Source organism: Cyprinus carpio, chromosome A14, assembly GCF_018340385.1.
Source record: "Cyprinus carpio isolate SPL01 chromosome A14, ASM1834038v1, whole genome shotgun sequence".
Taxonomy (NCBI): domain Eukaryota; kingdom Metazoa; phylum Chordata; class Actinopteri; order Cypriniformes; family Cyprinidae; genus Cyprinus; species Cyprinus carpio.
This window is the reverse complement of record NC_056585.1, coordinates 20,713,560-20,785,648: the sequence shown is the minus strand read 5'-3', so window position 1 is coordinate 20,785,648 and position 72,089 is coordinate 20,713,560. Positions and strand designations below refer to the sequence as shown.

The 72,089-nt window shown below is 35.3% G+C and overlaps 2 protein-coding genes across 2 annotated transcripts in view; both read left to right on the top strand.

The window, feature by feature from the left end:
- LOC109101391 (glycine receptor subunit beta-like) overlaps positions 1 to 12,574 on the top strand; it is an 18,037-nt gene extending 5,463 nt beyond the window's left edge. The window contains exons 5-10 of the mRNA XM_042770195.1: positions 3,098 to 3,324; positions 6,555 to 6,637; positions 7,384 to 7,524; positions 7,641 to 7,793; positions 8,662 to 8,948; positions 11,763 to 12,574. Of these exons, the coding sequence (XP_042626129.1) occupies positions 3,098 to 3,324; positions 6,555 to 6,637; positions 7,384 to 7,524; positions 7,641 to 7,793; positions 8,662 to 8,948; positions 11,763 to 12,059 (1,188 nt within the window). The 3' untranslated portion in view covers positions 12,060 to 12,574. The remainder of the gene's footprint in view (positions 1 to 3,097; positions 3,325 to 6,554; positions 6,638 to 7,383; positions 7,525 to 7,640; positions 7,794 to 8,661; positions 8,949 to 11,762) is intronic.
- A 7,100-nt stretch (positions 12,575 to 19,674) lies between these two features.
- LOC109046307 (glutamate receptor 2-like) lies at positions 19,675 to 51,186 on the top strand. The gene is given in 17 exon segments (XM_042770194.1): positions 19,675 to 19,958; positions 20,053 to 20,193; positions 34,204 to 34,443; positions 39,231 to 39,427; positions 40,609 to 40,662; positions 40,766 to 40,924; positions 41,618 to 41,785; positions 42,005 to 42,109; positions 42,211 to 42,318; positions 42,424 to 42,630; positions 42,744 to 43,111; positions 43,630 to 43,828; positions 44,121 to 44,368; positions 46,109 to 46,223; positions 47,969 to 48,098; positions 48,101 to 48,217; positions 49,383 to 51,186. Coding segments are annotated over 16 exon segments (2,637 nt in total). The 5' UTR covers positions 19,675 to 19,873; the 3' UTR covers positions 48,214 to 48,217; positions 49,383 to 51,186.
- The last annotated feature ends 20,903 nt before the right edge of the window (positions 51,187 to 72,089 follow it).

Here is a 72,089-nt window from a genome sequence, read left to right as displayed (position 1 = left end):
CTTCATGTTAAAAATGAATAGTACACAAACACATTTCCAAAACTGTAAAAGGTTATTTAAAAATAAAAAATTCATAAATCATAATTAATTTAATTAAGCTCTCTTAATAATAATATAATTAACTATTGTTATTTAGATAATTAATTTAATAATTTAATTAAGCTCTCTTAATAATAATAAAAATAATTATTATTATTATTATTATTATTATACATTTAGGTTACATATGCATTTAGAAGAAGCTTTTATCCAAAACGACTGACAAAAGAGGAACAAATGACTCCAAAGTCAGACAAAATGGCAGGTTTATTATATAATAATAATCAAGTGCTAAGTTTATCACAATTTAAACAAGATTTTGACGCACATCTTTCTTATTATATCGTTGTATTCCACCTCATACCCATTACAGTTGATAGAGAATCACTTAAGACACATTCCTGTAGCCCTATTCCACATAATAATATGCAATAAAACAATATATACAATATGATTCGTTAACACATAGCTACCTAGGAGCTTGCTGCATGAATCTGTGAGTACAGTTTACAAACCTGAGGGAACAGATTGAGAAAGCATGTGCACGGATAATGAATTTGTGGGTACGGATTCAAAAACCAAAGGTACAGTTTAACTGGTTAACTGTGATGCATTTTTCCCCCCAGGATTCTTTGATAAACAGACAATTCAAAGGAACAGCATTTTTGAAAAAGAAATGAAAATCTTTACTGTCACTTTTAGTAAATTTAATGCATCCTTGCTAAAAAAAAAACAACAAAACCTTTTGAATGGTAGTGGACATTAAAAAAAAATAATTGTTTACATATTTTGCATATTTCCTACCAATCAATCAATCAATCAATCAATCAATCAATCAATCAATCAAGCAAATTTATTTGTAATGTCGCCATACAAGCTGAACAATAATCAGTTAAAATGTGACATTTGCCAGAAATTTCTTGTTAAAATCTTAAAATGTCATTGATGTTGAAATCAATGATTAGATCAACAAAGAATACAGGTCAGTCTAAAAAAAAAAAAAATATATGTTTTTTTAAAATGTCAGATTATCACACAACTTCTACCAGACAGACGACTGGAATGACTGTGTGTGCTTTATTTCAGGCTTATCATGTTTACTTAACACTCCACCAGGGAGGAAAAAAAAATCAACTCCAGACCCCACAATCTTACGTCTGGCTCCTTATGAGCAGTGAAACCCATAAACAGCCCATCATGCCAGAGTGTCTTAAGATCCATTGAAAATATTTCCCCTGGAAGCACATCAGAGGGCCACGTTTTCTGCCCAGCACTGCATGGTGTCATAGGTTGAATATAGTTTTGCAGTCACTTCTACAGGAGTGTTGCGTGACACCAGACTTTTATAGCTTTGGAAATGAGGTCCCATTTTGTTGTTGCATCGTTCTGCTGTGGTTAACCTTAAAATGCACAGGTGGTATACGACAGAAATACAAAAAGGCTATTCACAACCTCTCCAGAGACCTGACTGGCAAGAAGTAGGCCACTTTGCCTACCACAGCTTATTTAGCACTTTATTACCATTTTGACAGGAAGGTCCAACAAAACAACACTTTACAGCTAACAAAAGACTATTTTGCTAACATTAATTTATGAAAACATTATGTCTAAATGCTCTCTGAACGTTCAAAACATCCAGTTTTTTTTTATGTTTTCTTGATGACTATAATGATAATGATAAATATATAGTTTCAAAATTGTTCTAAACTTAAAAGAATAGAAAAGTCCACACCACAACTATAATGATAACGGCACGGAGAAACAATATCATTGGATTCACTTTCAAATTTTTAATTTTCAGTATCAGCCGATGATTGATAAATATCGGAATCCATCCTGCTTTAATGAAGAGCTCAAGTATTTAAAGCTGCAGACAACAAAGTTGCAATGCTCAATGTATAATAAACCGAATGCTATTGTGCATTGGTGTGGAGATTATGCAGTTATTGTTATAGTTATCTTTATAGTTATTGTTCATGGTGTGAATGGGCCTTAGGGAAACATTCCATTTTATTATTTTTCAAACATTATAGGAATGTTAATTTAGATTTTTTTTTTTTTGAAACATTCTAAAACAAGTAGTATAATTAAAAAAAAAAAAAAAAAAACCCAACTAAAATATTTCAGATATAACGTTCCATTAATGAAATAATATTTCTGTGCTATCCGTTTTGAGAACATTATCAAAGACCAGAACAATTTGAACAATGTTACTTAAAAAACATACTGTAAATAACATTTCAACAAAACTAAGCAAAAATTAAATTACCTTGCAATACACAGTGCCATACATGATTAATGCAACCTGAATGTTACCCTAAAAACACCCAAAAACACATATTAACCCCTGAATGAAAAACAGGACATACCAAGATGTGAATCATACATGCAGGGACAACACACCCAAAAACATTTAGGAACAAATTCACTTGACTCTAGTGCAGCTGGAGTGTGGCCATTTTATTTGGCATGTCATCTGTCTTCACAGTATCAGCGCTAGCAAAACAAGCTCCACTAGAAAATGCCACTTCAAAGCATTTTGCTCACGCAAGTCGGCAGGGAAGCTGGGGCCAATCTGACTTAACGAACCCTGTGTTTTCCCCAGTGTAGGTGCTCACATGCAGCGTGACCCCTCATTGCAGCACCCGTCGCATGCCTCTGATGTTGGCAATAGTTGGAAATGTAAATAGGAGTAGCTCCAAGTGCCACAGCTGCACAACTTCAATACCAGCCGTTACTGGAGCCTGGATACTTCAGAGACAAGAGTTTTTTTAAAACATCACTCAGAGGTCGTGAGAAATGCTGGTTGCTATGGCGATACCTAAGCCACCTGGGCTCCTCTGTCTCCTTAGGACTAATGTGCTGTTTTTGTGTCCAGATCAAGGCTTCTCACAGTTCCTGTTATGTAACACAAAGACAGGTGTCAGCCCTGCTAACTACCACCCACCCACTACCATCCACCCACCCAATTAGTTTTCGGTGTCACCAATTAGTTGATTTTTCAGGCTTGATTGCATTTGTGAAAACTTGAATGGATATTTTGGCTCGTATTTTCTAGGACTATCGTGTCAACATCTTCTTGAGACAACGCTGGAATGATCCCAGACTCCGGCTTCCTCAGGACTTCAAGTCAGACTCGCTCACTGTTGACCCGAAGATGTTCAAATGCCTGTGGAAACCCGATCTTTTCTTTGCCAATGAAAAGAGCGCCAACTTTCACGATGTTACTCAGGAGAACATCCTGCTCTTTATCTTCAGAAATGGAGATGTCCTCATCAGCATGAGGTGAGCTTTTACTCTTTCTTCCTGCAACTGATCCATCCTCTGTATTTGCGGATGGTGACAATTGAGGTCTGAGTGCTGGTAACACCTACTCACATTATTTACCGCAGCAATCAAAACAAAGCAAACATTTTATCAGACAAACAAGAATTTATCAGATGACAAAGACCTTTTTAAAGTGGAATAAATTACTGTGCAGGAGTTTAATCTGAAGGTGTTGAAATTAATGGTTCAGCATGTTCACAAATTTATGGAAGCCTGTTACCTAGCAATAAAATATAAAACTGTGCGATGAATTTTAAAATAAGATACAATGTCAAATTGTAACATAAAAAGTCACATTATGAAAAATGAACTCGCATAAACATTCAAACTTTCAAAAACAAGAAATAATTAAGAATTTATAATTTAAATCAACCGTTCAAAACTAAAAATAACGTAAGAATTTTTAGTTTTCGTTTTTGAAAGAAGTTTCTTATGTTCACTAATTTACAGTAAATAAATAAATAAAAGTGTGAAATCATTAATATTTCATATTATTCTAAAAATAACTATTATTATAATTTAAAATAACTATTTTTTATTTTAATATATTTTAAAATTATTCATGATGTCAAAGCTGAATTTTTAGCAACCATTACTCCAGTCTTCAGAGTCACATGATCCTTCATCCTAATCATTCTAATATGCTGATTTGGTGATCAAGAAACATTTCAAATTATTATCAATGTTAAAAACTGTGTAATATTTTTAGTTGAAACTTCAATACTATTTTATGACTCTTTGATGAACGGAAAGTTCAAATTAACAAGTCTTTACTGTCTCTTTTGATCAATAAACCTTATTACCGTGTACATAAAATCATAAATCACAATACATAAATTCACAATTATAAGAAATGAAGTCCTATTAGAAACAGGCTTCCATACAAATTTGAGTATTGATAGAACTAGAAGTATAAAAGTAAACTAAAAGTAAAATAAGTGTATTTAAAAGTATATAAAATAAAAATAACAAAATACACATTTAAATGACAGGGAACAGTGACTTAGCCCTCCTCCAAGCTCTTCTTAATGTTTTTAATAAACCTCCGGGGACTTAAAGTGATCTGAGAACTGGAGATTCGATACATCTGTTGACCCAAGGATTTCACCTCACCACTGACACCTAAATTACAGCTCCTGCTATTTGATCCCATGTGAAAGTTCAGTCCTTTATTAGTGGTGGACACCTTTGTCATTATCTTTCCACTGCTTTATCTGCAGGCCCTGCTGAGTGAATGAATCTCTAGTAGTCAGTGACCACACCTGCTGTAGATCTGTCCATGCGGTGCTACAGACATATTATTCTAATCGGCATCTTCTTTTTATTTAGCAAAAGTTTTTTAACACAGATTGATTTAAACAAACAGTTATTTATAAAAGGTAAACAATTCCACAAGCTGTAATGCTCTACACAAATATGAGTTGTAACTGTGGTCACCATGCCAGCCGGGCATTGGACAGTTTAGGGTAAATATAAAATCTAAATCCTGGCATAGAGCCATTTCGGTCTGGATGGGAAGTGTGTTTAAGAGTATCACGTTTTGCTGTGTTATGTCTGAGGCAAATGCATTTCCATAGTGTTTTTGCATGCCACCCGGATCCCAGCATGAGCTGGGTGGTCTTCCGTGAGCCCTTTCTCACTTTTGGCATCGGCCCAGGATGCCTTGCCCTGTCTCTGGGTATGTGTGTGGCAGGGGATTACTGTCTTAATGAGAGTTTTTCAAAAAGAAACAAGAGTGTTTATTTCATATTATACCTCCCTGAAACAAATTCTGCCTTTATTCGTCCATCGACCTTCAACTTCCTCAAATACATGAATAGATTTAGCATTTTATATGTTTCTTATCTCTTATTCTTAAACTGATACATCTTACAGGCCTCAAACACCCTCAATTATTATCAAACTTTATTATCCCTTTGCTCCCATAACCTCTTCATTCTAAACGTCCAGTGTACTGGAAAAAAAATAGATTATTTCCTTATATAAAAATTCTAACATTTTTTCAATTAAATAAAAACCTTTTTTTTTTAGTCACCTTAAAAATTATTTCAGAAATGACAGCATGCCAGAATGACACCATTACATAATAACCATTATATATGAAATATATTATATATATATATATATATATATATATATATATATATATATATCTATATATATAATATATATATAGTTTAATTTGATGTACCAAAATAAAAAAAAAAAAATAACTATAAAATAACTATTTTTAGTGAAAATGTAAAAATATAAACAATTTATATGCTTAAGTCAAAATAATCCAACTAACAAAATGTCCAGTATATTGGACATTATAAAAAAATAAAAATGCTGCTTAATACATAATAGCAATTAACATTTTTCATAACTAAACATTGTTTTGAGCAAGATTATATGATGGACGCAATGTTTATTTTCATGAAGAATCTTTATTTTGTATCTTTGTGTGCCCCGTCTTTTCTCGTCTGACCCCATCTTACATCTTAACCCTTGTCTCTCTCTCTTCCTCTCAGATAATATGTATAATGCACCACAAAGATACATCTTAAACAAAAACAGATTTTAGAGGGAAACATTCATTCTCTCTAACCTCTCCCAGGCCTATACAAAAATATCTAGGTACAGTGCTTCAGTTTGTGCACTCAAGCGCTGTGTGGCCTCGCTGGTGTAAAAAGTAGCTCTTTGCTGCATCTTAGACTGTGCTTGTCAGATTATGGCAGAAAACCAAAAAGCTTTCATGTGTTAATGGTGTTTTAAATAAATATGGCTTGGTGTGCATGCTGTGCACAATAATGGGAACTGCATGAAGAATTTATCCCACTGTTGGGAAAGACCTTTTATGTGACATCTATGAAACCAGTTAAATTTGGATTGACTTCAAGTGATGCAACCTGGTGATAAAATAATCTTGGCAGAAATTTTTGCAATGTTGCTGAATATATTCTGCATGAATCTTTAAATCCAGTAAGTGGAATCCATTATTTTCCTATTTTGCCCCTTATTAAGGTCTATGGTTTTAAAATTAAATGTTTAACAAGTGCAAATGGATATGATGTTTAGGTGACCATATATAGCTGGTCATGTAGTGTATGTAAGGGAAAAGCAATGTAAAATGCCCCATTTAAAATTAAGACTGCTGCATGATCCATTGTCTGGTACTAAAATTAGCTTATTTTCTCCTTTCTCAGGTTGTCTGTTACCCTCTCTTGTCCACTGGATTTGACTCTCTTCCCCATGGACACCCAGCGATGCAAAATGCAGCTTGAGAGCTGTACGTGAATATGAATACAATAATTTAGAAGTATTTGATATGAAAATAATAAAAGGATAAATGTTTAAATGAAAGGGAGAGGAGTTTTGTTTTATGCTACCATGTTTCAGACTTGTTAGCTAAAACAAAATATCAGAGTTCACAGGGTCATGAAAAACCTTGGAAACTGTTATTACTAGACCTGAAATGAGTAATGAAAATTAGTAAATATTTTAATAAAAAAGTAGATATCTTAAGAAATTAAGATTTGATGTCGTACTGACAACAACAGTGAAAATAGTTTACTCGGATGTTGTTACACAAGTACAATTCAGCCATAAGGAACAAACTTTCATTTCGTAATATACATATTTCATTAATGTTTAAATAATTGCTAAAAAAGTGCTGTTGGTGAGCCCAGTCACCATGAAAATAATCCTTAAAAAACTTGTGAACTCAAAATTAAATAAAAAAAAAGTCAATCCCTGAAGAATGAAACTAGTAAACACTGTAAGAAAAAAAAAATCCGTAGAAAAACAGAAAAGGTACTGGGATGTTTAAGGACTCTTCCTTTTACTCTAAAACATGACACAATGGAATGTGTGATTCAAAATGCAGAAAAAACTTGATATGAATATGGAATATTCCTTTATGTTTACACAGTACATTCTGCCCTGTATTTAGACTTTTCTTGGAGTCTAACAGTTATTATTGTTATTTGTAGGATTTTATTTATTTTTTCTTATTTAATATGTGTGTGTGTTTAGTCGGCTACACCACAGATGACCTGCAGTTCATGTGGCAGTCTGGTGACCCTGTACAGATGGATGAGATTGCTCTGCCTCAGTTCGATATTAAACAAGAGGACATTGAATATGGCAACTGCACCAAGTACTATGCAGGGACAGGTAAAACTAATAAGCTCTCTCTCTGGTCTTGTTGATGAGGTAGCTATAAGACGAGATTCGAGGAAAAAAAATATTTATGTCCATTTAAAGCAACCATTTGAACTTTTGTATGATAGGCTACTACACATGTGTGGAGGTGATTTTTACTCTGAGGAGGCAGGTGGGCTTCTACATGATGGGTGTATATGCTCCCACCCTGCTCATCGTCGTCCTCTCCTGGCTTTCCTTTTGGATCAATCCTGACGCCAGCGCTGCTCGTGTGCCTCTGGGTACTCTTTCCAATCATCAGTCCTGCCACAAGCATCAGCACCTCATCTCATATCTCTGTGGAGGCCTGTACCCCCATAATCGACCTCATCTTTTACATTTTTCCTTTCCCATTTTCATCAGTGTAACAACCCACCAATGAATCTTTTCATAAGCGCTGATTTCACATCAGTGCGGGAGGTTTAGGGTGATCACTTCTATCCCCTACAGCACTATAGCTATACACTATACAAGAAATATAATGCATGTCCAGGATATTTCCATCAGCCTCAGCTGCAGCCCACAGGCATTATTTCTTTATGGGAGGTCAGTGAGAGAAGATTATCTGAGATGCAATGAAGATTATGCAAGATGCCATGAAATGTAACAATTTCTTGTATTTTCCAATTATAGCCTGATACTGCTGATAAATGCATGCACTGTTTTCTTGGAATATGCTTATTCCTTGTTCACTGGGTTGTGTTTCATGGGTGGACATTACAAAATATCTGCAAATCCTCTGCTGTGATTTGGTTACGATTTTTCTGCGAATCCATTGGTGATTCCAGTACCACCATCATTCTGTCCACATTATTGTCACTGTCACAGTATAATGTGATTACATCAAGTTCCATCTCAAATTGCCACCGTCCATGGTCATTTCAGGTCAGTCATTTATTGCATTCTGTGAGTGTTCGGTTTGTGTGTGTGTGTTTAAACATCTATTAAAAAAAATCTGCTCACTGCTCTAATACTGTTACAGATGTCTTAAAAAAATTAATGTTATGTTTTATAGTCTGCTCTAGTATTATCTTTGGAAATGATTCAGATCAATGTGTAAGCTCATCTCTCCTCGTCTCATTTGATCTAATGACCTCTCTCTGTCTGCAGGGATACTGTCAGTGCTCTCGCTCTCTTCTGAGTGCACATCCCTGGCCTCTGAACTGCCCAAAGTCTCCTATGTAAAGGCGATTGACATCTGGCTGATTGCCTGCCTGCTCTTTGGCTTTGCCTCTCTGGTCGAATACGCTGTGGTTCAGGTGATGCTTAATAGCCCTAAACGGCTGGAGGCGGAGAGAGCAAAGATTGCTAGCAAAGAGAAGGCGGAGGGAAAGACTCCTGCCAAGAACTCCATCAATGGCATGGGAAGCACCCCTATACACGTCAGTACACTACAGGTCAGAAAAAACCTGATGACAAACTGATTAAACTGTAGTGCTAAGTCAGTTCAAAATAATAATAAAAACCACCTTGGGTGGTGACTTATTGTGTGTTACTGTGATGATACTCAAATTTTTCAGCAATAGGTTTTTTTTTTGTTGTTGTTTTTTTCTACCATTTTTTCTTTTTAAGAAATTAAGACTTTTATTCAGCAAGGATGAATTAAATCAATCAAAAGTGACAGTAAAGATATTTATAATGTTATAAACGATCTCTGTTTTAAATAAATGCTGTTGTTTTGTATTTGTTCATCAAAAATCTTTAAAAAATATTAAGCAGCACAACTAATTTTAACTGCGATAATTATAAGAAAAATAATTTTTTGAGCATGATTTCTGAAGGATCATGTGACACTGAAAGCTGCGTAATGGCTGTTGAAAATTAAATTTTGCAATCATAGGAATAATCTGTATTACTGTATTTTTAATCAAATAAATGCAGCCTTGTTGAGCATGAGAGACTTCTTGCAAAAACATTAAACAAATCTTACCAACGCCAAACTTTTGGAAAGTAGTGTGTACACAGTATAATAATATTAATACATAGACATATTAAAACTAATTAATTTACATTTAGAATAATTAAATATAAATCTAATATATTGTTAATTTATTTTATATATCTTAATATAAAAACTATATTTTAAATTGGTAATGTATTTATTCTAAGTATGTGCTATTCCATAACAGTATGCCATATAGAGACACAAGTTAAGCAGCACATGGGGACACACATTACGTTTAAATAGGTGATTTTACCTTTTCAAAGAGCTCATTTTTTTCCATTATATTTTATTGTATTCGGTTGCATTGCTGTCCTAGTAGTTATATAATCTAAAATTATGCACTGCACTGCTAATGTCAGGTCTGCATGCAAAAGTGTAGGTGGGATAATCACAGTACTTCATGTTCTTCAGAAAACAGACAGCTTTATTGCAACAATTGGATGAGGAGTTCGAAGGCAAGGAGAGTCTGACAGACAGGAGAAATAGGCTGAATAATGTGGTCTACTCAAGTCTATTATAAGCTTTAAATGGGCCCCAGAGGGAGGTTTAAGGAAGCGGTGTGTTTTCAACCACTGTCACACATTTACTCCAAGAATGGACCTTCAACAGCTACCAGAAGAACATCTGACCCCAAATTAACCCACATGCTCTTTGCACAACCCCTGAAAGTTACTGACCTCCATGAAAGCCTCATTCATTGCCCTGAATTAGATCTGTTTGGACACGTCCCAAGGCTTGTTTGCTGCCACTGATTCTCCAGCCATCTCACGGCTGTTCAGACATGCTGAACGCTTTTAAGCAGGCAGTATTTATCAGAAGCATATGAAAGCTCCAATACTGTATTTGACAGACAGTTTCCTAAATCCGTGTATGTGTCCTCACAGAATAGAAAAGATATCAAACTGTTTGAGGATTTAAGAGTTGTGTGCCCAGTGGGAAGTAGTGCAGTCCGGCACTGCATGACTTCTGCCCCTGTCCACACATCCAGAACTAATACAACAGACAAGTTGGCATTAAACCATCAGACATCAGTTACCCAGACATCCCTCTGCTCTGTTAGTCAGAAAGAGCGAGAGAGAGAGAGAGAGAGAGAGAGAAACAGACAGTGTTATGTCACATCAGTTTGTAACACGTGTCCTGGTCTATTTTGATGCAAGGTAGGTGTTTCTTCACACTTCTTATTTTGCTTTCCTGTTGTTCCTGCGTGGGAGGGCCATGCAGCACTGCCTCTGCCCTTTTAGAGCTTCAGGAAGAGCCAAAAATAATTGCCTGTCCTCAAAATCTCCCTCTCCCAGGAGTTCAGAGTGTCAAGAGAAAGGAGAATGCTAAATCAAAGAGATAGAGAGTATATGTGCCTCTACATGAGGGACAAATGTTTGATAGAAACATTTAATCAGATTTGGTTTTTGAGTTGTCCATGTCTGATGCCTGAATGAGTATCATAATGCATAAATGATCCACCTGCCAGCTCTCATTTCTTCATTTATTTTAATTATACAAATGAAAATACCAAAGTGTGAAATTAAAAGGTATAGTTCAGTCAAAAATCAAATCCTGTTATCAGTAACATTCATATTGTTCCAAACCAGTATGATTTTCTTTCTTCAGTGAAGCACAGAACTACATATATTTACAAAACTAACATAACTAACCCTAATTCACATGTTCCAACAACACTAGTTGTAATAGTAAAATCATCAGTACGATTTGTATATTAAATATTTTGTTATCATTTTTAATTTACTGCAATACAATAATAATATTATTAATAAAAATACCACAAAGTACCGTTTGTAGTGATAGACATATTGTAATAGTGTTTTTTTTTTTTTTATTTGAACAAAACATTTATTCAGTTAGTTATTATATATTTTATAAATATTATTCTGGGCTTATGCCGAATCAAACCAGTATGATCTTTTTTTTTTGAAACACAAAACTAGATATATTAACAGAGTCCAAGCTGTTTCAGGTTTTAAGGTGAAAGTGGATGGGGACCAGAGACAGGCATGTTGGTCACCACTTTCATTGTAAAGTAGAGAGCAGCCTGGACATTCTTCAGAATAACTCTTTTCATTATTCATTGAAGAACGTAAGTCATAGAGGTTTGGTACGATGTGAGGTTGAGGAAGCGATGAAAGCATTTCATTTTTGGGTTACTATCCCTTTAATGTTTAAATAAAAATCACACCAGATGTTGCTGAGATCTGACACGTTTTCTCTTTATTCATCTTTTTCTCACTCTCTCCCTCTTTATATCTCTCAGGTGACAGAGACAAGGTGCAAAAAGGTATGCACCTCCAAGTCGGATTTGCGCTCCAATGACTTCAGTATCGTAGGATCTCTGCCACGGGACTTTGAACTCTCAAACTTTGACTGCTACGGCAAACCCATTGAATCTGGTAATGCTTGCGGTAAATCGCAGGCCAAGAACAACAAGAAACCACCACCTCCTAAACCTGTGATCCCCTCGGCAGCCAAGCGCGTAGATCTTTATGCTCGTGCGATCTTCCCATTCTCCTTCCCTTTCTTTAATGTTATTTACTGGTCTGTGTATTTGTGATTGCGTAAAGTTAAAACTGCTTCCATTCAGCTAACTTTCTCCTCCTTCGTATTGTTTCGGTCCATATAATTTGTTCCTCAGACATCAAACGGAGCAGTTTTGTCACTGATGTGCACTGATGTGCAGACAGAGCACTACTGTTAATAAAAAGCAACATTTTTTAATGGAAAGAATGGAGACATTGCTTAAAACATTTTATTTTTAGCTAATATATTTAATTTATGCACAAACCTGAAAGAAATTATTATGAACATGCATGTGGAAATGGAATATATGGATATTAATATATTGTATTTAAAATCTATAATATTATTTTTGACCTACAGATCAGCTGTTAAGATGATGCTGAGACATTTGTACTGATAACCACTGCCATAAGAACTGTCTTTTGATGATGTTCCTGTTACAAGCATTCCAGAAATTACAAGCAGGTGTATAAAGCAGAACAAAACCAAACATCTCCTGTGCTTGTGAATCAGCCATCAATAAAAGGCCCAATGGCTCAGCTGACCTCATGACCTACGTATGAGTCTTTTTCTTACTTATACCTCTCCCAATCTCATCATATTCTTAAAAGTCAACTAGAAATGGAAATAACTTTTTCTGTTAAAAAAACCCCTAAAAGGTTGAGTTGAATTAACAACAAATAAAGCTAAAATAAAAATAAAAAAGAGTTAAAGAGTTTAAATAAACCTAACCAAAAGGAACACCAATCATGTTAAAGGTGACAAAAATAAAACATGATTTATTGTTTTGTCATTTTCTTCTAAACCACAGTTAAATGGTTAGTTAGGCTACACATCCTCATAATTCTGAAATGTTTTGGCCAAACACACAAAATTAAATTATTAAAGTGCAACATGTAAATGTAGAAATTAAAATGTGTGCATTAGATAGTTCAAGGTTTAAAGCAACTGTATGTAGCTTTTTAAAATCTTCTGAAGGTTTACTAACCTCTAATAAGGTGAATGGCTTCTGTTTCTTTCCCATGCTTCCCTTCAAATACACAGTTCTGGCATGAAACTCTAGAGGGTGCAGTCCGATAAGTCTAACTCAATCTGACCTAATGACATCATTATCACATGGGCCAGCTGATTGGTTCTCTCCTGTATTGTAGCCAATGAGCTCTCTGCTCAACATTCAAATATGTGACCCTGGACCACAAAACCAGTCTTAAGTCGCTGGGATATATTTGTAGCAATAGCCAAAAATACATTGTACGGGTCAAAATTATAGATTTTTCCTTTATGGCAAAAATCATTAGGATATTAAGTAAAGATCATGTTCCATGAAGATTTTTGTAAATTTCCTAACGTAAATATATCAAAACTTAATTTTTAATTAGCAATATGCAATGCTAAGAACTTTATTTGGACAACTTTAAAGGCAATTTTCTCCTTATTAAAAATTTTTGTGCCCTCAAATTCCAGATTTGTAAATTGGCATATCTTGGACAAATATTGTCCTATCCAAACAAACCATACATCAGTGGAAAGAGTAATTATTTAGCATTCAGATGATCTATAAATCTCAGTTTTGAGAAATTGACTGGTTTTGTTGTCCAGGGTCACATATATGACTAGTGTTTGCTGTAGCAGTTGCAGCTTGCTTCAGAAACCCTCCACCTTCCCCAGCTCCACCTGTATAGATCTGCTACGAGGTGATTCATGTATGTTATATGGGGGTTATTTCATGTATGTTATATTTGCAGCAGCAATATTTCTTACATGCTTTGTGAATGTATTGGCAGTAGCAAGTCTCGGTACTTGTGTTTGCGTAGCAGCAGCAGTGTAGCAGATCTATTCTGCCAAGACCAAATACATTATCATTGTCATGTACATTACTCTGCCAATCCCTTCGAAAGTTGTCATAACAGAAATGTCTGTTCTGGGTATATTGTAGTTTGGTGAGTGGAACGAAATTCCGTGAAATGGTTTACGCCAATTAATTTTACTCACTTAGGGGGCCTCAAAGTCGCAGAAATACCCAAAACTATATATACTTGCTATAAAATGGAGTGTGCGTGAGAAAATAGAAGCTTAATCTTTTTTTTTTTTGATGCCATAATATCAAAGTTAATTTACTCAAAAAACTACCAGTATTTTTTCATAAGTGCTGTTTAAAAGTTCCTGCTGAATTATTGTAATGCGTGTTACTAGCCGAGCATGAGACCTTAGACACTCAATACACAGCTGTCTGGGAGCCAGGGTCTGAACTGTTCCTGCAGATTGACCTACGGGTGTCTTTGCTCTAGTCAGAATATAAAATGTGTCTGGAATGTAATGAAGCCTGCTAAATGGAGAATGCCCCACCCCTCCCTAGCTGCCACATTCACACAACAAAAAGGCCATGCAAATAAATCGAATAAAAAGAGAAACCTGAATGTGTTTATATAAAAAGGGAAGAGCAGGAAGAAAGTGTCTTGAACCTGACCAGATTTTCCCTCCGCATATTATCTTTGTGGTATACACAGAGTTGCAGAACATGTGGAATGGTTAGTTAGTTGCCATGGCAACAGACACCGAGACAGCTAGTGTGATTTTGCTGATATATTTTCAAGGGTTGACTGTCTGGAGCCAGGTCTACTTTTGAAATCTTTAAAGCAGTTCCATTAGATTCAGACAGCTGAGTGAAATCATCTCACCTAGTTTTTTTTTTTTTTTTTAGTATAAGGACCTTCATCTGGACATGGTTTTGATGAGCTATTATCTATTTTAAGTAGCCTACTTTAAATTAAAGTTGATTAAAGCCTCAGCCTTCAAAATGTTAAGATGCACTACAGAGCCCCCTAGGGGTACAACTTATGAACTTACTCACTAAAGAGAGGTATATTTGTACAGTATACATAGCAAAAACACACAAATGTGTAAAGGAGTGTTGAAAAACAGTTCTCAGTTATGTAGCCAATTACTTTATATGTATTTCTTCCCTTTTTACGGCATTTTACAGCGATATCCTCCTCCACAGTCATTTGACTAATTACTGTGGTAGAGCCGCTGCTTTTGTGTCTCTAGTAAGGCTAACATAGAGGTGTAAGAATATGTGGATATCAGTTTAAAATGCACAAAAAGTCAGCGCTAGTGAAATGTTTCACTCTCAAATGCATATCAGTCATTTTGATATTACAATGTGCAATATAAGAAATTATTTTTGGTATATTGATATGCTCTATTGAAGCAGGGAAATTTAAGTTAGAAGACTAAGTTGAATAATATCTAAAGCAGGTAAAGCACTCTTCAAAAATGTGTCTCAACAGTTTCAAAGTTATTTTCAGCAGCTTGCAGTTGTGCTTGAGCATGACACTACTCAGCGTGTGTTTCCAAGCCCACCCACACACGTTCGCCTCTGAGTTTTCCCCATGATTGCTGTCTCACACATTGTTTCAAGCAGCTTGTTGGATTCCTGTTGGTTATCTGTCCTCCCACCCCACCAGTCAGTTCACTCTGTAACCTATATCACATAGACTACTGCCTAATACAACCTGAACACACGCTGGGCGAGGTGGGGGTGGAATGACAGCTTCTTCTTCCTTGCAGTTTCCACACCCAACACTGCCCTTTATTATAATTATAATATATAGTGACATATCTTTAGCTGATGTTATTAGGTATTTAAGAAAAGTAAGCAATATTCTAGTTAAAGATGTTTTTCTAAGTCAGAAGGGGTGGAATAAAAAAAAAAAAAAAAAAAATTTGCAAGCATCATTCCCAATACTGAATTTTTCAGTGTCACTGCCTTTCATCCACGCATGGGTGAAGTCATAGTGTGAAGGGGAAATTTTATCATGAGCGGAGACTGATGATAAGGTTACTTGCAAACACCCAGACAGATGGACTTACTTTTTTGATATGGAGTGTGTGTGCATGACAGTGTGTGCATATATTTGGGTGTTTGAAAGGGGTGGCATCTTTCAAATGGAGGCATGACAGAACTGAATAGGGCAAGAATGGGATGAAATGATGTGTGGAGGAAATGGATGATGAGAAGTCATTTTTTTCTGCCCCTCTTTGTCTTTTTCATTCTTCATTATTTCCACTGATGAGAGAGTTTTCTTTTTTTCAAGACATTAATACTTTCAACAAAGGTGCATTAAATTGATGAAAAGTGAAAAACAATTAAGACATTTATAATGTTACAAAAGATTTGGTAACACTTATAATAACTTTCATTTATAAATCATTGACAAACATTGTATATTGCTTAACAGATCATTAGTTAATATATATTCACAATGCTAGAAATATGAGATAATGTTCTTGATAATGTTTACTAATGAACTTATTAAACATTACCTAATGATTAACATATGATTATTTAATGTAAATTGAAATGCTTAAAAATGACAGTAAACGTTCAGTTCATATGATCTTCATTTGTTGTTTTTTTTGTTTGTTGTGTAGACCTCTATTTACACATCTTAACAAAAATCTATTCATTATTTGTTCATGTTTTAGCAATACCCAATCAAAAGTGGAAACTACTCATCATTTGCAAATGTTTATAAATGTTTACTAATCATTAATACCTTTATGAACAGTCATCTCAATGGCAAAAAGTGTCCCGAAAGACCTGAATTTACCCTATTCATGCATCTTTACTAATAATTTATTAATCATTTGTTAATGTTTTTGCAGTAGCCAATCTAAAGTTGAAACTATTCATCATTTGTAAATGTTTCTAAACGATTATTAATCATTTAGTATCTTTTATCCATTAAATGCTGTTCTTTTTAGCTTTCTATTTATCAAAGAATACTGCGAAAAAAAAAAAAAAATTAGGCAGCAAAACAGTTTTCAATATTGTTTAGAACATTAATAATAACTGAGCACCAATAATAATTCATAATAATTGAGCCGCATTTCAGCAATTTTTTTTCAGTGACGTGTACAATATCTTGGTGTGTAAAATATATGAAATGCCTTGTGTACTGTTTTCTACAGAAGAAAAGCCAAATAAGACAGACACAGTAGCCTGTGATATAGCTATAGGCTAAAACATACTATATCATGTGAAGTTCTCTCAGTGTGTCACTCTTAGGTCCATGCCATGCAGAATGGCCATTAGTCCTGCAGCCAGTCTCCTTGCCCACAGCATGCCCTTTCTGCTTATATATGTGCAGCTTCACAGGGCTTATCCAGGAGGAGAAGAGAGGATGGAGCAGTAACACGTTAATGTGAGGACGACCCACTTGATAAACAGCCATGAGCTTGAATAAGGACATTGAAGAGTGCCGAGAGAGAGAGACAGAGAGAGAGCATGTATGTGTGCCATGCACAACATATACTAAAGCTTAAATGGATCATAGCTAACTGTAGATTATAGTTACTACTAATTTTAGCATCTCAGTTATGCATCTTTTTTATTTATTGTCAGTCTCATCTTCTTAATTATACAAACATATACAGAGAATACATAGTGTAGTTGGCTTGATAACTATATATCCATACTGATTACAGTTAAAATATGCTTGTGAAGTGATTCGAAGTTACTTGTTACCTGAGCCTGAATGATTAAAAGTGGTTTATGGTTATCTTCACCTTTCTTTAGAAAAACACATTGTCATTTTTTTCATCATGAAATATTTAATTTTCCATTTATCACTTCAGTGAGCTCATTTTTTATATTTGCAGTTTAACTCTGAAAGACCTTCCAGCCCGGGATCTTGTTATAGCAGCTCACGCAGTATGGAGCATGGGCTGAGGGGAATGAAACTGGGACATGGCGGTTGGGGAGATGTAAGAGATGATGATTAATGTGTTGCTTATGGTCTGTGCTCAAGGGAGGGGAGAAGACAGAACATTTCCAAAATTCAATTAGATACCTGTGAGCAGTATTAGTAGATTCATTGCCATTATATATTCAGCAATGAAAGCAGTAAGGTCTTTCATCAGAGACTGCACTTTGGGGTTTAGAGAATATGGCCTGGGATGTACACTTCCAAGCTAGAAGAATGACTTGCAGTGTTGTGGTACGGGGGTACAAATTAAAGACAGGTGTATTAAATGTCACACACATCTGTGTGTGTGTGTGTGTGTCTATATATATATATATATATATATAATATTATATGTATATATATATATATTATATATATATATATATATATATATATATATATATATATATAGACACACACACACACACACACAAACACAAACGAGTGCACGCATAGTTAAATAAAATGGTTTCAGGAGGTTGTTCAAAGCTATGTAATGCAAAATGTTTATGAAATTTTAATTGCTTTTATTTCATCATAGATGTGAAATTACAGAAAAAAAAAAAAAAAAAAAAAAAAAACAAGGCTGTATGTACAGCTCAGTTTTTATGTCATTTGCTTTGAGGAGGTGAGAGGGACCTGTCCATGGTCCTGAAGTCAATTCAACCTCTCAGATGTGGACACAATTTAGGAAGCCCAGTACTGGCCGTAACAAGTGAGGTGGACGGTGTTAATGACTCAAGGGCCGACATATTCAATGGGGCTTGCAAAAATTTCAATTTTATTTTGAAAATACCATGCAATACCATGGAGATATGCTCAATATTTAGCTTATATGGATGGTAAAACTCGTATAATCTGTATGATTGTAAAAACAAACAAACAAACAAACAAACAAACAACAACAAAAACTCATTGACTGAGTGATTAAAGGGGGAAAATGAACAGAATATCTATCTGAGAAAGAAACCCCTTTTATAATATTAATCTTAGATTCATAAAAGTCCATTTTCAAGAACTGGGAAAATTAAACCTTTCTCTCTTATTTAGGTTATTTAAAGTTGTAAAATGAAATTCATACAAAAATACCTTGAATACAGCTTTCTGTGATTAACACATTTACAGTATCTGAATAAAATAAAAATATTTTTGTTGGGCTTAAAAACAAAAATGACTAGGTGGTTTAACTGTCCATAGCTTGTAAGCAGTTATGACATAAGCTTGGCACAATCTTTATTATTTATTTGAAATGCATTGAAGCATAATGTTATTGATATTTGAAAAACTTTGTCAGCCAAATCAAAGTCAGAGTGGTGTAACCAACATGCAGTCATTTTGTTGTCATGTGAAAAAATAACTAACCACAAAAAATGATTTATTACTATGTTGACTGTGTGGTAGGTTTGGAAAAAGTCAGCTTCATGACTCAATAATTACCCTGAAAAAATGTTTTATTATTATTATTATTATTATTATTATTATTATTTATTTTATTAATTTTTTTACATGATGGTTGCACCACTTATTTATTTTTAGCACTTTATATATATAATTATTATTATTATTATTTTGGTATTGGAAACGGTGTAAATGTTTTTCGGAAAAAAAAAAAAAAAAAAAAAAAAAAAAAAAAAAAACGAATACAAATTTAGAAACCTTACACCTGTGTTTTAAACTAGCTCTTTGAAATGATTTCTAATTTTAATCACCTCCGTGTTCTTATAGTAGCCTACGTGTCTTGTTGTTATTCGTCGCCGGTTACCGTGTATGTGCAGTGTTCCTGTATGTTAGTGAAGGTATCAACTCATAGGAAGGCGCGCGACTAGAGGGAAGAGAGAGAGAGAGAGAGAGAGAGAGAGAGAGAGAGAGAGAGAGAGAGAGAGAGAGAGAGAGAGAGAGAGAGAGAGAGAGAGAGAGAGAGATCTGCATTATTCCTCCAGAAGCGGGACTGAGGCAGGAGTCTGCGATAGAGGAACCACCTGCAGACAGCAGCCGCGCTCTTTCTCCAGCAACGCCTCAACATGTTACGGATTTGATCCAACTGTATTAACGACAAATATTTCCTTCATACAGTGGGTGAACACACACTGTCGTGGAGATGCAACAGTTTAAGAATTTATCGATTTGTCTCATTTCCCTTTTATGCGGGTTGACAACTGGAGGATCTCCAAGTGTTCAAATTGGTATGTTTAGTATGGGCGTCATTTTTGTTAAATTAACGTTTTAAATGTTGTGAACTGTATAATTTTTAACATGTATTTTGTGTATGTCGTTCAGGGGGCTTGTTTCCTAGGGGAGCTGATCAGGAGTACAGCGCATTTCGGATCGGAATGGTTCAGTTCGGAACGGCTGAATTTAGACTGACGCCTCACATCGACAATCTGGAAGTAGCTAACAGTTTCGCTGTAACTAACTGCTGTAAGTTATGCCATATTTATTTATTTATTTATTTATTTTATAAATACACGTGATTGCATAGATTAGTTTATATTGAGGTTCGATTTTATGCATTTTTAACAAAAGCAGATTTTGTCAGTTGGAATGAATAGTTTGAATGCTGAAGTTTTAGTGGCTATTGGTAGGAATTCGCGTATAGTGGGATGTGAAGTTGGTTTCCACAGTAACGGAGATGAGAATGAGCTCTCATCATCAGAAGCTGCTTAACCATTCTATTTTCTCTGGGTCATTTACCCCGTTTTCGGTAAGAAAAAAAAAAAAACATGCTTTAAATAATATCGTTTTTGGTACAGGAACCATAGATTTTTGACATTATCAAGAATACACACACACACACACACACACACACATACATACATATATATATATATATACATATATATATATATATATATATATATATATATATATATATATATAATATTAAAAATAATAATAATAATAAATAGAACATTATTTATGTTGTCGAATTTCACCAAGATTTTGACCAAGTTTTGACCTTTCACCTTTGGCCTTTCAGTATTTTGTGCAGCTTTATATATTTATTTATTTATTAGCCTTTCACACATACTGGTTTCTATGTTTTGTTACAACACTGCCTGGGATAATAGGCCTTTAAATTATGTCATTTTCTGCTAAAACACCCGTGGCACTTTTCAAAACACTTGTGAATGTAATGATAGATGTGCAAATTTGGCCCATATTGAGTGCTTCACATACAGTAGTGTTATAATTGCATTATTGCATTATTAATGCACAAGTTATTATGAGATGCAAAAGTGGTTATATATATATAAATATTTTTTTTTTTTTTGTAAAATAACAGTTATGTCCCAAAATATTTTTACTTTGCATTATTCCATGAATATATATATATATATATATATATATATATATATATATATATATATATATATATATATATATTATAACACATGCATAAACATATATGCTGTTGTAGCATCATGAGGCTAGGTAACATACAGCTGAGAACATATCCAGTTGATAACACATGCATAAACATATATGCTGTTGTTAATGTGGGTAGCCTGTTGAGCTAGAAATGTTCAGAAGAGTAAGCAGAAGAAATTTCCAATGCATGAGAAACCTCTTTTATAGTTTTTTTTTTTGACCATCACTGTGTTAGATTTAATCAGCACAGAACTTTATAAGATGATCATGAATAAATGAAGACTTTATTAAGTGGATCACTTATATTCAAGGATTTCATTTAGTATTCAGTGAGCTGTTGCTAAGCAATATTTCAAAAAAGGATTCTTGTTGAAGAAACTCTCTTTAGTTCAGTTCAGTTAAGTTATTTTTTTTTTCCTTATGAGAACCACATGAGAACATTCTGTACTATGATGGTCACGAATGTTTTAATTTCCTAATCATTAAAGATGCATTGTTTAAACTCATTCCTTGATACTGTAGCACTTATGATCTTTTACTTCATTTGCAATGTATGTTTATTGAAAAACTAGAAAATGTTGTTCCCTGTTTGCAAAGTATGCATCCCATGGGTTTGTCTTTCAGAATATATGTGAATTTTGTCTTTTAACCGGGTCAGTCTTTCATATGTATTCTATAATTTTCTATTTAAACTTACTTAAATACTCACCTCTCTCGAAATTTCCCATTTTCCATATTTATTTCCCAAGATGAGTGTTGTGTGTTAACAATTGGTCTTTCAGGCGCCATTCCTTTTATTTATCATATATAAAAACCCCTAGATGGCACTATGCTTTTATAGGCACCGCTTTATCATTTCCATCTTTCCCATACAGTTTAGTGTCTCCTTTTGAAAGCAGCCTGGGAGAATGTACTGTATCCATCAACCGTATTTAAGCTAGACCACATTCTATGTCATTTGGACACACTTCCTATTCCTATTTCCTTTTATTTAACGTGAAGCATGTGAAGAACACAGTGAATGTTATGATCTATTATGTGATACAGATCAGAACAGGTCTTTGGTCTCTGGTAAAGTCTTCATGGGTCTTGTTGGTTCAGAAAACATTTACTCTCTAAACCTGACATTTGCTCTGTGTTGTTGGTTAGGCATGAGTCAGAACGATCTTGTTACTAAAGTATAACAACTTCAGAACAGATACAGTGAATGGTTTGTGTTTAAAGGCTTTTCCAATGAGAAAACAACAAGACGTGCCACCTTGGTATGAGATGCAGCTATTAAGACCCTTATTCTGGCAAGATGCTGTTTATATATCAGCTTTTATTTTCAGATGAGAATCAACCCACTTACAATATCTGATAACATGAAAAGCACTGATGGCACTCGTACTATTGTATAAATATGGCTTGGTTGTTTGTCATTTCCCAACTTCAAATTGATAGCCACTGAGTAACATATTTTATGTTAAGGTGCCATGATTAATGGTAGGTTAAGAACTATCTATAACGATAATGTTATACAGTATATAGCAGGTTCTGATTTGACCGTGATTGCTTGCTCACCTCTCTCAACAAACTAAAATATTCAAAACTACAAATTGGCTAGACTGAATGATAAAACACCCCAGCTTTTAAACATGAAAGGTTTGTGTTAGCACAGGGCCTCAAAATCTAATTTAGTGGATGTATGAGTCATATTTATATGCATATACAGTATCTGAATCAAGAAAGGAGATGTGCTGGTCAGCTTTCCTTAGGCCTTTCATCTGTCTGGAAGACATATCAGGAGGATGTTTGCTGACATTACACAAAACATAAAACAGATTAGTTATAGATAAATACAGTTAAAGAGTCTGCAGCTCCTTGGCATTTCTTATTATCAAATTAATGGGATGAAAAGAGTATCTTCTAAAGCGCTAGCACAATCATCTTCAACTCACTATATTGTATATATATTAGTAAATGTGTGTTATGTATTAGTCTCACATATTTATCTTAATAAAAAGTATATTTTCTGATTGATCATTTTGGATATCAAAATACTTAGACTAATCAATGTGAAATCAATTATGTGTGTTATGAGTAATTTTGTTTTCTGAGCAGTTTCTCAGGACATTTATTTGCATGTAAGCTGACAAAATTTCATTCAGGAGCATTGATTGATTGATATCCACTGTGGTTTTGTCCCTGGTTTTGGAAGCATTTCCAGTGCTGGAACCCGCTTTAGTGCATTTGTGCTTCAGTAAACGTTCTACCTAAGAAACATACAGACATAAAACCCCTAGAAATATCAGTATCCATAAATACAGTAAGGACCCTATTTATGCTGATATCTTCTCGCACATCCCTCAGTCTGGTTTGGGAGTGTGTGAAGTCTATCTAAATAAATTACGTGATCATAATCAATAGCTACGTGTGTTTAAATCCTTGTCTCTTGTCAGTACATACACGGTTGTTCGACTATCCTCTGCTAACTGGGTGATTCGATCCCTTTTCAATTAAAAAGACCTGCTGTTTTTCTTACCTGACACAGTGGGGTTGTCAGGAGTGCTCGCTCTGATCCGGCTGTCACACAGCAGCCTGGGAAAGGCTTTAGTGCTACACTGCTGAGAAAAGGCATGGGACAGAAAAAGAGCATTATAAACTGTAAATGATTCGAAGGCAGGGTCCAAAATAAACTTTATGCCACACCTGCCATTGCCAAGAAATGAGGACATTTAATTGTCATAAATATTTCTTACTGACCATGAAACTGTATTTAGCATATTTAATTTTTTATTTTTTTAGTAAAAATATATACTTTTTTTGGTCATTATGACATACGGTTAAAATGGCACTAGTATGTATGACTCATCATGATTTTGTTCCTCATATTACCGTGTTAGTGGCTTAATGTGAGGAATGTTTCACATTTGTATCGTCGCATGAAGTTCTGGAGAGAAAAAAAAAAAACTATAGGCAAAAACAAACCAAATTATAGGGTGGCCCTTATTTGGGGACTTTTGAAAACTTCTGCTCTCACCTGCCCAGCCAACTCCCCTTCATGAGAAATGGAAACAGACCAAATTTTGCTAAGATTGGACTACATTTGGGGTGTGCTCAACAAAATTTAAATCCTCTCTTAATGACCATAACAGCACGTAATGAATAATTATACAAGACCATTAGTATACTGTGAATTAGGTTAAAAACAAGAACACAGAACAATGTTGTTAGACCGACAGGTAGCGCCGTTGCGCTTCAGCTGTCCTGAGTTTGAGTTCCAGCTCATGGACCTTTCCAAATCCCGTCCTAATCTCTCTCTCCCACTTTGCTTCCTGTCCACTTACTGTCCTATCGAAAAAAAGGCATCAAATGCCAAAAAAAAAGAAAAAAGAAAAGAAAAAAGAATTACAACGCTGTTGATGATAACTGATCTTTGAAAATTTGTGAACTGATCTAGATCGTGATGACAATCGGACATGTCCTTCAGTCGCAAAGTTCTTGCGCACATAGAAGCAGAACATTAAAAAGTGAAATTACTGTACTGGTGAAGAAGATATTTATGATGATCCAAGAAGTCCTTCAATCACAGTAATCTTGAGGAGCCTGGAAACAGATTTCGGTGCTCTCTGAAAATCTGCATAATGTCCTGTGTTTGTTTTTCCTCATTTGGTCTTTGAGAGGAGTCCATGGTACTATTGGATAAGTGCAACACCTGCATTGTTTGCCCAGGAACCAGAATATTCATTTAAGAAGTCCTGATGGAGATCAAGAATAACAAAGAAGATGCAAATGTTCTGCCATTGTCATGACATGTTGCCAAGTATGGTAACACATACTCAGAATTTGTGCTCTGCATTTAACCCATCAAAGTGTGCACACACACAGCAGTGTAGCAGAAGTAGGTAGCCATTTTCCGCAGTGCCCAGGGAGAAACTGGGGGTTTGATACCTTGCGCAAGGACCTCAGTCGTGGTTACTGAAGGTGGAAGAGAGTGCTGTACATTCACTCCTCCCATCTACATTTCCTGCTGATACTGAGACTCGAACCAATTACCTTTGGGTTACAAGTCCAACTCTCTAACCATTAGGCCACAACTGCCCCTACTTCTAATGGAGAAACAAAGGGGGAGTTGTGGCCTAATGATAGAGAGTCATCTGATATCAGAAACAGTCAATAGTTTATTAGTGAGCAAAACCTTCGCTAATATTAGCAATCAGATCTTGAAGTATCTGTTGATAAAAAGATACATTCTTTGGGCATACCCTAAATGACAAATTATCTGGATGGTATTTTGCATACATTACATAAGTCTAGTGGAGAAACAAATGAGGGGGTGAGAGGTTAACATTTCCAGTAAAAAAAAAAGCCCTCCCAATAAGGGCCACCCTACCTTATATTTTCCACTAAGGTAAAAGAGACAGATTTATTTTCTTTAAAAGATGGTTTTAGTGGGAAGTCGTGGCCTAATGGTTAGAGAGTCGGACTCCCAATCGAAGGGTTGTGAGTTCGAGTCTCGGGCCGGCAGGAATTGTGGGTGGGGGGAGTGCATGTACAGTTCTCTCTCCACCTTCAATACCATGACTTAGGTGCCCTTGAGCAAGGCATCGAACCCCCAACTGCTCCCCGGGCGCCGCAGCTTAAAATGGCTGCCCACTGCTCCGGGTGTGTGTTCACAGTGTGTGTGTGTGTTCACTGCTCTGTGTGTGTGCACTTCGGATGGGTTAAATGCAGAGCACGAATTCTGAGTATGGGTCACCATACTTGGCTGAATGTCACGTCACTTCACTTCACTTCACTTCACTTTGATTTGAATTACTTAGGTCACTTACATCAACAAAGGTCAAATGATCAGTTATAATTCATCTTAAACCATGTATTATGTTACAGTTTCTAATGAAGTCACTAAGAAACTGATGAGTAACTTAGTTTTATTTACTGTCCAAAAACTTGCTAAATGCTTTAAAAAAAAATAAAAATAAAAAAAATAAATAAAAAAAAATTCAGCAAGTTGGACAATGCATGAACTTACAGAAAAGCTAACTGAAAGAAAGAATGCAAGAAAGAAAGATTCCCTGTGGCAATTGAAAGTGGCTGTGTTTGGAAGGCGTCTTCAGTGAAGTGCAGTATAAAGCAGCTCACACTTTCATCTCCTCCCCACTCAGGGATGACCCCCATCTATTAAAAGCCCTTTTTTCCCTGGCTGCAGCTACATAACAGAAATGCCTGCATAAATTATCTGACAGTTCGATTTCCACTTTCTCTTGCCTTCTCATACAGAGGGAAGCAGTAATTGTGTGCCATCCAATAAGAGCTTTTAAGGCTAAGCCATGTGAGGCAGCATAGCTTTGTCATATTTCTGTGTAAGTCCAGTACATCATCTCATCATGACAAATGAGTGGGAGTCAGTACTGGTTAACATCTCAATATGGCCTCTTTTTTAGTCTGTGCTCCAGCGATGGTTCAAACTCATTGAATGCTATTTCAGTGATTTATAAAACCTGAACATTAGGCTACTAAATAAAATAACATGCTAGTTACTAGAGGGTCTGATTTATTTTATTTATTTTGCTTCAGTCTGTTTTTTTTTTTTAAATTAACAAATCAGTTGAATAAATGATTCAGTGACTCACGTAAGGCAGTCACTTGTTTGTTTCAGAATAAATCAGTGTTTTTGAACAAACTGACTGAATAAACTATTCAGTCGATTTAACTCATAAATTCACTTGTTACCACCTACTGATGTAACCATATAACCCACAGAAAAACAATACTTAAAGGGTTATTTCACCCCAAAATGAAAATTAGGCCATAAATTACTCACCCTCAAGTCATCTATCAGTGTATATGACTTTCTTCTTTCAGACGAATCCAGTCGGAGTTATATTAAAAATTGTCTTTGATATTTCAAGCTGTTTAATGGCACTCAGCGGGTGTTGCAGTGCATCAGTCCAAAAGAAGTTAAATAAAAAGCGCCCATCCTTAATAAAAAGTGTCTCACACGGCTCCGGGGGGTGCACAAAGACCTCCTGTAGTGAATAGATGTGTTTTTGTAAGAAATATTACATTTTGAATATGGAAATTATCACTTTAATATAGCTTGTGCCACTAGTTGTACACGGAAGCAGCTCCGGGCGGATGACGTATGAGGTTGGCGTTAGGTTACATAAAGCACATTCAATGACCTAGTAAACAAAGAAATAAAACATTTTCCAGACAAACACTATCATTGCTGAGATAATAATCCTAAAACTTGAAATGTGCAGATTTTATGGACATTGTTGGGTCTTTTTCACAGGAAACGAAGGGACTTCCAACTAGTATCCCTCACAGCCAGTGCTCCAGACTGTGCAACTGTTTCCATAGTGATGAGCTTTCCCCTTATAGGAAGACTTTTCTAACATCCTGTGGTTTATCTATCTGTTCCTAAGCATGTACACTCGCCACTAAAGAACTCCTTTAGAACGTGTGTGTGTGTATGTGTATGTGTATGTGTATGTGTGTGTGTGTGTGTGTGTTTGTATGTGTGGGTGGAATATGATTTGTCCTGCTAAGAGTGTGAAATCAACTTCAACACACAAACATACGCATACACACAGGAAAGATACACACTCTATTTGATGGTCACCATGGAGATGCTGGGTTCCTTTAAAGGGTTGCATTTACATAATGGAAATTGCATCTATCACTGTTGCCCTGCTGTAATCCATATAAAGTGTTCATGACTGAAATTAAATATGATTAATCATAGTGGTTGCTCTCAGTTTGTGGTTAGAGTGTGCATGTTTGAACAGGAATTCTCAGAAGTGAATTCAGAACAGTGTTTGAAAGTCTGAAAGCTTTTCTGGTATTTATGCTGACTGCATTATTATAACTTCCACCCAAAGTGCTTTCGGTTTTTCAATCTACACAATTACATTATTTTAAGCTCATGTCGTAATTGATGACAGTATGATATATTTAAAACTAGCATACATTTTTTAATTAATTCATGCTTTATTAGTCTATTCCCTCTGTTCTTCAAGTTTGTTTCGCAGCCTTTCATTCAGCTTTCCCTCTCGCATGCTGTTGCTATGGTAACAGTAGGTCAATAATGAGCAAACATCAAGTCTCATGTGTTTATTATACTGGACTCTGACTCTGAGCTACTTACAGAACCTTATTAGATGCTGAGACACATCAGTGCACAGCACATTCTTCATCCAGCCATTTGCAGAATTTCCTCATTGCCTGTTTTTGTCACACGCACCTGTTCTGCATTCAGGCTTTTATTTGTGCCAGAATTCACTGATTGTGCACTCAGATCTGCTAAAATAAAACGATTACAAATCATTTTTGTTAACTGAAATAAAGCTGAAATAAAATAAACATGAATTTTAGATTAAAAATGTAAATGTAAAAATGCCTAAAACTGAAACTGAAGTAAAAAAAAAATAAATTAAAGCTAAATTGAAATAAAATTATAAAAAAACTAATAAACAAAAATATTAATAAAATACAATAATACTATATAAGTAATACTAAAATAAAATTGATTTCCACATTCAACAAATTAATAAAATCTGGAATGTTATCAACCACTACAACATTTAAATGTAGTTTTTGCTGTAATATTGCTGGATCACTGATCCAGAAGAGTTATTTTTCTCATAAAGAAGAGAATCTAATTTAAGAATAGATTTTTTTTTTCCCAGCCTAAAGGTTGTACTTCCACATCAATGTTTTATAAACTTTACAAGTTTAATAAAAGCATAATGATTTCTTTCTCACAAAAATGTTCCATATTTCAAATTGTCCCGAGGTGATTAAGTAGATTTGTGTAATTTTTACACCACTGGTGTCACCAAATGGAAGTGGGGAAAAAATGAGAGGGGAGACCATTTTCAGTCAGGTTTCTGAAACACTCCTTTTGTCTGCTATTGGCTGAACACACAGGTAGCCCCGCCCCAAACAAACACTATTGGTTGAGCCAGTATTGCTGTATCAGACTGGTATAATCTATTTATTTATTTTTTTTCTCTCCATTGAGATAATTGAAATAGTTAATTTTTGGCATCAAAAATTGCATGCATCAAATAAAATTAATTTGTTAATTTCACAGAAAACATATTTTGAATCATAAAATCACTCTCCATTTCCAGAAATGTGTTTCATTTGAACTTTTGCCCCATGTGTTTAAAATCAGTTTTTTAGGTCAGGTCTCGCAGGTCAGGCTTTTGTCTAGTTTACCTCCCCCTATCTTTTCAGCATGCTTCTATCCGGTCTCTGTAAACAAGAGGGTTGCAGGGGACTGAGGCTCTCTGTGTTTCCATGGAGCAGCTGCAGGAAGAGACTGTGAGAACCACATCCACCCCACAATGCTCCTCTTAAACCAAAGGCAGGAATGTGTCCGCTCAGACATGTCTGCTCACATAAACTTGCTTTTATACACAGAGACCCATATGGACTTAAACACACACACACAATACCAGACCATAACAGCCAGAGCCTATTAAACCTGACCAAAACCAGCCATTTCAGCATTCACATCCTTAGCACATCATACTGTGAAAATGTCCTGCCAACCGTGAAAAGGGAACCACAATTCTGTTTGCTAACAGCACAAACCCTATGAAATATTTTGGCAAGCAGAGATAAGGTGGCATGTGCAATACATTGCTATGTCCAACACATGAGAGGAGAAGGAACACTAGAAATTATCATGCTAACAAATCAACATTTAACTAGACTTACTGTGCACATTTTCAGTCAGTATAAACAAATAAATGAGAAAATGAATACAAACAACAAATTAGAAATGATAATGAGGTCTTATAAAGTATGTCTAATGCTTTTGTGCGGCATCTTTGCAATTTATTTGTGTAAACGAGTGATTTGTGCTTATATGTTTATTATATTCCACAATATTGTGCCAATTTTCGCTTTAGTTAATATAATTATTTAATCAAAGGTGAGTGAAAATGATGTGTAAATAGTGCATTCAATAATATAATGTATACTAAAATGTACTTAGCCAGCTTACAAGTCCATGAAGAAACTTGATTGCAGGTCAAGGAAATGGAAGCCCTATAGAACAGAATGTGTCAGATGCAAGAAAATAAGGCCAATTAATGAGGACAGCTAAATATACCACTACAGGCGTTCTGCTCTCTCGCTTTCTCATCTCACTGTGTCTCTCTGAAGGTTACCTTGCTTTCATTACAGCAGGACACATTTAATATCAGCACTATGATCAGGCCCAGTGAGCCCACACAGAGCTTTATCTAGGGTTTGGACCATCGTAAACTTCATAGAAGAAACACTAATTTCTGTGACCAAGGCTAAACTACAAAAATGTAAAAATTCTGTCATCTATCTGTCCGTCCGTCCGTCTATCTGTCCGTCTGTCTGCATTGAAGCAGAATTTATTTGTTCATTTATTTATGTATGTATTTCTGTGCGTAAGTTAGCCTAGTTGTGAGGTAAAGGGGCACTAAGTTAAAACTACATCTTTTTATTTTTTATTGCACTGTTTTTTAGTTGAAATCGAATCTATGTATAAACTAAATATATACAGACACTTCTGACTATGACTAATGGTTAGAATAAAACAGAAGATTGATTGAATAATTCCATTAATAAGCTCATGTTTTACCTGACAAATGTAAATTATTTAGACATTCTCTATATGATAATGTTTACATTTATACTCACTTTAAGAAAGAGAACATGATTGATGTTATTTTCAAATACAGTTTCTGAATAATATTTATGTATAAAAATACTTTACCATACATTACCATATTTCATGATTAAGTATAGTATTTTAGTGGAAACATTTTTACCATAAGTTATGTGAGGCAAAATAAGTTAGAAGCAAATAAGAATAAACAAAACTGAAATTAACAGCATTTCAACACAGCCTCTGCTTACAAATTTGAAGGCTATTGGTTTTTTGAGCTTATGACCATAGCTTCATTCTGCCTGATGAACAAATGGTGCAACCAAAGTGTTTGTTACAAAATAGCCGGTAGTTATAAAGCCTCTAGTGTGGATTTTACAGTCCAGTTTACGAACCTCTGAATTTTTGGTGCAACCCTACCCTGGACACTATGAATTATCTGAGTATGAGTTTGGAACAAATGGTTCCTTTAGACCTGGTACAGAAAATCGTGACCTAATACTTATTCCTTGGCAGAATTAAATTAAAATAATTTCCATCCAAACCATGTATTCTGTGTTCTTTCACATTGTATTTTTCCGTTAACTCGTTGTCTTTTACTCTAGAGATCTGAATTGCACTTACAGTAAGAGAAGCAAAGTTTAAAGACAGAAGGCATACAGATAAATCCTTTAAGAGAGATCAGTCTTTATTTTGTTTCTTTGATTAAATGCAAAAGTAATAATGACAAGAAATAAAATAAATAAGCAGTGCTCAGAAGAGTTAGCTATTAATAGCATGAAGTAATTTATCCACACACTCCACTTGTTAGGGTTGTTTCTGTATGCTAATGACTCTATGCCAGTGAAAAGCAGTCATATGTGACAGTGTCATTAATGACTTCTTGAGTCTCATTCGCTCTCGGTATATGATGGTGGCCTTGCTCTTGATTAAAAGACTTTAATAAGACGTACATCTACTGTTCTTTCACACTTGACTAACTGGCCCATACAAACATTTAAGTCTCAAGTTTCATTACATAGCGCACATACTGAGATATGGGTTGCATAGGGGATTCTTTAATTATAGAGGCACCATGAACACTTAAAATAGCCATCTCATATGGAATACTTTGGCACTGATAGCTAAACAACTTCTTTTACAACAATGATATATTTCAGTTAATAACTGTACATATTTCTGCTATTTTCTCCACTTCTCTGCTAGAGATGTGTTCTAAGTTTACTTCTCATTTCAAATATATATTTTTATATTATTATACTGTATAATATTTTCAAATATGTATATTAAATGTAATTATATATATATATATATATATATATATATATATATATATATATATATTTATTATTTTTATATTTGTTCTCTAGGACTTTTGGTCATGACAGCAACATTGAGGACAGTGATACTTGAAAAAATGGTAAACATATTGGAAATAGCAAATGCACTGAAAATATAATTTACTAAGTTCTTAGGAAAAAGTGCAAAGTTGGACATCTCTGGTTTTAATATACATTTGTAATTAAGAGACATAATTTTGAGACTATTACAATCTGCCCTTTAAAACTAGAATATTTGCATTTTTTCTTTCAATTCATACTAGGGAACAGAACAGTTCCCCTAATCGAAGAATCACTCAGAATGTATTGAGGTCGACTGCAAGCAATAACTGGCAGCAATAAAAAGAAACAGTCCCATTATTTTTATACAGTAATAACCTGAGGAAAGGTGCATTTTTATCTGTACCTGCCATCCTTTCTCACCTATTTTGTTGTAATACAGCTGGTAATTTAAAAAAAAAAATGCATTCATGGAGTTCATGTGGTATATGGGTATATTAAAAGAATATCTTGTGGATGACATTGGCATTGAATTTCTAAAAGTTTGCTGTGTATGCTTGTATCAGCATTGGCGCATTGGCCAAGATAGCAACCTAATGTAAAATGCCAGAATTTGTTGATTCATCAACTATTTACCAGATGACCTGCCCTGACCCATCAAATGACCTGACCTCTTCTTGCCAATCTGAGTGCTAGATCAATGCAAATGTTGAAACTGGTTAGAGATAAGGATGTTTAATGTTTATAAATGGTTTAAACTATGTTGCTTGACCTAGTTTATTTGACCACTAGTGCTGGGCAACATACTCATTAAGGACAGGTTTAAGAGCAGCTGCGTACTTTTGCTTTATGATCTGTCAAATGCCTTGGAGAAGCTTCCGTTGTATGAAATGTATACATGGAGTTGACAGGCTGAAAGGTGTCTTGGGAAATAGTGACAGTCCGGGTTGGGGGTGGTAGCGAAAATAGAGCCGTTGTCATGGATGGAGGAAAAAAATTCCAGAGGCTCAGAACCAGATGGTCACTGATATAGAGGTGGCCCAGTTACAGTATGTTGTACCATCTCAGGAACATGAGGACACACTGTACTTACAGTCTTTTGCACCTATGTTTGTCTTGGTGTGATTTATGAGGATGCACAGTAACACAAAGACTCATTAGGTGCCAGCAAACATCCCTTATTAGTAATACTGTTGCTCTTGCTCATATACTCCTGAGGCTGTGACCAGACAACAGGACCGAGATAGCAGTGATAAGAAAAAAGAAAAAGAAAATGAATGCTACCGTCTATTTTTTTTCCATGGGATTTTAATTCACTCATTTAACTCCGATCAATTATAAAGTCATAATTTGGTCAGCAAGTCTTCCTAACTAAAAGGCCTTGAGTTGATTACACTGATTGCGATGTGTCTTTCATCAATAAAGTTGATTATGCCATTCCTCAGTAATAATCTTCATCTTTTACTTCTGCTGACTTCACATTATATTGGAACAAAGAAGTTTACAGTATTTTAAAGTAGAATTACTTTCATCATCCCATTAGTCAACATTGAAAAAAATAGTGGATCAAACTAGATTGTAATTATCTATAATGTATCTAAATCTTCATGATTAAAAATACGTCTAGTGACTCTTTCAGGTTTTTGGTAATTAAAATAATATAATATAATAGTGCAATTTAAAAATGTATAATTTCATGTATGGAGTCATATACCTGAATGCTTGTTTCAATTTATTTTATTTTACTATTAGATATTGCATTTTTGTTTGTGCCATGTTTTAATTTTTTTTTCATAAGTATTATTTTGAGATCAAACAATAATGTAATAATGAACTGCATTGCTGTTAATGAAAGATTGATGCTAACTCTTGTGCTATTATAGTTTTTTTCCTAATCAAATTTCCCATAATTCTTGAAAACACTTCACCCGATAAGCATCACTTTGTAATGACCTTTTCCAGAAATCTTGAAGAAAAAGGGAAGACTTTTTACCAATGAGATTCTAAAGTTTATGCAAGACTCTCATAATGTGTTACTTTTCTATCAGATTCTGATCGATTCTCTTTTTTTTTCAGTCTGTTCTCAGTTCTCAAGAGGAGTTTATGCTATTTTTGGATTTTATGACAAAAAGTCTGTGAACACAATTACGTCGTTCTGCGGGACACTTCACGTCTCTTTCATCACACCAAGCTTTCCCTTGGATGGAAATCAGCAGTTTATCATTCAGATGCGACCAGACATCAAAGGACCTCTCCTGAGTCTCATTGAATACTACAAATGGGACAAGTTTGCCTACCTTTACGACAGTGACCGAGGTAAGGTACTGGACTGCATTATTCAACACCATACGAACATGACGTGTGTGGGCTGAGGAGAAATGACAAATTTACTTTTAAATAGGATTCAATTTGTGTTTTGCCAGTGGGGTGGCTTTCAGGCACATCAGCTGGTTTGTCGTTTAGCCCAAATGATCATGATTTTGGATGAAGGCATTTCTTTAGCATTTTAAAATAAATATGAGTAAAGTGCCTCATCACTTCTGTGTATTTAAAAGGGGTACATGGGGCTGATTCAGCATGGGGCGTCGTTAAAAGGCACAGGGCCTGGGACAGTATTATAACTCACACAGTAGTATGATGCGATATAAAAGCAACTGACAATATTTGATGGTGCAGATAGGATTATGGCTATTGTATTTAGAATATTCATTTTTATGGATATTAGTCTGTCAAAAAAGGCATATCTATAATAAAACACAGGTTTATTTTGCACCTTGAGCTGGAGTGAGACAGCACAATTAAAGGTTCATTTTGTTTTTGTTGGCCTTTGTTTCTCAGCTTTCTATTTGTCTCAAGCTTGTCTGTCTCTCTCACTCTCCATTTTTTCATTCTCCCTTTCTGTCTCACTCATTTCCCTCTAAGTCACTCTCCAATTCTCGCTTTCTTTGATTGTTGTGGAGGTTGAGAGCTGTGTGGCACAAATAAGAATAGCTGATGTGAGTCTCTAAGGACTGTGGTGTCATTAATGTCTGTAATGGTGATGTTTTATTAACTGATTTTGCTACTTTTAACTTTCCTGTGATGAAGATCGGTATGCACACAATGTGTCATTTATCATTTATGAATATTAATAATGCATACATAACCCTGTGCACCCTCCCCCAAAAAAATAAATAAATATTTTTTTGTGTGTGCATTTGCATGTATGCTTTTGTGACTGTTTGCTTTTGTTGCGGGCTGAATCTGCATTATTTATTTCAGACTCGTGTGGTGGTGTATGTGGGATGAAATATGCACCTTGACTCACACGTTTACATCACTTGTCATACTAATTAGGTCGATCGACGCTGCATTCCCATGGCAACCACTGTGCTCAGTGTGTTATTAATGTGTCAGTGTTACTGTGTGAGAGCAGCAGCACAGCGCCTGTGGTCATGTTGCATTCCACTGGATTCGGACATAAAATATTCCTCCAGTCCTCCATTTGTGCAAATAACGCAGAAGATTGAGGGTACATAATAGGATGTGTGCTGCATCTTATAGGATACATAATATATATTTTCAGATGGTTTACATGTTGTGGCATGTGAAATACAGTGAGAAGAGGAGAACATAGAACATAATTTTCCAAGTTTAAAGTCAATTAAAATCACTTTTATTTCTATAGCGCTTTTATGCATTGCAGACAACAGTGTCATTAGCTTATATGTGCAATATACAGTACCACTCAAAAATGTAGGGTCTGTAATATTTTTGTTGTTGTTTTTGAAAGTTTCTTATGCTAACCAAGGCTGTATTTATTTAAAAACACAATAATAAGAGTAATATTGTGAAATATCATTACAATTTAAAATAACTATTTTTTTTTTTTTTGAAAATGAAATTTATTTCTGTGATGCAAAGCTGAATTTTCAGCAGTCATTACTCCAGTCTTCAGTGTCACATGATCCTTCAGAAAATATTCAGATATGCTGATTAGGTGTTCTAGAAACATTTATTATATTTCAACCGTGAGGCATTATTTATATTTTCAATCTTAGGATTTGATTTTCGATAGATATATATATATATATATATATATATATATATATATATATATATATATATATATATATATATATATATATATATATACACTATCGTTATATATACACTATGTTGTTAGGTCGTTTTTTTTTAAAGAAATAACAGCATTCATTTGAAATAGAAATCTTAATAAATGTCTTTTCTGTCACTTCAAATTATTTCTTTATTAAAAAAAAAACAAACTATCAAATCAAACTTGAACTTCCATTAAGTCCATCACACGCCACTGCATTTTTTTTTGGCCTGGATAACCTTCACAGAAAGATACACACTTGTTGCAGCATCAAATATCTTGGGCATGTTGTAGTAAAGAAATGGCTGATGGGTTAATAAAGAGTTTATTCAACCCTGATATTGAGCACTTTAGCAGGAAACAAATGCATAATTTATAGTCCGAGAAAAGCTTTTATTTTTAAAACACAGAGTGTGGAAATGAAGTGACTGGTGGCCACGGTGGTAGTCGTTGTGCTTGTATAAATTATGTGAAGGTTCCAGTTTAGAGTTTTGCTCAGTGGTGTGGATGTGGAGACATGATGGATTCTTATAGCATGTTGGTTGCTTTCTGCATGACAGTTGATCTCTTTAGATACTTTCTACATCACTCACCTGACGGAAATGCCAGCATTGCTTTTGCACTTGATGCTGATGAGCTGTGAAGTGACTGTAGCTGAGGGTCATTTCTTCACCCTGCCTGCTGCTCATGTGGATCTGGCATGTTGCTGTCCGTGGTCCTGAAGTGCATGAGACAAGGGACCCAGAGCAACATTGACACACACACATACAGCCTCACAAATGCTCTCTCGTGCTTGTTAGGTGGTGTGTTGTCATCAGGGACAGGTGCATGACAAACAAAATAACAACAGACAAATATGCTTAAAACTGGAAAACATGCTAGAGCACCAGAATGCCTGTTTCAACAGGTCATTAAATGCAAACTTTGCCTGGATTGTGTGCTTCTTTTTTGTTTGAGCTTGAAGTGACGTGAAAGTGACGTGACATACAGCCAAGTATGGTAACCCATACTCGGAATTCGTGCTCTGCTTTTAACCCATCCAAAGTGCACACACACCTACAATTCCTGAATTGATTTGATTTGTGAGGCCCGAGACTTGAACTCACAACCCTTGGATTGCGAGTCCGACTCTCTAACCATTAGGCCACGACTTCCCCAGGATATTAAAGGATATTAAAGACAGTCACTGCTCCTTGTTTCCTTTTACTTTATCTTCTGTTATTGGTTTGCTTTGTTTTAAAGTGTCTTATATAATCAATAAAGGATTGACTGTGCACAAAGACTAATTCTCCCTCACTGTAAGACTCAACCATAACCTCTGCATAATTGGGCTGGCTAATTAAATCAGCCTAACACCTCTGACGATCTACAAAGATCCAGCTGTGTACTGCTTATAGAGAGACAATGAGATTATGTAATACAGCTGACATCACAGTTCAATGAGGGAGACCCCATACTGGGAAACAAATAAACAGATATTGAACCACAACCACTATTCACTAAGGTTTCATTCATGCTTATGTAACAAGATTAGGGAGCGCTGATGTAAAATAATATAATACATGCTACAAATACACTACTGTTTATAAGTTTGCGCTCAGTAAGATTTTTATTTATTTATTTTTTTAATTAGCATCAATGCAAATTATTAATGAAAATCGACAGTAAAAGTATAATGTCAAAAAAAAAATGCAGAAATTTCTATTCATCTCAGAATCTTGGGGGAAAAAGTATCACAGTTTGCCCCCCAAAAAAACAGTTGGCCCAAAAAAAAAAAAGCAGTTTTCAACACTAGGCAGCAAATCGGCATATTAGAATGATTTCTGGAGTGGAATTTAATTAAAAAAGAAAACAGTTATTTTAAATTGTAACAATATTTCACAATATTAAGTTGTTGTTGTTTTTTTCCCCAGTATTTTTGATCAAATAAATGCAACCCTGTTTAGCATAAGAGACTTATTTCAAAACCATAAAAATATTACAGACCCACACTTTTAAATGGTAGTGTAGATGTCAAATGCATTATTATGATTGCTGTTGTTGTTATTTTGTTTGTTGTTGTTGTTTTCATTTTGCCCAAGTAAGTGTTACAATGTTAAATCATTTTTAAATATCTAATGCAATTGATAGCAAATCAAATAAATTCCTTATGAGTCTGGATTTGCCTGAATTTAATTGGTTAAATCTTCAGCTTCTATGTCACCCATCAGGCGTTCCTAGATTCAGAAGTGATTTTGGAGTGTCCTGGAAAAATGATGAGCAGAAGTGCTATTATCTCATTTGCTTCTTAGGTTTTAAGTGACCCACATCAGGATTTCCTAGATTCAGAAGTGATTTTGGAGTGTGTTGGAGTCAGTGCTATCATGTAATTTGTTAGCCCTCACTAACGAGTTTTTAATCACTTATCTCTAAGAATAGCTGTAAGCCTTGATCCTCATGTCTCTAAGCTGCACATTTAACAAAGGTTAAACACGGGAGCCCACTGTGCCTCGCACTCCCAGAGATTTTACCCAGGATTAATGTACTTGGCTGAAACACGACACAATGGTTTCATATTCTTAAAAATCAAATACACATATCAAGCATACAAACACTCACTCACACTGACTATTTATAAACAAGTGCTGTAGCTGTTATGCCGTCACGCTTAATCGATTGTTTTAGTTGTTTACCTCCCCTGTGACTGACAGAAATTAAAATGCCAATTTTACAGCCTTATTATCTGTAACACATCCGTGGTGTATTATTAAGGATGTAACTGGCAACCAGTGCTTCAAAATTATTTGCATCATGCAAAGAAATGGAAACAATTACATGAGAATAACATATGATGAGTTGCTTAGCTTAAACAATCCAAAAGGTGAAGCATCTGAAATGTTGCATATTTCTTTGCAGAGGTAACTTTATTAAAACTATTTTTAAGCAGCCTAGTTTGACCTTTGTAGCTTTTATTGCTTCCTAGTATCTTCCAAAATCCTAATCTGTTCCTCTTCTTTATAATCAGGACTTACCACACTGCAAGTTGTGCTGGACACAGCAGCAGAGAAGAAATGGCAAGTGACTGCCATCAACGTGGGCAACATGAAGGATGAGAGAAAGGATGAAGCATATCGCTCACTCTTTCAGGACCTAGAAAACAAGAAGGAGCGGAGAGTCATCCTTGACTGTGAACAGGACAAAGTTAAAGATATCATGGAACAGGTATACAAATCAATATGCACATACACTGAATCATTCTGATGTAATCGTCATTATGACATTGTCACCTTAGCCTGCAGTTTTCCGCTCCAAAAATGTGCTCCTCACATGTGCTAGTTTAGCTGCATTTGTATTTAAGTCATTGTCATTTGTATGGGTGCTGAAGTAATGCAAATATTGCATGCAAACATGCGAAGCATAGCAAAACAAATACATTAGCATTTAATAGTTGGGGTCAGCAAGATGCTTTTTTGTTCTTTAACTTCTTTAACTCATAAGCAACATATATAGTTACAAAAGATTTATATTCCAAATAAATGTTGTTCTTTTGAACTTTCTAGTCATCAAATATTTCTGAAAAAAAAGCAGCACAACTTTTTTTCAACATTGATAATTAGAAATGTTTATTGAGCAGCAAAGCTTAATATTATAACGATTTCTGAAGGATTTTGTGAAAACTGAAGACTGAAATAATGACTGCCAAAAAAATTCAGAATTTCATCACATAATAAATTACATTTTAAAATGAATTAAAATAGACAACAGTTATTTTAAATTGTAAAAACATTTCCCAATATTTATAGTATTTTATTTATAATATAATATTTTTGATTAAATAAATGCAACCTTGGTGAGCATAAGAGACTTATAGACCCCAAACTTTCAAACAGTAATGTAAAGAATAAGAAAGTGACAATCAAAAAGTATTTTTTTGTCTTCATATAAATTTAGTCTACATAATACTTATAAAAATAATAATTAAAGCAACTGAGTACATTTTAAGAGCACCATAACTATGAATCAATAATTAGCCGGCACAAACTAGATTAGACGGCATTAGCGGGCAGAAAAGTCCTCATGAGATGGGTTTTACATTCACACTCGCTGCACCCTCAGGGAGGATATATTGATTTGTATTTAAGTCCTACAGAAGTGTGTTTAACAAGCCGCCAGAATAAATGCATCTGATCTGGACTCCATAATATAGCTTTATCTACACACACTTGCACATACACATCACAAGTACCTTGCTGTCAGAGCACAAACCTCTCAAGCTGCTTTTATTTCAGTCCATCTCTCTGTCTGACATTGTGGAGCACAACATATTTTCTTGTCATTATCTGAAATATATTTCATTTATTTTTATTTCATTGATTTGATGAGCTTCATTATTCTCTTTGCAGGTCATAACTATTGGCAGGCATGTGAAAGGATATCACTACATCATAGCAAACCTGGTAAATAATCTAAAATGTAACACTACCAAAGAAAAACATGACTTTTTGAAAATGTAACAAGCAAAAATGCTGAAAAAACCATATCACATTTTTTTTTCTTCAGGGTTTTGTGGATGGAGATCTTTCAAAAATCCAATACGGTGGAGCCAATGTGTCAGGCTTTCAGATTGTGGATTTCGAGGACCCCCTGGTATCTAAATTTGACCAGCGCTGGGAAGCCCTGGAGGAAAAAGAATATCCTGGAGCAGACAGCAAGATACGGGTGAGATCTCTCTCTCTCTCTCTGTCTGTGTGTGTGTGTGTGTGTGTGTGTGTGTGTGTGTGTGTGTTTGTGTGTGTGTGTATGTGTATGTGTGACTGTCCCTTTTACAGTTTAAGACAGCTTCACTAAATATGATTAAAAGAGATGTTCAGGTAATTGCTACATGAACATAAAACCTCTTCATTTAAATGCCTGTATAGTTCAGGCCATTTGCAGGACAAGCTTGTTAGTCATTTTCTACTCCAGATAAAATGTAGTCTCATCTGTCTTCTCGCCAATTTATGAAGACTAAGTAGGTGCTTAATTTCCTGGGACTGAAATCAAGTGTTTCATTCTTACATTACCACCGAATCCTGAAAATGTGTCATTTAGAATTGAGAACGCCTTTCAAATTACAATGTATGAATTGAACATACATTGAGGTAGCAAACAAATTCAAATGTAATGAAATTCATATAACTGCTGTTATTCTTTCCAGAGACAGCTTTACCAAATAAATGTGAACATGGCTTTCCTATATGTGTATTTAATGTATATATTATGATCTAATATAATTTTTATGAATTGATGACAGTAATCCTGGAAAGAACATTACATCTAGAAATACTATATCACCTACAGTACAAGTATTTCTCTTATTTTCTTCTCCAACCCCGTTAACTAATTCTTCCCTGTCTCTCTCTCTGTATCCAGTACACTTCAGCACTGACGTATGATGCAGTTCAGGTGATGACTGAGGCCTTCCGTTACCTGCACAAACAGCGAATTGACATCTCCCGTAGAGCTAACAATGGAGACTGTCTGGCCAATCCTGCTGTACCATGGGCACAAGGGGTGGAGATAGAGCGTGCTCTAAAACAGGTGACAAGTCATTGTGCCAACCTGCCCCATGAGTACAACCAAATGTATATAACTGTATAGTTTATATTGGGTTGTTAAAGTGTTTGTAAAATAAAATCTTAGTTTAAATAAGAGTTCTGAATCCCAGATCGTCACTTTTGGAGGCCACTTTAGATATTTAAGAGAAGAAACAATTACTCAAAAGTGACTTTCCTTTCTTGTCATATACTTTTCACGCAGGTGAGAGTTGACGGTCTCACTGGTAACATTCAGTTTGATCAGTATGGAAAGAGGGTCAATTACACCGTCAATGTCATGGAACTGAAAAGCAATGGACCAGTTAAGGTAAGGCTTTGTTCTAAGAAAAGTGTATAGAAAGGAAAGCATCATTTATTATTTCACGTCATAAGTGTTACAGGTTACTCACAAATGCCATTCTTTTTCAGATTGGCTATTGGAATGAAGTTGATAAAATGGTTGTGACAAAGTCTGATCTCTTCCCAAATGATACAATGGGGCTGGAAAACAAGACTGTGATTGTCACCACTATTCTAGTAAGTCTCATTTGTGGTCATCCATACTAAATGCTGTAGCGTTGAAATATGTGCTCTGTAGTCAAGCACAATTCTTTGACAGTGTGTTCCCTGTTGTCTTTTCAGGAAGCGCCGTATGTAATGCTAAAGAAGAATGCTGACCTTTTTGTGGATAATGAAAGATATGAGGGGTACTGTGTGGACTTGGCAGCTGAAATAGCAAAACACTGTGGATTTAAATATCAGCTGAAAATAGTTGGAGATGGCAAATATGGAGCCAGAGATGCAGAGACGAAGATCTGGAATGGAATGGTTGGAGAGTTGGTTTATGGGGTAAGAAAGTTGGGCGTAATTGATAAGTAGTTTCTGTTGGTCTGAAAAGTAGACTTAACTATTAACATCAACATTTCCTATGATCAATAAACGTGAAATCTCTTTGATTTTAGAAAGCTGACATAGCAGTGGCTCCACTGACTATCACTTTAGTCAGAGAAGAAGTCATTGACTTCTCAAAGCCATTCATGAGTTTGGGCATCTCCATCATGATCAAGAAGCCTCAGAAATCTAAGCCTGGTGTTTTCTCATTCCTGGACCCTCTGGCCTATGAGATCTGGATGTGTATCGTGTTTGCCTACATCGGTGTAAGCGTGGTGCTTTTCCTGGTCAGTCGTTTCAGTCCATATGAGTGGCACACAGAGGAATATGAGGATGGCCAGATACAGACCAACGAGTCAACCAACGAGTTTGGGATTTTCAACAGCCTTTGGTTCTCTCTTGGAGCTTTTATGAGACAAGGCTGTGATATTTCACCAAGGTTTGTTCTTGATATTCAAACCTCTTTATATCTCTGCATGCAGTTTCTTTAAGACATGCTGGTTTTAAAAAATCAAATGCATTTTTGTAGTCACTTCTCCTTAAGATTACTTGGTCCTTGATTGTCTTGGTCAAAAGATATTATTGAATTAAGATGCAATTTTTAGCTATATCTATGCTGAAATAATAAATATACTACACTAAAATAAACTTAAGATGAAATATTACATATTTAGATGTTTGTAATTCATTATGCATGATAGTCTCATCTAAGCAGGTGAAGAAAATTATGCCTAGCAGCAATTTTCACAAATACCTTAAAATCATTAGTGAAGCATCTGTTCAGACTTCATGTTGACTTCAAAGTCCTTAGTCACCAACTTGTTGATGTCACAGTTTCAGCAATACAATGACGCTGCATGTCAGATTTACACTGAACATATTTTGCTTTTATTATAGTCTTTTTAACTGTGATCATGCTGTCATGTCTAATGATTCCCATTGGATATTTTTCATCAGGTCTCTTTCTGGCCGCATAGTTGGAGGAGTCTGGTGGTTTTTCACCCTGATCATAATTTCATCCTACACGGCTAACTTGGCTGCCTTCCTAACAGTGGAGAGGATGGTGTCTCCAATTGAGAGTGCAGAGGACTTAGCAAAGCAATCAGAGATTGCTTATGGAACTTTAGATTCTGGTTCAACAAAAGAGTTTTTCAGGGTAAGAGCCATTTTCTCTCTGTAATTCCTAATCCATATGTCAACTTTTTCTTTAATTTTGCAATTGCAATTTGGTTTTTACTATTATGTCAGTTTTAAACAGGACTGATGAAATAACTTATACTTTTGTTAAATGTTTTAGAGGCTAAAATAAGATGCTAAGCTAAATGCTAAATCCCAAGCTTCATTGCTGATTGTAGTCACAGTAAACTGAAAATACCTGTTTGGCTTAACCGTAGTTAGAGATTTTAAAGATTTTATATTAATCCAGACGTCTTTTTTTCCATTTCCAGCGTTCCAAAATCGCTCTTTTTGACAAAATGTGGACATATATGAAAAGTGCAGAGCCCTCTGTATTTGTTAAGACAACAGCAGAAGGTGTAATGCGGGTGAGGAAGTCCAAGGGGAAGTATGCATACCTCCTGGAGTCCACCATGAATGAGTACATCGAGCAGCGCAAACCCTGTGATACTATGAAGGTCGGAGGGAACCTGGACTCCAAAGGCTACGGCATCGCCACCCCAAAAGGATCCTCATTAAGGTGGGTGGAATAGTATAACAATGTGTCCAATGTTGTTATAGTATCCCACCTACCCTGATGTAGCTGTGCTCATGTGTCCTGGTTTGTATAAAAGAGATAGATGTGGTAGCGGATACATTAGAGCCAAATAAATAATTGATAAAAAAAAAAAAAAAAATAATCAGTAAAAAAAAAAAAAAGGAAATATTTAAAATATTTATAGTGCAGATTTTAAACATTAAAAAACCATTATATATTATTTATATCTACATTATTTATATCTACTTGTTATTTTATATACATTATATATTCAGATACCTCATTACTCTATATCTTACAGATATACATTATATTAGTACATTTGTTCATGCTTTAAATTCAAGTTTAACAGAATGCTAATCTATAGATTTATAGCTTTGAGATTGTCTTTTTCAAGTTTTGTCTTGTTTTTTGTCTTTTGAATGTTTCAAGGTTCTGTCTAATATCCTCTCCTATCATGTCTCTCATCTTTCTATATTCATGAATTATTGCTGTCTTTGCTTATTTCTAATAATGTGATTTCTGAAAATGTTTTTTTTTTTCTACCAAACCCTTGCAGTACACATTTTTCGTTAAAGAACATTAACAAAGATGTGCTTTGAACTTCCAATTTGGCTAATCAAACCAAATTTAGCCATATTCATGCAAGAGGTGGCACTGCTTGGGTTTACCAATGTTAATGAATGTATTGAAGATATGCTGATATTTGATTGAAATGTATTTCATTTTGCCATTTCTCAGCCTTATTAGAGACAGTTTTCATTTAGTGGGATTCAATTTCTCCTCCTCCTGTGAACAGAAACCAATCTGGGTAGATTTAGGAACTGGGTGGGTGGGCCTTAGCAGAAGATTGAATTATGTATGATGAAGATATAACCAGCTTTTATTGCTGTTCTTCTGTCCTTCTTCTAGTAATGTTACTTGCAGGCCACTGCTATTAGTTATGGATGTGAGTACTGCGTTAAACTTCTCTATTCACGGCACTCTGAGCCACTTTCCTCAGTTAAACTCACCTAAAAAAACGCTATTAGTCTTATGTTTTCTAACAGCTTCAAATTTTGAAAGGGAGGAGATATGATTTCTTCTTATTTGTTAAAATGCTGAAAAAGAGGAAAGCAATCATCAGGTTTGAAAGAGGACCATTGACAATTGCTAAGTTGGCTCACCCTGTCTTACAAGTTATGTTTTATCGTTTCAAAATGCGGTTAACCTCGCAGTACTAAAACTGAATGAACAAGGCCTGTTGGACAAATTGAAAAACAAATGGTGGTACGACAAGGGAGAGTGCGGCAGCGGGGGAGGTGATTCCAAGGTCAGCCCCAGAGAGCAAAGTGATGGGTAACTCAATGCAACACTCAAGTAAGCAGCAAAACAGCACAGGAACTGGAAGTCCAAAGGCAGACATTTTCTACAACACTGACAGGTTAAGCATTGCTAACCATTGCTAGATGACACACACATAAACAAAAACCCCAAATCTCTCTGATTGGTCATCGTGTGCAGCACACATCGCTGTTGCCCTTGCTGCTTACTTCAGGCGATACGTTAATGCACATTTGGCTCTGCAAAACTTGCATTTGCTTAGGCCAAATGGCGCATCAACGTCATAATCGCTATGGCAATAAAGAAAAGAGGAGAGAAAAGGTGAAATCTAAGAGAAAGTTGATGTAATAATAACATAAAATAACATTGATAATGTTATTTATGTTATTCCCCACGTGAAACGCCAGTAAACCTTGCAGTATTGAAACTCAGTGAGCAAGGCACCTTAGACAAGCTGAAAAACAAATGGTGGTACGATAAAGGTGAATGTGGATCCAAGGACTCTGGAAGTAAGGTTAGTCGCTGCAGGTTCTATGTGATCAAGCACACTTTTGATTAGTGGGAATTGCCCATATTTAAATAATAATGACTAAAAAAAAAAAAAAAAAGAACAATAATATTAAAAACTATTTTAGACAGATAATGCACAGACAAGCATGAGATGCCTTGGTGAGATTCTTTGACTAATGCCTGCAGAGCTACTAATATCTGTACCATCTACTGATAATTAAAAAGTAATGCATGCCACTTCAGTCATATGCACTTATTGTAATATCTGTAACACAATCAGTGGTCTCCTTCCAGCTTCTCAATCTGAGAATCACAGATCCTGCTATTACTTGCAGACCTGAGTTGTGCCAAGTATAGAATAGCAGTTCTCAGACATTCATATCCAGCACATAGAACAAAAGACTTCAGATTGTTCAAGAATGAACATGATTTCTCTCAGGTCATTTGTAGGACCATCTACAAGGGTGTCCAAGATTCTTAAAAGTCTTTGTTTCACTGTGTGTTAAGCTGTTTGGTTGTGTTTTGTTAATTGTCGTGTTGTGTTGGTGTACTTTGTTTTTATGCTTACTGAAATATTTATATGTACAGTATGTGAAACCTGTTACATCATGCTTTGCCATGTTTGCACTTTTATGATACAACAACAACAAAAAAATGTGCATATCCTTAACTTCATGGTCGTAACCATCACAGGTAATATTCAGATTAGAGGTTGATCAATTTAGGTATATTAATCAATACAGTTTTCTTAAAATTTTGAAAACTTTGGAACCTCAATTTATTGCTATTATTGGACAAACTTTTTTTTTTTTTTTCTGGTAACCATAAAATGATCCTTAATTAACAGTTTTTATTCAAGCCAAAAATATTAACCCAACTGCATACAATTATACAAATCAACAAAATACATTTTTAAAGGTTAAATTATTTATTAAAAGTGGTTAAATTGTTAATCAAATAATGAAATGTCTTTATTTAATAAATCTTTTTTTAAAAATTAAATTTTTGTATTATGAAAAAACAAAACAGGTTGATAGATCCTTAAGCTATTTTACAGTGCAAAAAAGTCTTTCACAAAAGTAAGCTCTGTATCTATGTGTTGTGTGTTTTATGTGTGGTCATTTTGTGCACAGTACAGTACACTAATATTTAGAAAAGAATATCTAAATGACAGCCCCATCCCCTGAAGACCTTATTGTAGGTGTGTTTTTGTGCCTTCTACCCACAATGCCTGTCATCTGCATCCCCGTGTCTAATGCTATGCCTTCCATCCTGATGCCTCTCTTGAGCATCCCTTTAAATGGTCCTGTAGGCTTTCTTACACAAGCGTAATTCATATCATAGCTAAGCATAGCACATTAACTCCTGCTATAATTGTGAATTCAACTAAGAAATAATATTTACTACAGCCATTAGCATGCGGGAATGTAAGAGCTGTGATTTTAAGCCACAATGTTGGTTTTGTATACAACTTTCAAGCAAACTTTCAAGTTAAAGGCTTTAGTAAATCCATCCCATTCAAGCAGAATTGTTAAATGCCCCCATTGCATTGCTTCAAGGGCACATTAACCAGCAGCGCATTCTACTTAGTACAGTTATTGTTTTAGCATTATTGTCCTGAGCTGTGCATTTGTATCCACAAAAACTGCCACTTAAATATACTGTTACTTATGCATAAAGTATGAATGCTTATTATTGAAATCCTGTACTTTCTCTGACCACTGACCCGTGTCTCGTATGCCTTTACAGGAGAAGACCAGTGCTCTTAGCCTGAGCAATGTGGCTGGGGTCTTCTACATCCTAGTGGGCGGCCTGGGCCTGGCCATGCTGGTGGCCTTGGTCGAGTTCTGTTACAAGTCCCGAGCCGAGGCCAAGCGCATGAGGTGGCAAAGAATGCACAGAATATTAATCCCACTTCCTCGCAGAATTCACAGAATTTTGCCACTTATAAGGAAGGGTACAACGTATATGGGATCGAAAGTGTAAAAATTTAAGGGGGTAGGATACGCGGCCGTCATTCCAGTCTGTCCCGTGCACGCTTCTTTTGGCTTCCATCTGTTCCATTCCTTGAATGTTCTATTGAATGAGGAGGTTTGGACCGTAAGCTGGATCGTATGTACTGGTGTTCCTAGTGAAAAAAACTTCCTCTCAGTCCACTGCACATATATTGGAGAGAAAAGTTTTTTGTACATCTCGTGTGATTTTGTTCTGTCAACCTCATTGTCATGTATGACTGTTGTTGAATCACCCATCTCTATGGAAGCTTGTATTTTGTCACAGAATGTTATTTATTTATTTTTTAAGGTAACTGTGACTATTTATCTCCCAATTCAGATTTTTTTCTGGCAATTCAGAGTTTATATGTCAGAAGTCAGAATTTCGAGATTTGAACTCTGAATTGCAAGAAAAATATCAGAATTGCAAGATATTAAGACCTAGAGGAAGAAAAGTCTCAAGTGTGAGAAGAGATTACAAGCTATTAAAAGGGGCGGTGGGGGGGATTGTGAATTGTGAAATGTAAACTTACAATTGTGAGAAAAAGTCAGAATTATGAGATTTAAACAAAATGTAAAATCATTATTCAGAGAAAATGTACAAATTTTGAAATGTAAATCTAAATTCAAAATCTAAAGCCAGAATTATGAGATTAAAACTTGGAATTGTGAGATATTAACTGAGATATAAAAAAAAAATCATAATTGTGACGTTAAGACCTAGTGGAAGTAAAGTCCAAACTGTGAGAACTTGAAATCACAAGAAAGAAAGAAAGAAAGAAAGAAAGAAAGAAACTGCAAGATGTATTAAGTTTAACTTGCAAAATTGAGATATAATCTTACAATTGTTAGAAAACGAGTCAGAATTGTGAGATAAAAAGTTGCAATTACCTAATTTATTTTCTATGACAGAAACAAGCTTCCATACCCATCTACCTCATTTCCTGCTTGCGATATAATTTTCTAAATGGTGTTTGCTCGTGACTTTGCTCCTCATTTTTGATGTTTTTCCACCACATCAAATTTACATGTGCATTTTCAACTAAACATTTTAAAAATAAGCTTGAAGCCAGTTTGTGAAATACACTCTAACTTTCTGTCATCTCTCTGTTTGGTTTGTGTGCGTGGATGTTTGTTTCTCTGTTCGTGTCTATGTGCGTGTGTTATAGGTGACCTTTTCGGACGCTATGAGGAGCAAAGCGAGACTGTCTATTACTGGGAGTACTGGTGAGAATGGACGTGTGATGAGTCCCGAGTTCCCCAAATCAGTACATGCGGTGCCCTTTGTTAGACCTGGTGTGGGAATGAACGTCAGTCTGACTGATCTCTCCTGATGGATAAGAACCTGCCGAGTGCCTTACACAATGGTTTTCAATAGATTGCGTTATATTCTCTCTCCTGTCGCTCTTTCCCCTATCTCTCACCTGAATGGAGGACAGAGGCCTCATTTGATGTCACAGAGACATAATCCTTCCTTGGCCCTTTATAACAAAAGATGCACTCTTCTATTGGAAATACGCCGACTGACACAAAGACACTCGCTTAGCGAGGTGATGACATCTACCCCCTGTAACGAACAAACTTGAAACTCATAGAAGCTCTGATCGGGAAAGAGAGAAGTTAATAAAGTCTGTCTGTTTTCATAGCTGATGCCGTTCCAATGTCTATTTCGGCTCAAGCACACTTTACCATTGTCTGCTTCAGGATGTGAAATGTCTTTTTAATAATAAAACAAACAAAAAATCTCTATGAAAAAGTATTTTTATGTATTTTCACAGAAATGGCTTTTAAATAAACCTGCTTACATACCAGTTAATTAAAGCTGTAAATCATAATCTCAACATACTTTTAAGAGCTTAGCTACTAGTTTCACATTTTAATGCCAAATATGTTGCTTATCTTGTAATTTATTAGTCCTCTTCTGATATATTCATTAACATTTTGCTGTTCATATGAAATATCTAGCAATGCTTGACATTTGAAATCTGTTTGAAAAGTGGGTGCCACAGTCATGTTCTCTTAATTTCATCAACTTGTTCGGTTTCAAGAATCTGTTTGTATTTTTTGTTTATCAAGAAAATCAGGGTAGCGGTTATAATATTAAAAAAGAAAAAGTGTTTACAATATGAACATTACAAAAAAAGGAAAATGTTAAAAAAAGTACCTATTGTATTATTGTTTATGTTTTGCTGTGAAAATAATAGAACCATACACATCAACAAAATGCTCTGTTAAAAATGCCAAATAATTAAGTGTGCCAAAATTACTGATAAATATAGTCATATATTAATCTGTCATCAATGTGAATGTACTCAATACATTCTGTAAGTTTTGTTACTAAATGTACAGTCGAATGGTATACACAGTGATCAATAATTTTCTATTTTATTTGTATTTTCTTTATAGAAATTTTAGCATTCAGACCACAATATGGATTTTTATTTATTTATTTATTTACATTTTCACTCTCCATCTTGAATTTGTTTTCCAAGCATCCAGGTTACTTTTTTTTTCATAAAAAATGCCATATTACAGGCCAAAACATCTATGCTTATTCTTCAGTATTTAAGAATCCATGAGAGAACAGTTTGTTTGATATTGATAATAGTTCACAGTTTATTATAATCACAGTTACTATGACTATTTCCTATAAAAATAATGGCAAATGTAATGGTTAACACTTGATACTGCAATAAGCCAAACAAAAATGTCCCTAAAAGTGAGAATACATTTGTAAACTCAGAAAATGATCACAATTATGTAAATTATTATTATTATTATTTGTCAAGTTTATTTCCATACTAGATTGGAAGACTGGTTAAGACTTTTGGTTTTGTCATGATATACTTAATATTAGTTGAACAAGGCCATGTAAATTTAAGGACCGCTCTCTCTACCATTTTGTAAATGAATGTGTGCCAACTTGTTTATTTTTTGGGATCCTTTCTAAATAAAATCTGACTAATAGTCTTATGTTTGACTGCAGTTTTCAATGACCAATGATTATAGCATACCACAGTTTCATATGACAGACAACTTCTTAGTCCTAAAAATATGTCTGGGCAGGAAGTGACAAAATATACTCTGCAGGAGTTTGAGATTGCAGAGCTTCATCTAGATGCCATTTTACAGAATATGTCAAGTCATCTAAGAAATGTGCTAATCATTTTGATCTTTTTGAAGTAAAAAGTAATTTTAGCATGATGATTCTTTTAAGTGTTTCCAGTAATCACTGACAAAATGACTCAATCAAACACACAATCAAGGATTTCAATCTTCCCAATAGATAATTCATGAAATGGTTTCCACTTATTCCTTGTTGTGTTGGGATGGATTGGAAAGTGTCTGCTAGCTGATAGGAAGTGAGAGGAACGGAGAGGTGTTTTTGATCATAAATAATCATGCTGTGACGTCTCTGCATTGGTGTTAATGAATGTCACACATTCCGAAATGACAGATACCCTCCCCCTCCTCGTCCTACATAATCCCCCTTCCATCTTTGCAGCCCATATGGTGCCCAACACTTCTGGAGACATCCATTCAACATTTCATCTAACATTTAGTCTCAAAATATTAAAGGATCTTTTGGCTTTTACACAAGGGTATGTACTGACTTTGGAGGGCACTTTAGAAATACAGACTCTTTATTTAATTCCACATTTCATGATATGAACCTTTGTGTTTTGGGACACTTCAAATATGTTCCCTGCATTTCAAAAGATCTTTATAGAAAACAAATTAGCAGATATCTGACATGGGATTCAAAGGCTTCTGTAAAAAGACTGCCTGTTCTGTTTCTGTTCCTATGGGTTTCCAAAGCACCCTGCTCATATTAATATTTGACCAATAATAGTACATTAAGGGTACACGCAGTATTTTTTTGTTTATGTTGCACCATCTTGCATTTATTTTGACACATAGTAGCACAGATGCAATACATGTCTGATAATAGTAAGTGTTTGGTCATGTGATCTCAACATGGTGGCCCCCATCAGTGTTAATTTCCTCACCTGGCTAATATGTTAATAAACAAAATGATTTTATCATGTTAATAAAGACAAATAAAATGTTTAAAAATATAAACATTTGGAAGCACAAATTTTATACCCTTTTAATATGACTTATAACACATCCTCAAAAGACCTTCAGAGATGCATTGCTAAGAATAAGGCAGTCATCTGATACACAGACAAAAGGAGGGATATAGCTGTGGTTAAATCCATATCAGTCAGGAAACACTGACATTTGGGTTATCTCCAGTCATTAGGTCAATGATAAGACAGGGGATTGGTGGGCTTAACTTCAAAACCCATTGCCATGTCTAAGATGACTATCTGTGCTTCAGCTTCTTCCTTTTGCAACTCAATCAAAGCCATCAATGATAAACTCAAGCACAGCGCAGATAGATGACAGCAGGAGGAACAACAGGACTGCCCTGAGTATGCCAGTGCAGTGGAGACATCAATACCTCATACAGCCTCACCTTTCATCCTGCCACTCTCATAATGAAGCCCCAAAGCTATTTCCTGTCGTCTGCAGAGGAGCCAGAGAGTGGGCTGTAAGAACACAATTACAATTTCATGAAAACATATGCATTATAAGTGGAATTATGTGGGACAAAATTGGGGCAAGAACATTTGTCGCGGTAATCCTAATAATCCCAAATTTAAAAATGTGATCGTGCTTTAAAAATGCACCAATTCACAGCATAATTTATATTACAAGCTTTGGCAAAAGCCATGTAAATATTTCTGTACGTACATACTCATAAGAATGAATTTATATTACCTTCCAAAACACAAAATGATAAAGAAATCACTTCATATTTACCAGTACGTATGGTGATGTAACATGACCTCAATCTCTCCATCTAGAATGGTAAAGGAGAAATGTAGGACTATCCTTGCAATGTAAGTCTATTAGATTTCATCTGAATTCACAGTTTTGCCCTCGGAATTAATTTTGCATATGTCACCCAGTCGAGGGAGAAGGACTTTGATATCAAGGTCAGTGGCCAAAGTCTCATTACAAAATCATTTGTATTCATTCACTACAATATTTCAGTTTTTCCAGTGCAGATGTGATTAATCAGGACAAACTCTGTTCTAGTTTTTTGTTACATTTCAGATTAAAGTATGCAAGGACAAAAAAAATAAATAAAATAAATAGTAATAAAATAATAAAGTGGTCAGATGCTTCCTAATCGAGTGTAACAGTGCCTTTTTAAGTGAGTGAAGTGACATGTGGCCAAGTATGGTGACCCATACTCGGAATTTGTGCTCTGCATTTAACCCATCCAAGTGCACACACACAGTAGTGAACACACACCTGGAGCAGTGGGCCGCCATGTGCTGTGGTGCCCGGGGAGCAGTTGGGAGTTCGGTGCCCTGACTCCATGTCATTCACAGTGCTTAATGGGAGTGAATCATGGCTAATGTAGGTATTTTTACATCTGGAGCACAACAGTTGCACTCTATATTTGTTTTAGTCATGGCAAAGCAGAATATCAGTCCCCTCATCCGGTTAATACCAGGCACACACTGCATTATTTTCAAAGTCATCAGATCACTGTTCTTCTCACACTGCACAGCTCTCTGGGGTACCACCTAGCTGCTGTTGTGTGCACACTACATGACGGAGCAGCAAGAGGGGGGGTCACACATTACATTTTTAATTACACAAATTTTCAAAAGGGAGAATCACCCACAACTCCATCTGGTCTACAAACTACATTTCACAATCAAACACATTTGAGAAGTGACGCAGGAAATAATGTTAGATTGCGTGTGTGTTGCTTCTCTCAGAATGCATCTTTGATCGCATGCACTGCGCAAATGTCACACGCCAATTAGCCTCTGATTTTTGGGCATTTGTCTGTAACTTCTACAAAACTGTCAGCGATTGAAAATCAGGGCTAAAATCGTGCAGTGTCTGCCTGGCATAACTGAAACTAAGAATAAGTTCTGACTGAAACTTGCTCTGTTATCATGTCTCTGTTATCACACTGTGGAGTCTTTCTTTACTTCAAAAAGAAATCAGAAACAGCTTTAGGAATTTGTCTTGGTGTCAGGAGCTTCCACTACAGAAAGTACAAACATAATGCAGACATACATGTATAATTTAAGGTAATAAAAACACTTATAATACAGGGAATAGACAATACATTATAAATAAAAATATAGCAATAAAATACAGAGAAAAAGAAAATGTCAGTAGACAGAAATTGAAAAATATATATATATACTACCAAAATACATACGTGGGTAATATTATATATATATATATATATATATATATATATATATATATATATATATATATATATATATATATATATATATATATATATATATATATATATAAAAAATATTACCCACGTATGTATTTTGTGGTATAAAAAGCAGAATAATAAACTCGCTGTATATTATCCTTTACATAAAACTACAGACCTCAATGTGGCCTGGTTAAAATGTACTGTCAGTATTTGAGATATAGGAAAGATGGATATCTCACCAGATTCCCTCCATAAAACCTGATAAGTTGGTGTGATATGTGTGTCCCTGACCCATAATTCAGTTGGGAGATGGTTTCACAAAACACTGTCTGAAAGTTGCAAGATGTCATCTGCATTTGACATGTGATATGAAGTCTCTTCTCTGTAGACCTGACATAGGACACACTGTTCAAAGCTTCTTTTTCATTTTGTTCCTCTCAAGGCTATCTTCAGACAACAAGAAAAAAAAAAAAAAATCTTATTTTTTCTCTTGCGGTAATGGGTTAGGATTCAGCACAGAGGGGAAAAAATAGAACCTGTTATCCCCTGGCTGAGTTGTCATGGAAACAGCATCGGCTGTGCTCTTTCCTGTGTGAGGAACAGGATGCCGTTTAGCGTGTGGGATCTGAAGATGCAGTTGTAATTGATTCATGTCTTTGCCACCTTTACAAGTCACGAACACACGTCTACAACAACTGATTGCTGTGATCTTTGTCCCTCAAATAAATGGAGACACAAGCCGAGCTAGTCATGGAACACACTAATTTGTGTTGAAGTTCAACTAATGTTTGCCGCCTTACACTGCATGAGTTTCTATGGCAACCACTTCTGTGCCGTGATTATTCCGCTCAACCATAAGAGATTCTCTACTGTGCAAGGGTATTAAGGTGCTTTTCGTAACTGAGTATGTTGTGATAGAAACCACAAATATTCTTTTGAGTGACAAAAGCAGAGAGAACAAACGGATACAGCACTCTCAAAATTGACAAAAAATAGGACTTTATTGCTGTAGTTGAAATGAATGACAGTTGCAGCCCTGTATAGAAAAAAAATAAAATCTATATGTAACAGATTGGGTCAATGTGATTGAATTACTGTTATTAAGTCAAATGTGGTACAGTGGACTACATGGACAGACAGTCTCTTTTGAATAGTCAGCAGAAGGGAGTGGGTGATCTCCAGTGCTTTAATGTCCCACATTATTCATGCTCACTTACACCCCCTCACAGCCAGAGCAGTAAAGTTAAATGGTGTGTCTCTCTCAGAGGGGAGATATGTAGCTCTTGTATGACTGAAGCAATGGCTGAGTGTATGAGTCACTGCTTCTTAGCATTACATAAATAAATATATAAATCTGTAAATGAAAGCTTCAGTGTGATTCAATAATTTCCCTCATGGGTCTTCTTGAGCGTTTATCTGGAGTGGTATTACATGCTACAGGAAGAACATAAAAAGCAAGCATGCAGAGCATTTGTATGTGATTGGGTTTTGCTTGTGTAATCTCATGTTTGTCGTTATCAACTCACTAATCCGGTTTAATTCTGATTCTGAGTATACTTGAAGCCAAGGGCAAAGTGAGGTGTGAGGTTGATATATGAGACGTGGCGGACCTAAGGCCTCTGTTCCATACATCTGTTCACAGACCCTTTTCTGCATCTGGTTCTCTCTCTTTGTCCATCTGTGTAAATAAACATAATATTGCCTTTTTTTTTTTTTTTTTTAGCTGTTCTGCCTCATATTATATATATATATATATATATATATATATATATATATATATATATATATATACGTATATTCTTTTTTTGTTCATGATTCTTTGAAAGAACTGCATTTATAAGTATTTTTCATGTCACTTGCTGAATAAAAGCATTAATTATTAAGTGTAAAAAAAATCATACGGACCCTAAACTTGTAAACAGTAAAATACAGAATTAGAGGCCTTTAAACATATTCTTGAATATCACACATAAAATGTATCTACAACATGATATAGGTGTCTGGAAAAATCACGTCTCTGCGGTCACCCTATAGGTGCTCTAAACAGAAACTATTCATGCTTTTATTTATTTATATATACAGAGGGTACAGAAAGTATTCAGACCCCCTAAAAATTTTCACTCTTTGTTATATGTACACACAGCACCACGTTGACAGAAAAATTAATTTTTTTCCTCAATGTACACACAGCATGCCACATTGACAGAAAAACACAGAATTATTGACATTTTTGCAGATTTATTAAAGAAAAACTGAAATATCACATGGTCCTAAGTATTCAGACCCTTTGCTGTGACACTCATATTTAACTCAGGTGCTGTCCATTTCTTCTGATCATCCTTGAGATGGTTCTACACCTTCATTTGAGTCCAGCTGTGTTTGACTTAATTAGGAAAGCCACACACCTGTCTATATAAGACCTTACAGCTCACAGTGCATGTCAGAGCAAATGAGAATCATGAGGTCAAAGGAACTGCCTGAAGAGCTCAGAGGCAAGGCACAGATCTGGCCAAGGTTACAAAAAAAAAATTCTGTTGCACTTAAGGTTCCTAAGAACACAGTGCCCTCCATAATCCTTAAATGGAAGACGTTTGGGACGACCAGAACCCTTCCTAGAGCTGGCTGTCCGGCCAAACTGAGCTATCGGGGGAGAAGAGCCTTGGTGAGAGAGTTAAAGAAGAACCCAAAGATCACTGTGGCTGAGCTCCAGAGATGCAGTCGGGAGATGGGAGAAAGTTGTAGAAAGTCAACCCGACGGCCCGACGGAAGCCTCTCCTCAGTGCAAGACACATGAAAACCCACATGGAGTTTGCTAAAAAACACCTGAAGGACTCCAAGATGGTCTGATGAGACCAAGATAAAACTTTTTGGCCTTAATTCTAAGTGGTATGTGTGGAGAAAACCAGGCACTGCTCATCACCTGTCCAATACAGTCCCAACAGTGAAGCATGGTGGTGGCAGCATCATGCTGTGGGGGTGTTTTTCAGCTGCAGGGACAGGATGACTGGTTGCAATCGAGGGAAAGATGAATGCGGCCAAGTACAGGGATACCCTGGATGAAAACCTTCTTCAGAGTACTCAGGACCTCAGACTGGGCTGAAGGTTCACCTTCCAACAAGACAATGACCCTAAGCACACAGCTAAAATAACGAAGGAGTGACTTCACAACAATTCCGTGACTGTTCTTGAATGGCCCAGCCAGAGCCCTGACTTAAACCCAATTGAGCATCTTTGGAGAGACCTGAAAATGGCTGTCCACCAACGTTTACCATCCAACCTGACAGAACTGGAGAGGATCTGCAAGGAGGAATGGCAGAGGATCCCCAAATCCAGGTGTGAAAAACTTGTTGCATCTTTCCCAAAAAGAATCATGGCTGTATAAGATCAAAAGAGTGCTTCTACTAAATACTGAGCAAAGGGTCTGAATACTTAGGACCATGTGATTTTTCAGTTTTTCTTTTTTAATAAATGTGCAAAAATGTCAACAATTCTGTGTTTTTCTGTCAATATGGGGTGCTGTGTGTACATTAATGAGGGAAAAAAAAAATAAACTTTTTTAGCAAATGGCTGCAATATAACAAAGAGTGAAAAATTTAAGGGGGTCTGAATACTTTCTGTACCCACTGTGTGTGTGTGTGTGTATATATATATATATATATATATATATATATACATATATATATATATATATATATATATATATATATATATATATATAGATAGATAGATAGATAGATAGATAAATAAAGTAGTTGACACTGAATCTGCTTAAAATGGCATTATGTAGTACTATTTTACATCCAGATGGCTTCTGAGAACTATATAAGTGATACTTCCAATATCTATGCACCAAAACAGCAGAATTCAGTACTTAGTGAGACCTCCATTTTTGGAAATGCTATTGATACTACAATCATTGCTTGTATCCTTACTAATTCCAAGTGAGATTATACTGAAATGGTTTTCAACTGAATGGAAATGAGCTTGGTGAACCGACCACAGCGTCATGTCTGCAGGTGGGAATTCTCTTTCAATTTCTCCTCAAAGCTTTTCCATGATCCTTAGCCCTCTGGGCTCCCCCACCACAGATGCAGAGGGAGACCATGGGAAGATGGGTTTTACATGTCCACCGAGGCACATCCAGATTAATGCTTCACTCTCTAATGGAAAAAAATCTGATTTGTGTCTCTAGATGTCCCAGTTATTCAAATGTTCACAGATTATTTGCATTTGGTTGCATACATTGCCACCTGATCCTATAGGCTTTCTACATTGCTCATAACGTTTCTTCAATGTTTTTGACTAGTGCTGTCCACCTGTGCCCCAGACCAAAGATTATGATACACATATCTGTATATATATTTTTAAAGCATCAAGGACAAAATCAAAAGTGGAAAGAGGTTATAATCACTTGCCTATCTGAGTTTTCTGACAGCTTCTCTAGGATGCTGCTGAACCGCATCCCAGGGTAACACTTGACATATGGTGGACATGGTGAGAGAACTTGGTGCCAAAGAAGAACAGAAGGGCAGTCCCCTGGCAGGGAATTAGGCACCGTACCCAGACCAAGACAGTGAGATTACTGAGTCTAAGGGTTTCGTACAGCTTGGCACTGCTACAGTAGCAGCTTGGCATTTACTCTGACCAATGTGAAGGAAGATTTCATCAGTGTTACAAAATAAGCCCATATCATGGGGATGATCAATGGCAGCACTAATTTATGCTTCAGCTGTCCCACCCCCGGACAACCATTACAAAAATTGTATAGACAGGGGATGCCTCATGTTATTTTTTCCAAATTGGCACCTTTGCAAAATGCTCTGTGAATGACTCATGAATTCCAGAAATTTGATGCAATTCCTTCACATGCAAACTTAAGATGAGGATGTTCAGAGGTCGCTGCTGTGTGTCATGTGAGCATCTGCAGGGGTGGACACATGTGAGCATTTTGAGGGGGAGGGCGAACAGTTTGTCAACTTCAATGCAACCCCACTCATGCAACCACATGTGGCGCCTTTCACAGTGGGCTCCTCGTTTGTTGACGGGCACATTATTAATCCTGATGTCGAATTGATAGCTACCACTGAGCCTGTTAGCAACATCCATGTGTGTGCTGGTTGCAAAGCATCCCAGAGAGCGGAAATAAAGTCAGTGAAAAGGCACAATGTCCCCTAGGGCCCAAAAGAGTGTAGAATGTAATAATAATGAAGTGTAAAAAAAGAAAACAAAAAAAAAAACACTTGTGTGCAATCTTTTGTTTGGCAAAAACAAAATGGGCCATCAAAAGCTGTGGTTTCCATTGTTTTGGAGTCAAACTGCATTTTCAGTGTTATGGTGAGGCACAGAGAGATGTGTCTTAGTGGCGTATGTAATTTGCATTTGTGTTGCTACAGCACAAAGATGGACAAAATATTAATTTTAAAACAAAATATCTCAGAAAACATCTGAGGTCAAATTAGCCTGAGGAAATCACACAAAAACTATATAATCAAATAAATACATTTTTGAAAACACACTGACACTGTCAATATGTCCTGTGAAGGGTGTAGGCTTTTATTATCTGAGTGCTGCTGCACTGGCTACAACTGCTCATTTGGGCTTTTGAATTGTTCACATATACATTTAAAGCATTTGCTTTTGCCACTGAGCAACTTACAAAAGTGCTTTAGCATCACATATGAGACTATAATCAACAGAAGCAATGCATAAAATGTGGCCATTCAGAATGCTGTCTGAACAAAAGCTTCCTGTACAAACAGTGCTGGGTAGTAACTGATAACTGTACATGTACTGTAATATGGGTTACGCAATCAGATTTAAAAAAAAAAAATTAAGTACTCTTTATTAGATTATATTACATTTCAAATTTCTCATAATCGGGTTAGTTACCTTTTATCAATTACATGATTACATACTATTCTCACAATGGCAGCAAATTATCCATAATTTATTGAAATTCCCTAATTCTTCTTTTTTTCTCTTTTAAATTCTCCATTATAAAATCATACTGTGTGTCATACCACTTTGAAAACTTTGGATGTGAAAGTGACGTGACATACAGCCAAGTATGGTGACCCATACTCAGAAATTTGTGCTCTGCATTTAACCCATCCACATCAGTGAAAACACACACACTATGAACACACACCCGGAGCAGTGGGCAGCCATTTATGCTGGGGCGCAGTTGGGGGTTCAGTGCCTTGCTCAAAGGCACCTCAGTCGTAGTATTGCCGGCCCGAGACTCAAACCCACAACCTTAGGGTTAGGAGTCAAACTCTCTAACTATTAGGCCACGACTTCCCCCTACAATGTGTAATGTTTCTTTTTTAAATATCAATGTGGTACATTTAATGGTAAGTTTAAAACAAGTAATCTACAAGTAATCTATAAAGTAGTCAATGCATCAATGCATTACCTAAAATGAGTACCCTAGATTACGTTACTAATTACAATCTGTAATCAGTAACAGACTACAATTAGTAAGTAATCAACCCAGCACTGTGTACAAATATAAACAAATGCTACTAGTACATTAAATTTAACACCAATTCAATACCACCTTGTGAAAATAAACAAGTCAATACATATGGGGTGGGGTTGGGGGGATTAGTCAAGTCCATTAATTGGATGTGAGGAAAGCAAAGCACTAGACATGTTGTTTAGTCTACATTCTGATTTCATGTCAATCTGATATTTACTGTTAAAATACTTTCTCCTGTCTCTGACCCTTGGCCCTCTGTTACTGCTGATTGGGCCAGTTCAAAGGCATCCTACACTGTCAAGTTCCTGTACTGTTAAATCTGTTCTGTTCCTCCTCTTCTCTTTTTACCCCCACACACTGGACTCTTGATTGTGTCTGGACTCTTGATTTTAGATGGTCTGTACAATCATTGTGACCATTACATGCTCAGCTGGGCGAGGACTGCCAGTGGCGAACAGAGTAGGGAGCCAAACATGGAGACCCAGGAGCTCTTTGCTCACATCCTCTGCTGTGCTTGTTTGTGTATGTTTGTTTATACACTTAGCTCATTTCATAATTTCAATATTGAAATCATTACTACTTAAAATTTAGTATATAGAAACTGCAGGTGCACACTGTAGATATATTGGGGGGAAACTAATATTTACTTTTATTTTAAAAAATCCTCAAGACTATGAAACGCTATTTTAGAGATTTTTTTGCAGACAATGGCAAATTATAGCTTCATTATGTAAAGTCATTATGTAAATGACAGTGTATGAAAATAATGGGAAAAAAGGAAAAGACAAAAAAAAATCTAAATTATAAATAACGATCAAAAAATGTAATTACTTTTATTAATTAGTTTTTACTTTTATTACTATTATTATTACTTTTATCTCTTAAAAATTTAAAACAAATTTTCTATTTAAAAAGAGTAGCAATAAAAAAGGTTTTAACTGCAAACACTTAATAATAAAAATATAAACAGATGAGGATCCATGGATAAAACACAATTAGAACATGATTAAATAATACCAATGAAAAACATTCATATTTAAGATGAATAACACTCAAAATATGTCTACAATTTGGTGATTTCCTAATTTTCTTGAGAAAAGAAAACCTTTATGCTGCTCTCAACAGAAACACACATTAACAATCACACATAGCAGCTGCATGGGAAAGCACTGCTGTGAAGATCAAGGCCTCAGGCACTATGCTCAAGTTGTGTGTGCATTTCTGTGTGAGCTGGAGACAGACAAAAAGATAGAGAACACTACAGATGTGTTTTATTGCACCTGGTCATGACCTTGATAAACAGAGTGCTGCAGTATGTTTGGCTTCTCTTGCTCCAGGGTAATTTATTTTGCAACATGTGTCTGTCATAATAAGGAGCACAGAGAGCCTGCTGTATTCCCATCTCCTGTAGAGAGAGTTACTTTAAGCTGGCATTAACCAAAAAGCAGTCGATATGGGTTTTTCAATAGTTAATGTTAAGTAATTTTCCCTCGATCCTAAGCAGTTAGGCTTGTCTTCTAGCATTCTTCCAAAAGACTCTGGAAGGACATGAATAATGAACACAACAGGGATACAGTGTCTTTAAATCACAAGAGAGAATTGTAAAAGTGTCTACTTTGGACTTTAGTGAAGGTAGATGTCATATCTAATTTTGCGTGGATGAAAACAAAGTTGAGATGGATTGACGTACAGTCTGTTGCATGGGCTGTATGCACAGAGTATAATCACATATCAACACACATACCTGTAGAGATACATAAGTTATGATTACAAGCATGCAACGGGAAAAGCTTGAAACAGAAGTTTGCCACGTGTCTATGCTCAGGGGACACACATTGAAATCACTCTCAGCGGCATGCAACTACGTTCTGCCTTAATTTACTTATAAATTATGAATTACCCTCATAACGGAATACTCTCAGTGCTGAAACATTTCTGAAATGTTCTCTGTTCATGTCATTCTCTGTGCCTTTCTCATGAAAAACAAACAGTGAATTTCTGCATAAACCGTTCATAAATCCATTTTCATGTAAATTGTTGCACTGAGTTGAATGTGACAATATATGTAAGAATGGTTTTACAATGTACACATAAATCCAATCTGCTTGTGTTTCATGAATAAGACCCACGGTTTTATGTGATTTTTGATGGCTTCTCATTTTCAGCTCCCAGCATGTGCGCATGCATTCTTTACATATGGATGTGTATGTACATATGTTTTTCCTTTAGCATTTATGGATGTGTCCATTAATACAGCATGAGATGTGTTTAGGCCATGTCATAGCAGGAAGTACATGTTCTTGTAACACATAAGACCTATAATGAGGATGTAGGTTTCAAGTTTGATCTGTTTGAACCATTCCCTCACACTCTCCTGTGAATGCAAAAGGCCATTTTTTTAGTAATGTATAAGATTTTGAACAACCCAAGGCACTCATATATGGAACTTGTATTAGTGTACTGGACCAAAAATAGTGATCCACAGGCAACATAAAGATGTGATTATATGATTATATTTCTGCCAGTAAACCAACAATAATCACTTTAAGAATGTTACCTTCCATTTCAAAAATTAGAATTAGAACAAAATAATTAATTTCTTCCTTTTGGACTTCATTTGTGGAGATATAAGGACCCTTACGGATACACATACTGTAGTAAAACAACACCTTTTAAAAATATAATTTGCTGTTAATCACATCATTATTGTAAAAACTCATAATATCTTTAACAAAAGTATCTTTCTTTGATGAACTGATAAGCTTCCATTATCTGTCCCCTCCCTTTCTGCTGTCCTCCCTATACAACTTTTCTTACTCTCTTTATCTCTTCTTGCCTCTCATTTCCTTATTCTTTATAAGGTTTTTTTTTTTTTTTTTTTTTTTGGTCTCTGACTTTTGACAGACGAACCCTTTTATGCATAGCAAAGTCAAAGTTATAGCAGACATCAATATGACTGCATCTGAAATCAAGAAAATTGGGCCACTTGTTCTGAGCATCAACCTTACTTAAAATCATTTGAGAAAAACTGTAAATGATGGCCATTACACCTTTTAGCATGGCAATATGACATTTCACTGTAACACTTTTCTCAAGGCAACATCACTGTGGGCATCTGAGTTTGAGTTGAATTCCCACTGTGCTACGATGATAAGATCAACAATTTGCCCACAAAAACATATGTAGTATGATGATGACCATCAGAGCTCCACTGCCTCATATCCAGATCAGGCATAATGTCTCTGTGGAGGCTACTTTACATATTGCTATAAATTCTTGAAACACAAGAACTTTCCAAAAGGATCTCTGGGTCTAATTAAAGGCTAAATGCATGGGAGGTCTTAGACAAATTGAGTGACTATACAGTGTCTGTGAAAAATGTAGTTTTAACTGTTAATAGCAGAATGTACTCTACACACGGTGTGGCAAATAAATTTGAGTGTGAAAAAAAAAATGTATTTTATAGACTGTCTAAGAGCAATATTTGTGGTCATTATTCAAATAAGCAAACTTTGAAGTATTAAATTGAATCCTTTGCTGCATGATTGCACTTCATAAAAGTGACCATGCATTTAGAATCAGGTTTATACTCACATTCTATATTCTCTCTAACCTCTACTCAAACCAACTGCACACATCCAATTCTATAATTGCCTTTAATTACCTAGAGTCTCATTACTTATATATATATATATTATATATAATATATATATAAAATAATGTGAAAGCATGGCATTTTCAGACATTTAAAACAAATTCTCATGTGCAGCCACTCTCTAAACTTGCTGAAGTAGCATTATTGCATTACATTTATAGCAAACATCTGTCTTTTGCCAAAGAAGGTCTTAATTAATTCACAGAGCAAGTCATAGTTGGCTAAGCATAGTTAGCATTGTGTAAACATCCCCACACCATTCCCATTAATATGACTGAACCCTGTGAGAAGTAATAGAGCACTGCATTTCTGGTCTGGTTACCTTGTGCTGCAGTGTGCATGGCAGGTGGTTTTAGTGAACATTTGACATACACTGCAGTTCAAAAGTTTGGGATCAGTAAGATTTTTATGTGTTTCTAAGAAGTCTCATCTGTTCATCTTAGCTACATTATTTGACCAGAAAATACCAGAAATAAACAGTTAAATTGTAAAATATTAACATTTTAAATGATGTTTTTCTATTTTAATATACTTTAAAATGTAATATATTTCTGCAATGCAAAGCTGAATTTTTATCAGCCATAACTACAGTCTTCAATATCACATGATCCTTTAGAAATCATTCAAATATGCTGATTTATTATCAATGTTGGAAACAGTTGGGCTGCTTAATATTTTATTTTTGGAACCTGTGATACTTTTTTTCAGGATTATTTGATGAATAAAGTTAAAAAGAACAGTGTTTATTTAAAACAGAAATCATTTCTAACAAAATAAGTCTTTATTATCACTTTTTTTTTTTTTTTACCAATTTAACATCCTTGCTGAATAAAAGCGTTCATTTATTTAAAAAAATAAATAAATAAATACTTACCCCAAACTTTTGAACAGTAGTGTATATTATTACAAAAGATTTCTATTTTGAAAATGTTATTTTCTTTTTAACTTTATATTCATAAAAGAATCCTGAAAAAAGTATCACATGTTCCAAAAAAATATTAAGCAGCACAACATTGATATTAAATCAGCATATTAGAATTCAGGATCATGTGACACTGAAGACTGGAGTACTGGCTAATGAAAATTCTATTTTATATTAACATAGAAAACCATTATTTTAAATTGCAATAATAATCAGCAATATTACTTTTTTCTGTATTTCTGATCAAAAAAATGTAGCCATGATGAGAAGAGACTTCTTTAAAAAAAGAAAAAAAAAAAAATCTTACTGATCCCATACTTTTGAACGGCAATGTACATCGAACACAGATGTTCATTATGCTTTGACTATAATACAAATGTTTAATTATACTGCCACTTGCTGCATCAGAATTAGCTTTAGTTTCATATTCTGGTGTGCATGAAAATATTGTGCAGTGCTGCTAAAGGTAAAAACTGATTTCAAGACAGTCTAAGAGTTTGTGTTTACATGCACAACAATATGCAGATAACTAGCAAAACCATTTTGTTAATTCTATACCACATAAACACAAGCAATCCAGTATTACCATAAAACATAGAGGATTATGTGTGTATCTATTGGGAATGCAAATTACATTCATTGAAGTAAATGGATTTAGTATCTTGTGTAATTTGAGTATCTTGTGTAAATCTGTGAAATTTTACCACTTGCCAAAATAGGCCTTGTAATACGTTCATTTTTAGGGTGCTTGATTAACAACTAAAACAGTTGGTTCACGACAGACCACTTCAAAATTTGAGCACAGCTGCTTTGAGTGTCTGATGAGGTCACAGATGGGCTCACGACTTATCTGTGAGCTCATCACTGAACTAATGAGTTCAATATAATGAATCCAACTAATGATTCGACAAATCTGAGTTCCTGATTATATGCAATAAATGCCATCAAAGTGGGCAAAACGATTTAATGAATTTAACGGAACAAATTCTCATTTGTTGTCATCATTAATAGTTACTGCTGGTATATAAATACAAATTACCATAATTTTTTCCTTGCATATCTGATAACACACAAAACTATTAAAAACTAAAAATTACTTTTATGTTAGGCAGCTTTCACATATAACCCCTAGTTAAACAGCGCTGCAAAAAAACAGAGGCAGGTGATGAAAATAAAGTATAAGTAACTGACTTCTTATACATAACTAAAATTCACATCACTGCCAAAATAGCAGACTGCCAAAAAAACGTCTAGCATCATGTTTGCAGAAGCCACTTGATATAATATTTTATCCAATGCAGCATGATTCATGTATGGGAATAAAATATGGGAAAAGAGAAAGTATCAAAGGATAGGAAAAAATTTAATTTTAACCTCGCAAACTATATGACTTTATGTACATTGTTATTTGTTGTTTCACAGAACAACTATGGAATGACACGTTGCAGAGTAAATTTCAGAATTATACATACATAAATGTTTAGGTAATTATACATAAATTTTCTCTATTTTCTTTCATTGCTTTAAATGCATACAAAGGCCTCGTCTACATTTTTTTCTCCATTTATAGCGTGCTAATAGCTCCCAAACTCTCCCCTTAGAATATGAAGTCCCTGAATAAAAAAACAGTACTGAGAAAGACACATGTGCTACGATGATGCACACACACATTTATTGTAACTCTAATAATGAAAGTCATTATAAAAAAATAATTTCACAGACAATTATGTGCAATTACATTTTCTTCTGTTCATTTGAATCAGCAATATGTCATACCGCAGTCATTAAAATGAATTAACTCTCACCCTGTCATACAAGATTTTATTTCTCAGAATGCAAATGACACTGCATGAAACCAAAAAGAAAGCTGTAAGCTGTTGTTATGACAACACACACACTGCTATGAACATCAAAGGAGTGGAAATTCACACAGGACTCGATATGTTCAATAGGAATGAGGCTGAAATGTTTCTTAGTGACTACAAATAACCATCAATATGGAAAAAACTATTAACTGAGAATCTAGCATCTAGTTATGCAATCATTCATCAGGGATTATCAAATATTTCTAAAAACACCAACAGTATATCCTTCATTTTAGATTTAATACAACTAAACCATGAAAGATTGACTGAGCTTTGCATAATCCACATTAAAAGCGGCCCAGGGACTACTATCTATTAAGGATGTAACGATTAACCGCGTGCCGGTTGAAAATCGATTCAAATATGTGACTAGTCCAATCGGTTGAGATGCCAAACAAATCGTGATACAATTGGAGTAGGAGTTTATATGAATGTATCTCTGAAGGGGAACTGATTGTCTTTAGAAAAGTTTACGTTGTACTTTCTTTTAATCTTGCCTCTGTATAATGTATATTAAAGAAGTGTTCATAAGCAGGGCTGCTTGGTAACCCAGGAAACACTGCATCATTGCTGCTCATAAGCGCCACCTGCTGTTAGAGAGTGAATGTGCGTCTCATTCAGCTCATCTTCTGTTTTGTTCAGATGTTTTATGTTGTATAGCTTCATAGTTTCACAAAACTAAAGTCAGACCATTCTGTTTTTGCTTCAAATGTCAAAATTATACAGTCTAATTTAGATTAAAAACTACTTATGCTGTGCTACTATGTATGCTGCATCTGTTACGGTGTGGTGCATGAGTGAACGCACGAGGATGAAGAAGATAACAATATATAGTCTCTAATAATCCACAGCGAGAAGGCAAAACCACAGGTACACATAATTTACGATAACGACCTGACACACCTGAACATAATGACACAATTAAGGGGAGACAGAAACTAGGCCAATGGAACATGAGGGAACAAATGAAAACAAACACAAAAGTCCATAAAGTGTGACAGCATCTTTGTTTGGATCATGATTAAAATCCAGTGGTTGCCTCTAATTTTAAATGGAAAGAGTACAGACAAAGCCTTAGTTTGTTCATATTAAGAGATTTATTTTATTTGTGTAACTTACTTGTTTGATTTGGGGTTTGTTTTAGAAATTAAATTTAGTTTTGTTATATTTCAATTTCACAAAGAAAGGTGCAGCAATAGGATAATAAAACAACACCTTTTCATTTACTTTATAATGTTTTCAGTCTCCTTTTGCTAAAAAAAAAATTGTGAGAAAATCGTGAATCGAATCTAATTGTGAGTTGAGTGAATCCTTACATCCCTACTATCTATTATTTTGTAGTACAGCAAGATTTTTGTCTTGCATCTGTGGCACATTCTGTAAGATCAGTACCAACAGAAGTTCGAAGTTTTCAGTTATGGGTCAGAAAAAATACATTTGGATTATGGGCCTAAAGGACTAGATGGATTTGAGGATGTGTAAAGAATAAAGACAATTTAAACACAGAGGGAAAAATAAACACACACATAACAACAATAATAATAATAAAACTTAAAAAGCATCTAGGGTCTCTTTGTGCTAAAATGTTTCAGCTGAAGTTCCTTAAAAATCCTTCTTTTATGATTCATGCTTTTGTGTAAAATGGAAATACAACAAAGACTGTTATTTGCGAGATTGAATATTTAAGATACTACAGTACATATGCAGCCTCAACCCTCAGTATGCTAGCTCAGCGTGTGGTATCCGGGGTGGCTTGGGATGCAATTTATTTCACAAGGCCAGCTCTAAATCACATTCAGAATATTGTAGGCATCTGGCAGGAGCTCCTCAGAGGGTCGTTAAACAGGTTTAATTGAATTTCTGTCGCCAAAGAGCAATGGGAATAGTATATTTATTTCACTCCTTGTTGACTTGAGCATCTTACAATCTTAGGAATCATGAACATCCAGATCACAGGTTTTACCATTTAGAAATGTCAGTTTCAACTTCATATGTACACGATACTCTATATATAGCCATTCAGTGCTTGCTCCTCGTCTGGCTTATATTATGATGTTTTTTTTTCAGGTTTAAATAAAAGAAACATAGATGCCCGAATATTAAAAAAAAAAAAAAAAAAAAAAAACTGAAACACATGCATTACCCCCCCCCCCCCCCCCAAAAAAAACATTTTGACAGTCAAGCTTAAAATATATTAAAGTCATTTCAAAATATCAAAGCAGCATTTATACAGTATTTAATGATGTGTAAACACAAATTTCAAGAAAATTATTTGACAAAATTAAGTTTGTTGGGTTTAATATGAAAGAAGAAAAGATATAGTGTTCAAAATAAAGAAAAAGGACATTTGAATAATTACTAGCTGTCAAATGTTAATGCAATATGCCCATAGGTCATTGGTTCTCAATTCAACACATACAAAAATAAATGTTTAGGTAACGATTCATTATTTTTCCCTATTTTTTTATTTTATTTAATTGCTTTAAATGTATCCAAAGGCCTATTGTCTATTTTTTTTTCTCCCTCTCCATGTATTTATAGCTTGCTAATAGCTCCCAAACTCTCCTCTTAGAATAATAAAAAACAGTACAGTGAAAGCTATGATCATGATAACGCGTGTTATGATGATGCACAATGATTCATCAGAGGGATAATGAAGGAACCTGATGAAAACTACTTTGCTCTGCCTCATTTGTGTGATGAGGGAAACGAACATATCCTGTGTCAATCACACTGTCAGCATCTGTTTGTCTTTCAGATGTACAATTAGGATACAAAGTCTATGTGATCATTGTCATTTCATCTGGTAATTTTCATCAGTTTATTGTCATTGACTCATGTCTGCTATATGTATGTGTATGCATACTTTTTTGTGGGGGTTGTGGTGAACCTGTGAAATCAAACTTAACCGCCACATTATGCCATAGCTGGGCAAAATTGTATGCTTCCCAGAGCTCCTAACGTTGTAATGACCAGGAGGCCTGCTTTCATTCTGACAAAATGACTTTCTCTAATAACAGGAACAGTCACATTAAACACACTCTGTGCATTCTCGCAATTTAGAATTTTATCTTTGTTTAGTGAGAGCTTTGTTAACTGCAGAGAAGCACTGCCCTCCAATGGCCATCTAAAGAACTGTTATGGGAGAGCACAAGGCCTTGGTAACCAAACATCACACTGTCGTTTTATACAAAGAAATATAATAATAATAATATGTCAGTCTCTCACCGTGATGTCGTTCCATCCCAGCAGGTTATCAGTTATCACCGACTGTCCTCGGGCAGCTTTTTCCTGCATAGCGAATTAAGAGGCCGCCGCTTCATTGAAATTTTGTGTCGCTGACAAAACTCAAGCAGTCTGTCCCGTTAAAGTTTGACTGAACAGCGTCATTTAGGGCTTTTAGTAAAAGTGCGCTCATTTGGAGACATACTGATATCTTTATACATGTTCACTTTATATTTCTTGATTTTTCTGTTCATTATGCGATCTGATGAGCATTAGCTGCTTCCTCTTCCGCAATCGCTGTTATGACTTGGCGCCGGTGGAAGAAATTCGCTGCTCAGTGGTTGTGGCTAGACTCAGAGATTTTGGCTACTATCATAGCAGTGAAGGGTGTTTACATGAGAAATGCTGTTAGCTTACGAAAATTGTAAAAAATAAAAAATAAAAATAAAATAAAATAAAAAATAAATACATAAAAAAAGTTTTTTTATTTGTTTTTTTATTATCATTTGTATGACCAGTTTTACTATAAATAGCATGGTTAATTTGTGGTTACCATGGTTTAACTATAGTAACCATGTTTTTTTTTTTTTTTCCTGTCGTAAAACCATGGTTACTTTTTGTAAGGGCTGCTGTAGAGCAATTAGCTTGATATAAAAGGCTATAAATAACATATTTCAGCAACATTATATTAGAGCGCAATCGGAAGTTATTACAAAATTTTTATAGTGGTTTAAATTGAGTTTTGAGCATATTAGTAATCTTATAAATTGCCCTAGGTTGATGCTAGTTAGTTGCTAGCTATGCTAGTTGATGTTAGCTGTAATGCCCTGCTATGATTATATTTCATGATGTACTCTGTCGAAGGAATTCTCATAATGTCATAAGAAAACATTTTGTTTTTTAGAAAGACAGTTTATAGTAAATGTAATATGGCTCTGCAGTGAGCACTACCGGAAGCAATGTGGGCCAGGAAGCACTGGACTATAAAGACTGGATGAAGTTTTGTAAAATGAAAAGCAGGATACTGAAAACTAATTGTGATCTGTGTAAATGAAAAATAGCTTTAATGCAATGTTTAATGACCTTAAGTTTATGTTAAATAAATTACAGTAGCAAAATTTAGCTGTTATGTTAATTCAGGGGTGTCCAAACTCAGTCCTGGAGAGCCACTGTCCTGCAGTTTAGCTCCAGGTTCCTCAACACACCTGCCTGGAAGTTTCTAGTACCGTGGTTCTCAATTCCAGTCCTCGTGTGCCACCACTCTGCACATTTTGTATGTATCACTTATCACTTCAGAGATTTGTTATTTTTGACCATAAGTGCCAGGAAGCATTGGACTATAGGAATGGATAACAAAATACAATACTTGTAAAAACAGTTTTTTTTTAACCATGATACGGTATGTGTGCACATGATCAGGATGGTACTGTACCACCTCCGCCTCATTTTGAGTC